Source organism: Pelobates fuscus, chromosome 9, assembly GCF_036172605.1.
Source record: "Pelobates fuscus isolate aPelFus1 chromosome 9, aPelFus1.pri, whole genome shotgun sequence".
NCBI classification, from domain to species: Eukaryota; Metazoa; Chordata; class Amphibia; order Anura; family Pelobatidae; genus Pelobates; species Pelobates fuscus.
In genome coordinates this window covers 86089268-86161356 of record NC_086325.1, presented here as the reverse complement: position 1 = coordinate 86161356, position 72089 = coordinate 86089268, and positions in this window count along the sequence as shown.

The following is a 72089-nucleotide window of genomic DNA, read 5'->3' as shown; positions in this document are numbered from 1 at the left end:
CCTCCGGGCAAATCACCGGGCCCAGATGGTCTCACTAACTCTTACTATAAAACATTTAGCCATATCATAGGTCCACACCTGGTAGATACATTTAACCACATAATATCCACAGGCAATATGCCACATGAAATGCTGATGGCACATATAGTTACGCTGCCAAAGCCTGGTAAGCCACCAAATAAACCTCAAAACCTACGGCCCATATCCCTCCTAAATACGGATACCAAAATATTAGCCAAACTATATGCCACTAGAATAGCAGATATGATACCCACGATTATTAATCAAGACCAAGTGGGGTTTGTGAAGGGCAGACAAGGGGCTGAAGGAACAAGGAAACTATACAATCTACTATATACCAAGCAACACCAAGGGGAACCCAGTGTATTCCTGTCGCTCGACGCTGAAAAAGCGTTTGACAGGTTGCACTGGGGCTTCTTACGAGAAACACTACAGAAGTTCAATTTCCCACAACAATTCCTAAAATTAATCGCGGCACTATATTCCAAGCCCTCGGCTAGAGTGACAAATGGAGGGTTTGCATCGCAACCCTTCTATATTACTAATGGAACAAGGCAGGGTTGCCCACTGTCACCACTACTATACATATTGGCCTTAGAGCCACTGCTACAAGCCATAAGAGATGAATCACAAATCTCTGGCATCGTAAGAGGGGGACGAGAATACAAAATAACAGCATATGCTGACGATGTCATGCTATCATTAACAAACCCGCAAATTTCCATCACAACCTTCAACACGTTACTAAGGGCATATAGTGCTTGCTCTTATTACAAGTTAAACGTGTCTAAGACACAAGCAATGAGTCTCTTTACAACGCCCGAAGCAACTAAATTATTACAGCAATCCACAGCCTTTGAGTGGAGACAGGACCACCTCACATTTCTAGGGATAAAATTTACGACACATGCACACAAATTGTACAAACCCAATTATATCACACTCCTTCAATCTATTAAATCTCAACTTAGAAGCTGGGCAAACAAATATATATCATGGACCGGAAGGATAGCCGCTGTTAAAATGATGATCCTTCCCAAGCTCCAATACCTATTCCGTACCTTACCCATTCAACTGAACACGGCATACATTAAAGAAGCACAAAACACAATTAACGCCTTCATTTGGGCGAATAAACGTCCTAGAGTTGCTGCAAACATACTGTACCTATCGCAAAAAACGGGGGGTATGGGTCTCCCAAACCTAGATTTGTATTATAAAGCAGCAGTGATTGGCACACTAATAGCAGCACTACACTCCCACTCCATACCCCCGGCGTGGGTACATCTGGAGGCCTCGCACACAGAGGGATACGAAATTACAACTTTGGCAGGAATAAGCAAAACACATAGGAAACATTTCAATGAAATTCTTCCCACAACATCCTTAACCTTAAAAGAATGGGATAAATACCGGTATACCAAATTCCTAAATCTTGATAAGGAGCTGCTCCCAAACATGCTCCTACGCTCTTTTGAAGTCTTGATCCCACATCTAAATATAAGGAAATGGGCTGACACAGGCCTAACTCACGTATACCAACTTAGGGATAAAGAAGAATATATAACCTTCGCCTCACTACAAAAAAAGTATAAGTTGCCAATCACGGCGGAATATGCACATAGACAAATAATTTCATGGATTGGGAGAAATAAGGGATCAACACACACCACTGACATAAAGAGGAATATGATAGCCTTAGAACAATTATGTACTAAAACTAAAAAAACATCTGGTATACTCTCCAAAGTGTATAGCAGCTATCTACCCGCGAAAAAGATACGGGACCTGACTTTCATAAAAAAATGGGAACAGGATATAGGGAGACAATTGCCAGAAGAAAACTGGCAGAAGAGCTTTGTGGCACACAAACACCTCACACTATCCACAACCCACATAGAACTGTCTAGAAAAATGCTGTATAGATGGCATATGGTGCCCAACAGGTTGAAACACATTGACCCGAAACAGACAGGAGCATGTTGGCGCTGTGGTCATGACACGGGTGACGTTATACATATTTGGTGGTCATGCCCTGCCATCACAAAACTATGGAAGACTATACAATCCCTTGTAAACCAAATAGGAAAGGTGGACATAGAATTCAAACCTGAGATATTCCTTTTACAACACATACCACGGGACCTTTCAAAATCCCTTCAATACCTCATCTTCCATATAACCATGGCAGTGTTAACAGCCATAGCCAAGATGTGGCTACAAAAGGATCCTCCATTATTGAATACAATTACCACACACCTTGACAACATTAGGCTATATGAATGCACTGTCCGAGCATATAGAATGCCAAGGCAATTCTGGATAGATGCGTGGAGCATGTGGGACAAGTACAGAAACCCTGTGAAATAGGGCACATAAACAAATAAATTACAAAAGATACAGGGAAAACCCTAGACACTAAATTGAAGAGCTAATAAAAAAATAAAAAATGAAAAAAAAAAAAAAATACCGGGAATATGTGTCCCCCCCCTCCCCCCCTCAACACTACCACCTTCTACACAGTATTCCTCCCCCATAGTTTCTTTGTTATTGTTTTACTTTTTGTTTTTGATAACAGAAAGGTTCTTTATATATAGTCGAAAAACGGGTACAAACGGAATGATTATCATAAGCAGGAGGAAATAGGGGGAACATTACCTTCCCAGTCTATTATACAGTGATGGCACCACAGACAATAGGGACAAAGTACACTGTACTTAAGGCAGTAAGACCATTGATACTAAGCCTTCCATATGCGCCATTAGATCCTACCTGAAAAATGATGCAGCTCAGGGTTACAATAATGCAATTACTCGAATTAGGAAGGACATGCTACTAGATTCAACTCGACTTGTATTGTAAAGAACAATAGATTTGAGGTATGTGCCTATGAAATTGGAAGATATAAGTAACTCTGAAATGTATGGATACTTTGAAATTATAACGGATTAATTATATCTGATTCGTTATATGTTAACTGTTGTGGCCATCAATATGTAAACTATTATATGTATACTCCAACAATGTATATTTGTTGTTTGTACCTTATAAACTATAATAAAAAAAAAAAAAAAAAAAAAAAAAAGAATTAAAGGAACACTATAGTCACCTAGTCACCTAAATTACTTTAGCTAAATAAAGCAGTTTTAGTGTATAGATCATTCCCCCTGCAATTTCATTGCTCAATTCACTGCCATTTAGGAGTTAAATCACTTTGTTTCTGATTATGCTGCCCTAGCCACACCTCCCCTGGCTATGATTGACAGAGCCTGCATGAAAAAAAGTTTCACTTTCAAACATATGTAATTTACCTTAAAGGGACACTCTAGGCACCCAGACCACTTCTGCTCATTGGAGTGGTCTGGGTGCCAACTCCCACTACCCTTAACCCTGCAAGTGTAATTATTGCAGTTTTTCATAAACTGCAATAATTACATTGCAGGGTTAACTCCACCTCTAGTGGCTGTCTACTAGACAGCCACTAGAGGTCACTTCCTGAGTTCTAGCACAGGAAACCTGTGCTAGAGCGTCGCTGGACGTCCTCACGCTGTGTGAGGACCTCCAGCGTCGCTCAAAACCCCATAGGAAAGCATTGAAATGATTTTTCAATGCTTTCCTATGGGGAGACGTAATGCGCATGCGTGCCATTTCCGCGCATGCGCATTACGTCTCCTCGGCCGGTGGGCGAGATCAGTCTCGCCCACCGGCCGATGCAATCACTGGGAGGAGCGTCGCGGAGGCGGAGACAGCGGCGAGGGACATCGCCGCTGTCCCAGGTAAGTGACTGAAGGGGTTTTCACCCCTTCAGTAACCGGGGATTGGTGGGTGGGAAGGAGAGGGACCCTCCAGTGCCAGAAAAACGGATCGTTTTTCTGGCACTGGAGTTTCCCTTTAAATAATTGTATCTCAATCTCTAAATTGAACTGTAATCACATACTGGAGGCTCTTGCAGGGTCTAGCAAGCTATTAATATAGCAGGGGATAAGAAAATCTTAATTAAACAGAACTAAATAGGGCTCTCTTTACAGGAAGTGTTTATGGAAGGCTGTGCAAGTCACATGCAGGGAGGTGTGACTAGTGTTCATAAACAAAGGGATTTAACTCCTAAATGGCAGAGGATTGAGCAGTGAGGCTGCAGGAGCATGTTCTATACACCAAAACTGCTTCCTTAAGCTAAAGTTGTTCATGTGACTATAGTGTCCCTTTAAGTTAAACAATCATACCAACACACCTTTTCAATTAGCTGGAGTAAGAACATATATCATTGAAAGGCAGTAAAATCAATGGCAAACTAAAAAATCTCTTTCTTCTCAATATTTCATGCATAACTCATGATATAGCAAATTTGAAGTGACAAACAAATCGAGATTGGAAAAAATCAACTACATTTTGAAAACTGAAATCATTATGATGACTAATGGCTCAGACTGGTCCTTCTTTAGATGTCTGGTGGTTTAGGAATGTACTCACTAAACCTAGACTTGTGAAAAATTGAAAAAAGGAATACTGATTTTAACACAAAATAGTCAAAATTAGAAAAAAATGACAAGTTGGATTAGTTTAGCAATTTCCTTTTCAATACTGTAGCCCCAAGGAGCCAAAGCGCAGCTTAGCGGAGGAGGGCCTTGACAGGGGTTAGGAGGCGGGCTTAGGAGGAGCCGGCCAGGACTGGGGGGTTGTGGGTAATAGGGCTGGTCTACTTAAATAGGCAGCCATTTTAGGCAGAGCACATTAATTTCTTACCTAGCCGAGTTTGTGTGCACCCTGGTGTTCACCGCTTTGCTGGGTAAGGTTTTTCCCTTTTTGTCTCCTCTGCAGGGCCATGGTCGACGGGGGCAGGTTTTAGGTGGTGTCGGTAGGAGTCGTAGCCCGCGGGGTGTGGCCCCTGGGAAGCAGCGACAGGACAGCGGGTGCCGGGAGGTCTTGGTGGTCGGCAGGCGCTCCCTGGGTCGGGACGGGAGGGCTGCTGGGGAACAGTGCACCCTGCCCAGGACTTCTTCTCCTCGTTTCAGGTCACGGAGCCGCTCTTCATCAGTGTTCAGGAGGCACCGGGTGAGCTCCCCGGTTGGCGGGACTTCAGTGGACGTTGCCCTTCGTGGAAGCACAGCAGTTCCCATCGCAGCCCCGAGCGCTTCCGGTTCCGGGGGCTTGGCCGGTGAGTCCAACGGATCATTGCACTCAGACACGCTAATACAAACACTACAATCACTGCTCCACTCATTGGGGGCGGGGGGTGGTTCAGGGGTGAGCGTTGGGCAGGTGTGGGCGCAGGGGGTAGCGGCTAGTGGGCCTGGGGCGGGGCCCCCGGCGGCGCCGGCAAGCAGTGTAGAGGCAGGGGCCGCACCCGGCCCTGGAGATGCTGGGAACGAGCGGGCGGAACTGACTGGGGGGGTGTCGGATGCGGCAAGGCAGCACGCATACGTCTCGTTTGCCGGCCCGCTCGGGGTCCACCTTAAACAGGAGGTGAAGGACAAGATCTGGAAGGGGGAGTACTTAGAGATCTTCTCTCTCCTTCCCTTGGAGGAATTTATTGACCTCAAGGAGGAAGATAAAAAAGACGAGAAGAAGGAGGAAGAGGAGAAGCGGAAGAAGTATCGCAAGATACCGAAATCCTTTGGGAACTGGTTGAGGGCGTTTTGTGTCTTGGCCAGCGTGATAGGGGAAAAGTCACCGGGCGTCTGCTCTTCCTTATTCTGCTACTTGGACGGGATTTGGGAGGCATACCGCACCTATGGCGGGCTGGCATGGTGGCGGTATGACGAGCAGTTCCGACAGCGGTTGGCGGCTAATCCGGGTATGAGGTGGGACCAGATGGACCTGCCTCTCTGGATGAAGCTGATGATGGCGCAGAAGGCGCAGCCCTTTCAGCATGCGGCTGGCGCGAAAGGACAGTCCGCCTCGTCGGCCGCCTCGCAAAAGGGACTCTGCTGGCTGTTCAATGAAGGCCAATGCAAATGGGGTGCTTCCTGCCGATTTAAGCATGAATGCTCCGGCTGCGGGGGGGCACATGGGCTGCAGCGCTGCTTCAAGAAAGGTAAGTCCGGGGGATCGGGAGCCGGGTCCGCGGTTGGCGGTGGAGGGGCTTCCGCTGCCCAGGGGACTAACCCCAGTGAGGCTAGACGCGATGGAACCATGGCTAAGCCGCTACGGTAATAGGGCGGACGCCAAGCTCCTTAGGGCCGGGTTCGGGCAGGGTTTCTATATCCCGTTCCAGGCTAGAGAGAGCATGGGGCACCCGCGTAATCTAAAATCGGTGGCGGAATTTCCAGGGGTGGTACGGGACAAGCTGGGTAAGGAAGTTATGTTGGGTAGGATGGCTGGGCCGTTTCCGGTACCGCCGGTGGAGGGCCTTCGGGTCTCCCCTCTTGGTGTGGTCCCTAAGAAGGAGCCCGGGAAGTTTCGGCTCATTCACCACCTGTCGTACCCTAAGGGCGGGTCAGTTAACGATGACATTGATAAGGAGCTGTGCTCGGTCTCTTATGCATCATTCGACCAGGCGGTCGAGCTGGTGAAGAAGGCTGGGCGTGGGGCTCTTATGGCAAAGGTTGACATTGAAGCGGCTTTCCGGCTGCTCCCTGTCCACCCAGCGTGTCATCACCTGCTGGGGTGTCTTTTCGAAGGGGGCTACTATGTGGATTTGTGCCTCCCCATGGGATGCTCCATTTCTTGCTCCTATTTCGAAAAGTTTAGTTCTTTTCTTGAATGGGTGGTGCGGGTTGAGGCGGGGGACAAGGCGGTGGTACATTACTTGGATGATTTTTTCTGTGTGGGGCCGGCTGGCTCCCCGGCTTGCCTGCACCTGCTGAGGACCATCGAATGGGTGGCTGGCCGATTTGGGGTGCCGCTAGCGGCGGAGAAGACGGAGGGCCCGACCGGGTGCCTTAGCTTCTTGGGTTTGGAGATCGATTCTGAGCTGGGGGAATGCCGTCTGCCGCTGTCCAAATTGGAGGCGCTACGGTCCAAAGTGGGTGAGGTGAGGCAGGCGCGTAAGGTGACGCTCCGGCAACTGCAGTCGTTGATCGGGATGCTCAACTTCGCCTGCCGGGTGATCCCTATGGGTAGGGTGTTTAGCCGCAGCTTGTCAGCGGCTACGGCTGGGGCCCGGTCTCCGCACCATTTCATACGAGTATCCTCGTCCATGCGGGCTGACTTGGGCGTGTGGGACACCTTCTTGAGGGATTTCAACGGGACGGTGTTCTTCCGACGGGAAGGCGTGTCGACAGCCGAGCTAGAGCTGTTTACTGACGCGTCGGGCAGCGTGGGGGCAGAGCCCCCTCATGCGTAACTTGGCCTTTCTGGAGCTGTTCCCGTTGGTGGTGGCGTTGGCCTTGTGGGGGGCTAGCTTGCGGGACCGGAAAGTGGTCTTTTTCTCGGACAACATGTCCGTGGTGCATGCGGTTAACAACCTGTCCGCAGCGTCTAGGCCAGTGGTGGCGTTGTTGCGGCGATTTGTCTTGCTGTGCATGTCCCTTAATGTGGTCTTTCGCGCGCGACATGTACCAGGGTACCTGAACGAGGTGGCTGATGCTTTGTCTCGTTTTCAGTGGTCCAGGTTCCGGACGGTGGCCCCGGAGGCGCTGGACGTGGGCCTGGCGTGCCCGGACGAGATGTGGCAGTTAGGAGCGTCATGCTTGGAGGACTTGTGAAAGCGTCGCTCGCACCGGCCACCTGGGCCGCCTACAGTAAGGTCTGGGGTGCATGGGAGCGTTCCTGGGACGGGCTGGGGAGGCGAGCGTCAGGGGAGCCGCCGCTGGACGCCTTCCTGTGGTTCATCTTCCATTTGTTGGCAAGCGGTGCGTCTCTGGCGGTAGTGGACAGGACCATGGCGGCAATGGCCTTTTGGTTCAAGCTCCGTGGGGGGGAGGACCTTACAAAAACTTTTGTTATACGGCAGGCTCTTAAGGGCTAGCGAAGGGGACGTAGGGTGCCGGACACTAGGCGCCCGGTGTCGGTACGGGTGCTGGGGGGTCTGATTCGGGCCTTGCCTGACATCTGCTTCGATGGGTTTGAAGTGGCTCTGTTTACGGCGGCATTCCTCCTGGCCTTTTTCGGGGCCTTCAGGATTGGTGAGTTGGTGAGTGCCTCACGGTCAGCATCAGGGGGCATACAGGCAGCGGGGGTTCGCGTACTTGAGGGAAAGTTGGTGGTGCACCTGGCCAGGTCTAAAACTGACGTGAAAGAGGCAGGCAGGGACGTGACCCTGGGCCCCCTGCCGGGTTCGACCTTGTGTCCAGTGGCTGCGGTGGTGCACTACTTGGAGCGGAGGCCGATAGTGGACGGGTCGTTCTTGGTACATGCGGACGGCTCGTCGCTATCCCGCTTCCAATTCACTAAAGTTTTCCGGAAGGGCTTGGTACGGCTGGGGTTGAGTGCGAGCGCCTACGGCACCCACTCATTTCGCATCGGAGCAGCCACAGATGCTGCGCGCCTGGGATTGGGGGACGACCTGGTCAAGAGGATTGGGAGATGGGAGTCTGTCAGGTTTCGCTCTTATATTCGTTTAGGCTTATTGGAGTGCTAGCTGGGGCGCTAGTGGGGGGAGGGGGCACTCTGTTGGGCCCGGGGGGTATTTATACTGTTCTTTTCCTCGTTCCACAGGTCGTGTTGCTTGGATCGTGGGCCATTCCTTCGTCTTCTGGGCCGCCAGGAGGGCTGCAGCTCGAGCGAAAGGCCAGCAGCTGGGCTTTCCAAAGGACCAGTTGACAATACAATGGCTTGGGTACAGGGGATATTGCTGGAGGGATATATGCGGGGTGGTGTTGCGGAAGGTGGCAAGCGGGGTAAGGCCCGACATGTTGGTACTACATGCGGGGGGCAACGACTTGGGCCTCATTCCGCAGTGGAGGTTAGTAAAGTGGATGAAGCAGGACCTTAACAGGCTGGTTGATCTGCTTCCCGGGGTCATGTTGGTATGGTCGGAAATGGTCCCGCGGCTGCGCTGGAGGCACGCCCGGGACTACGCGGCTTTGGATAGATGCAGGGGCAAAGTTAATAGTTTGATGGCTAGCTTCGTGAGGAAGTTGGGGGGAGTTGTGGTGAGACACGTGGAACTGGAAGGTGGTTTGCCAGGGTACTATCGCCCGGACGGCGTTCACCTGTCAGCTGTGGGCTGGGACCTGCTGAACCTGGGGCTGCAGGAGGGGATGCAAAGGGCACTCTTTCTCCGGGGTGGGGGAGCTCAGACAGCTTAAGGGGTCAAGGTCTGAGCCCGTGGCGGGTTAGGGAGCCGAGGAGGAGGAAATAGGCTCCCATGAGGAACGTCACGGACATGGAAATTGTGGTCACTGGTGGTTGGTAGGTTTCGAGTCCTGGAGGTGGCTCAGAACCTGGTGGGGTAGGGGTATCCGGGTATACCCCTACCGTGGTTATTTATGGTTGGCACTTAAATGGTTATGTTGGAATAAGGTTGAAAATTGTTAAAGATATATTTATGTGTTGGTATGTTGGGGGTCATTGCCCGTTATATTAAAAGAAGGATGCGGTTGCGAGGGCGGAGTATGGGGGCAATGATCCATATTTATATGTTAAATTATTATTATATTTATGATTGTTATTATTGATGATAACTTATTATTAAACAAATGGATATAATGGTTAATAAAAGCTGTGGACAATTTTACCCATATACCCTAGTGTCAGCGTCTTATTGGGTTAGGGATGTGGGGTTTTTGTCCTAGGTTACGACTGCCCATATGGCGACTATACACCTGTCATGTAGCCCCAAGGAGCCAAAGCGCAGCTTAGCGGAGGAGGGCCTTGACAGGGGTTAGGAGGCGGGCTTAGGAGGAGCCGGCCAGGACTGGGGGGTTGTGGGTAATAGGGCTGGTCTACTTAAATAGGCAGCCATTTTAGGCAGAGCACATTAATTTCTTACCTAGCCGAGTTTGTCCCGCCCACCCTCCCTTGGGTTTTTAAGATCACTAATGGTTTCCCGTTTTGTCACAGCGGCGGGTTAGGGAGCCGAGGAGGAGGAAATAGGCTCCCATGAGGAACGTCACGGACATGGAAATTGTGGTCACTGGTGGTTGGTAGGTTTAGAGTCCTGGAGGTGGCTCAGAACCTGGTGGGGTAGGGGTATCCGGGTATACCCCTACCGTGGTTATTTATGGTTGGCACTTAAATGGTTATGTTGGAATAAGGTTGAAAATTGTTAAAGATATATTTATGTGTTGGTATGTTGGGGGTCATTGCCCGTTATATTAAAAGAAGGATGCGGTTGCGAGGGCGGAGTATGGGGGCAATGACCCATATTTATATGTTAAATTATTATTATATTTATGATTGTTATTATTGATGATAACTTATTATTAAACAAATGGTTATAATGGTTAATAAAAGCTGTGGACAATTTTACCCATATACCCTAGTGTCAGCGTCTTATTGGGTTAGGGATGTGGGGTTTTTGTCCTAGGTTACGACTGCCCATATGGCGACTATACACCTGTCATGCACAATTTCCAGTTTAGTAAAAAAAAACTTCAACAGAACCCAAGGCCCATCAAGAGCCCATTGGGCCTATTGTCAGCAATTATAATGGGCCTAATTACAGAATTGCATCAACAGACAACTCTAAAACAGACGTACCTCCCACGTATCATTTCTCTAGTGGAGGTAGTACCAGAGGGAAACTCACACGATGCATTTATAAAAATACACACACCCTATGTTAATAAGATTGGCAGATGAAAAAAAATTATTTCTTTGCCCGGTGTACAACAAGACAGAGGGACTTTTTCCTAAACTCTCTTTTACTTAAATTTATGTTTAAATCGGCAAAAGGTGAGATGGGAGGTGTCATCAAACTGGAAACACTACAGTCACTCCTACCTTCTGCCATATACCTCCTTCGGTGCTGGTTCAGAAATGTGTGATGTATAAGAATCACATTACCTATTTAATAGTATTTATTATTTCATAGATATTTTGCTAAATTGTATTTTGTGGGTTTTAAAATTTGATTGTTTGGGTTAATTTTTTTTTTTTTATATAATTCTTTATTTTTGTAGTGCATATAAACGTAACAGAACGTACATGCGGTACCCCAAAGGCAATCCACATGCTTTTTCAAACATTAAGTACAGTGAGGTATATATTAGTTCTTGCACATTTTTAGTGTTAATTTTAGTAAGCTTAGGATATAACAGGACTTGGCACTATTTTGGCATATTAGATAAAGTCTAAACAACAGGCTATACAATAACGTCTGACCACATGAATTCTATCATATTCTGCCTTAAGTCATTGACTTCAAAGTGTACGCTTAAAACTATAATTAGGCTTAGTCTGCACGTTTGCTGATCTGTTGACATCATAGATTATGCATATGTAGAAATTTAAGTGAGTACTACAGGCTAGTACTAGGAACTGTCTGCAACTTTAAACTACAGGTTATAATAAGTCGCACGTTTGTTGGTTCTAAGCTGTAGCATTAAGAGTAAGAAAATTAAGAAAACACAACAGGCTGTACAATAACGTCTGACCACATGAGTTCTATTATATTCTGCATACGTAATCGACTTTAAAGTGTATGCTTAAAACTATATTTAGGCTTAGTCTGCATATTCGCTGATCAGTTGACATCATAGATTATGCATGTGTAAAAATTCAGGTGGGGGCGTGGCTAGCCGAGCAAGCAACCAGACGTGCTGATGTGGAGCTCCTGCAGGCCCCATCGACAAACACACTATTTAGCCACAAAGAGTGGTCCTAAAAGACCCCAAAAGAACACCTGCACAAAGCAGAACCCCCACAGAGAGAAATGGGGAGAAGAAACCGCAAGCTGACCCACTCGAGCAGCTCTAAACAGCCCGACATCCGCGCGTCCTTCGACAGGCCGCAACAACAGGCGCAGCCCAAGATGGCGCCCGAGCGGACCCGAGACTCCAGTTACTCAGACGAATCCCCGGTGGAAGATGACCACAGACCTTCGGTGACCCCAAACCGGGTTTATGTGAGGGAGGATTCAGACTCAGACACCTCACCCTCCACTAAAGGGGACATTAAAAAACTGCTCGTTGACCTGCGGGAGGTCTGGAAGGCCGACCTGGCGGGAGTGCGGACTGAAGTGGCGGGCATAACCACGCGGATCAGTGCGGTGGAAACGAGAGAAGAGAAGAGAGATCAGGAGCTGGAAGGAGCGAAGGCCCAATTGGAGGCCATGTCCCAGCAACTCTCTAGACTCACTCGCACGGTCACCTCGCTGGAAGCGAGGCACCGTAAGAAAAACGTGAGGATACGCGGTGTCCCGGAGAGTGTGGGCACAGAGGCCATACTAGGCTTTGCCAACTTGGTTGCAGAAACACTAGGAGTGCGACCCACAACAGGAGCCTCACCCGTCACGGCGGCATTCCGAATTAGAAAAGCCCCGACAGCACCGGCTGACGCCTCAAGGGACGTCATAGCAGTGACACGGGACATATCCACGAAAAGTGCGATCCTGGCCCGCTCCAGGAACAACCCTACCACCATGGTGCAAGGCAACCCAGTCCGGATCTACGACGACCTACCTTTCACGGTGCTCATGGAGAGACGGAGGTTCCTACCTGTCACAAGGGAACTCCGAGACAAGGGGATACGCTACAGGTGGGGCGCATCAGGCACCCTTATCGTACAACAAGGAGAAGCGGTACTCACCTTATCGGCGCATGAGGATCCGGCGGGATTTCTAAGGGCGCTCCATCTGCCGACGCAAATCTCCCCTGCAAGGAGGGTAAACGCAAGCCTCACGCCCGAGGGACCCAGCCGGGCAAGAAAACAGACCACTGACGCGGACCACACGCAGCGCAAGATGAGTGCTCTGCACCCACCATAGATCGGGACATGGGGCGGTAAGCGGGACTTTTAATGCCCCAGGGGACCTACAAAACACTCACGTTGCCCCCTGCCCGGGTCTTAACCTGTCTCACATTCCACGGCTTTACCGAGACACTCCCTACAGCTGTGAACTGTCCGCATTACTACACTCCTGTACTTTTTTATTTTATTTTATATTATAGATTTTTTTCTCATACCAGTCACCTTTTCCGAGTCAACTGTTTTCCTATCTTTCGATGTGGAATGGGGAGCAATTCCTTAACTTACGGATCCCTGGCTGAATGGACACTTTGATGTAGTCTATGTGTGGATTCAACGTTTTGGTTACCTGCTAACCCGACTCTGAGATACAAGCGGGCATCTATTAGTCTCAGAGCATTAATGGGATTATACTTAACTGACTAGCACTAGACATGTTGTTTTCCCTTTTTTTTTTTTTTTTTTTGGATACAATAGAGGGCTTCTTGCTAGCTGCACTTAAGTTTAGTTGGTAGAAAGTAACTCCACGGGCGTGGCGACAAAAACGATGCATGCCCCGATGGCCTAACCACTTGGTTCGACTGTAGTGAGACATGCCTTCGTCGGAACTAGGTTCCGAATACATGCACAGTAAGGCACTTCACCACATGGTACATCTAGCGGGACCGCTATGGCCAAGCTGTAATTTGCAAGGCTCGCTACACAATCATAATCTAGGGGACACCTGGACAGCTTAGTATATAGGTAAACATATGCGGGCATAGAGGTCTTTACAACCTCTACTATATTATAAGATTATTTTACCGTTCTTGTGCATTATGGCCTGCCAGTGTCTCATGAATGCGCTCTCTTTTCAGGTGTGTAATTTATCAAATCCCCTCTGGCTCTCAATACTGACTGCTATTTTTGACTTGCGGACATGACTGCTGTGCCCACCTGAGTGTTGGCCAAGACTAAGATATAATATAAAACCCAGCCACCTTGGCGGGTCATTGGGGGGGATAATACCACCTGAATAGGTGATACGCTCTGCATGCAGGCTCAATGTCTTTAAGGGACTCTGGTTACCTCAATAAGATGCCAGAACACATGTAGTATTGTCTAAAGTAGCAGCAAGATAATATAGACAGAATCAAACGTATACTCTGCCCTGTCGTCCAGATAATCCTTGTTGCCCACTTGGGTCTCATAAAGATAACGCCCCCAAAATACACTGTTATCACAGCAAAAATAGAACAGCTAGACTCATTCACTACAATATGTTTATTTTTAATGTCTACAATGTTGACCTTGTTAATTTTTATACCACATTCAAATGTGCTCTGTATTTCTTCTGTCATGTCATTATATGTGAATGAACGGTTTGCTGTGCTATTGTGGCGCAGTGAGCCGACCTGTAATTTCATGCACAAACAAAAATAAAGAATTTAAAAAAAAAAAAAAAAAAAAAAAAAAAAAAAAAAAATTCAGGTGAGTACTACAGGCTAGTACTAGAAACTGACTGCAACTTTAAACTACTGGTTATAATAACTCACATGTTTGTTGTTTCGAAGCTGAAACATTAGGATTAATAAAACACATTAAATGCAGGCTGAGTGATAATATCTATAGCAATGGTGCTCTTGCTGTGTACAGGCTTTAGATATGGAGCATACAGTGCTCCTGGTATAGGAACAGAAGGATATTGGAAAGAGGAGGAAGAAGAGAACAGACGGATAGAAAAAGGAGACACCTGGTCAACCTATGGTAACAAGGCAATCTGGATGTTCATATTATAGTGCCTGGCTTTCTCCAGTGCTCGGGCGGAATTGTGGCTATAGTCCGCTGTGTAGCCCTGAGTCAACCGACGCCAGCTCTGCACTTGGTATGCGTGTTGGCCTCTCGGGCCTCGCGGCTGGATCGGTGGTGCCAGTTGTGTGAGTCCAATAAGCTGCCAGGCGCAGCCTTAGCTGCTCCCCCTTCTTGCACTTTCCATGTGCGGCGTTGAGCCAGTGAGGATCGTGACCTCCATGGGTTGGCATTTTTGTATGGCAGGCAGTTTAAGGAGATCGCCTCTGGGGGTCTGTTTGGGTTAATTTAAGGTGTTCTGTTTATACATTACCTTTGTACTGGCAGCTTTTGATAATAGAGCTATGTGTGAATGGTATTAAGATTTTTTTTTAATTTTAGGTATAATACAGACAAATAGGGATTTTTAAGCCTTTAATCCATTGAAGCCATAGCACCCCTTGAAGTAGTGTTGTTTGTGGCAGATTCCACATTACAGGTATTTTTTTTTTGACATTCTTATTTTAGAGCAACATGTTAACAGTACAGGTTAAACATTAGCAGTTAACACGGTATAACAAGTATTCCGGGTGGCGGGGCCTGACTGCAGAAAGGAGCAGACGTGTGTTGCTGAAGCTCCTGCAGCCCCACGCAAAGCAACTCGAATTCCACTAAGCAGAACCTGTGACCCGACTTTCTTTGGCTGCCAAGTGACTCGGGACACCGAGTCCTACAGAATGACACCTCTCCCGAGGTTGTACGCCAAAGTCCTGACTATCCAGCCATTGAGGCCTACACACGAGGCGGACACGGGGAGGCGGCCTCTCTCCCGTCGTCCCAAAGCACTGACAAGCACAGATCAAGCCTCCGTTCCCCCCCTATGGACCGGCGGGGGTTATCCCGGTCCCCACCAATACGGCATGCAAAGCAACACAGACTGCAGCTGACCACCCGGACTGGGGCCCTAGATGTGCCAAGCCCAGCAATATGGCGGATGCTGTATCCAGGCCTACACTCACTTTGCCCCAGCCTACCAGCCTGGACTGGATTTTCCAGAACTTCTGGGCCCGACTGGAACGACTCCTAGCCGGGTCCCCCCCCTGCAAATGGAGAGGGGATGGAGGAGGTGAGGAGAAGGGGAAGGAGTGGGCTGATCCCGGGTAAAGCTTGCCCCTCCACACCCGCTGCGATCACTGAATACCCACCTGGGCCGGAGGACCCACGGAGACGTCCTCCGAAGCTTCGGCCACCACGCCGGAAGCCCGCCCGCCGCCAGCGGCGAAGAAACACCAGGGCCACCCACGACGCCCACAAGGGGAAAGACCCGGCTCACATAGAAGTCCGAGTCTGTGGCAATCAGAAGCCGACCCCACAAGAGGCCTGGGGCTGGGGAAAAGCCCTCCCTTCCTCACAATCACTCAGCACCATTCCCTTCGTCCACGCTCCAACAGCCACACGACCCAATAAAGGAATAGGCTGAAGCAGCAGCCTGTACGCTGGCCTCACATGCAAGACCGGACACTTGCAGTATTGCTCATTATCCGGACGGACACTGACCCTCTGCGACCAAGCCAATTGACCCAAAGCCGTACCATTTCAAGCAACATCTATTAGCCAGTGACTCGCTACCGGTTGGCTATCCTTCTGTCCATCATCACACCAGCAGTTGCCAGGATTACAGTGCCGCAAGTGTGCCCCTAGCCCATAATTAATCATAGGGGATTATCCCCCCAACGCATAGCCTGTAGCTTGCTGCCAAGTAGATATAACTTGTGGATAGCTTAAAGGAACACTATAGTCACCTAAATTACTTTAGCTAAATAAAGCAGTTTTAGTGTATAGATCATTCCCCTGCAATTTCACTGCTCAATTCACTGTCATTTAGGAGTTAAATCAATTTGTTTCTGTTTATGCATCCCTAGCCACACCTCCCCTGGCTATAATTGACAGAGCCTGCATGAAAAAAAACTGGTTTCACTTTCAAACACATATAATTTACCTTAAATAATTGTATCTCAATCTCTAAATTGAACTTTAATCATATACAGGAGGCTCTTGCAGGGTCTAGCAAGCTATTAACATAGCAGGGGATAAGAAAATCTTAATTAAACAGAACTTGCAATAAAGAAAGCCTAAATAGGGCTCTCTTTACAGGAAGTGTTTATGGAAGGCTGTGCAAGTCACATGCAGGGAGGTGTGACTAGGGTTCATAAACAAAGGGATTTAACTCCTAAATTGCAGAGGATTGAGCAGTGAGGCTGCAGGGGCATGTTCTATACACCAAAACTGATTCATTAAGCTAAAGTTGTTCAGGTGACTATAGTGTCCCTTTAAATTAACCAAACGTAACTAATCTTATATCACAGTTAACCCTAGCCTGTTTTACTCAGTTAGATTGTTTATTTGAAATGAACATAATGTTTAATCAGCCTGCTAACATACCGTTTTTTATGATATAACCAACCTAGCATGCTCATATACTAACACTGTGCATGTTACTCATATGACTTAATACTACCAATTCTCTTTTTTTTATTTTTTTATTTAATGCATAGCTCGCAGATTATCACCTTATCACTGGGACATCTCATCTCACCTTTTATGTACAGGTGGCTTGTTTAGCGACATTCAAACATAAGAGTTGCCATGTTGTCAGCTACACTTATAGCACATGTATAGTGTTAACTGATAAAAATGTTATTCTCTATATCTCTATAGTTATATCTCTATATCTCTATAGTTATATCTCTATATCTCTATATCTCTATAGTTGCATATATTACATACGCTGCCTTCACTTAAGTTAAGAGACAACAACAAAGTCAATAGCAAGGCTGTGTTATTTAACGATGTCTGCCATGCATGATTAATCACTAACTGATCCAAGAAATAACCATGCAGATTACAATGTCAAGCTATATTATATGTTTATCTTGTCTACTTAACCCTAAAAATGTGCAATGCTTTCCATGCCATAGTGTTGTTTCTTTCTGTGTATCATCTGGTTTGCTTCAGCTATTGTGGCAGAGCAAACTTGCCTGTTAATTATTTGCACGAATAAAATAAAGAATTAATTAAATAACAAGTATTCCGAACTCAATGAACCTCTATGTCTTTTGTAGTTTTGTCTCCCTTTTTTCCGTACTTTTTTCCCCCCTCGCTTCTTTCCCTTTCCTCCTTTCTTGGTCTGTCCTCTTTCCCCTTATCCTGTCCCTAATATTCGTAGTGGTCGGTAGGCCCGAGGCCGAGGCCCCCACTCGGTCTAACTCCATGCCCTATGGACGTAGCGTGCGGGATAGGTACCTCTCGGAGGGAGGGGGGGAGTGACAGAAATAATGTATTTTATTTATTTTAGTTTGTTTCTTTCGGTTTTGGGATATTCTGGCTCCCCCAGCTCTCCGAGAGGGAGGTCTATCCAGGCCAATCTCGTTGGTTCGATCGGGTGGCCAAGTTTCGTATGGTTTATATGTTATGTATATGTTATGTTAGTAATTGTGTACACACCTTTGGGGATGTGGGGGGCTTATCTCATACAGGATAATGGTTAAAATGATGTCGGTGAATGTCCAAGGCCTAAACTCTCCCCATAAGAAATCTCTATTATTTAATTATATGCTCAAAAACAAAGTGGAGGTAGGTTTCTTACAGGAAACAGTTGATAACAGTTGATAAAGTCAGTTTGGGAGCCACTAGATTTCCCATCCTATTTCAAGCTACAGTTAAGGATAAAAAGAAACGAGGGGTAGCTATAATATTTTACCAATCATTAAAAGTGGACATATTAGATCAAGCTAAAGACCCAGAGGGTAGATTTTTAATTATTATTTGTAAGCTAAATGAGATTAAATACACACGGATTAACATCTATCTACCAAATGACTCTCCCGTCTTAGTTTTGAAAAAAAATCTGGAACAGGTGGAATTATTAAAAACGGGAATCTGTTTAATAGCAGGGGCGTTTAACTGTGAACCAGCAAATTATAGATTAGTTAAACTGGCCAAGTCATTGAGTAGTAATATGAATAAGTTTGATTATTTTGATTTATGGAGAACTTCATATCATGGGAAGTCTGATTTAAAAAAAATAATTTCTAGAGTACATTTGTCATACTCGCAAATTGATAGGATTTGGGGCAACCTTGCCGCTCTGGAAAATTTAGAAGATATAAAAATTCTGGATAACTCCTGGTCAGACCATAGCATCAACATGTGGACAATAAAGGATAAATGGAACAAAATTAACATAGATACAGGGCGGTCCAAACGATCACCTATTGTATAATAAAAAATACCTTGAGATATTTAAAAGACAGATAATATGTTTCTTTGCAGACAATTATCGTAGAGACACCTCATACACTAACAAGTTGTGTGCTTTTAAGTCTACCATGCGAGGGAACTTCATAAGTCTGTATGCGAAGTTTAAAACAGAAATTAGTGCAGAAATGGTAACTTTGCAGGCGGAATTAATAAAAGCTTCTAATAAAATAAACAAACTCCCTCTAGAGAGAACTCAGATATTATGCATGAGATACAGAATCAAATTAACTTAAAACTTCTAGAAAATAATGCAAAAATCCTAACAAACAAACAAAGATGTAAGTACTATAGAAAAGGAAACCCAGCAGACAAGTTATTGACAAAAAAATTTAGAGACAAGGTTTCCTCAAGTAGAATCGTAAGGCTGGCAGATGAGGAAGGGGAATATTTTAATCCTAAAGAGATTGGAGAATGCTTCAATTTACATTATAACAATTTGTATAATCTCCCAATTATTAATAAAAATATGAACGACTACTTAGAGAATAATAACACCCCTAAGATCTCGGATAGCCAAAAAACTAGTTAAACTGCCCAATAACTATCCAGGAGGTAGAGAAGGTAATTCTTAACCTTAAGTCTAAGATAACCCCAGAACCCGATGGTTTTTCAAATTTATTTTACAAATCAAAAGATTTGATTAGCACTCATCTAGCTTGCACGTTTAACTATATTGTAACAAAGGGGGGTTTCCCTAGAGAAATGCTTAGAGCCAACATTCTTCCAATATTAAAGCAAGATAAAGATCCATCAAAAGTGGAAAGCTACAGACCAATATCTTTGATAAATACTGATGCAAAGATCTTCTGGGCAATAGTAGCAAGCAGACTCAAAGATATCTTGAATAACAGCATTAATAAGGACCAAATAGGTTTTGTCCCGGGATGCTGCGGACAATATGAGGCGAAGTAGAAAAAAAGTCCCATTGCTGCTTTAAGCAGTGGATGCTGAGAAGGCATTTGACAGGGTCGGTTGGGAGTTCTTGAGCAAGACACTGGAGAAATTTGGTATTCAGGGCTGGATGTACCAGGCAATCCTGTCATTATATGATAGCCATACAGCAAGAACGGTGGGACCTAACATCTGTGCAGACTGGTTCACATTACATAACTGAACCAGACAGGTTTGCCCATTATCTCCAATCTTGTATATAATGACAATGGAAATATTGGCAAATTATATTAGAAATAACTTATTAATTAAAGGATTCTCTACTAAACAGAAAGACCTTAAGCTGAACCTTTATGCAGATTACCCGCGACATATGCGGGCTACCGGAGCTGGGGAGAGGCTTGCTCCCGGAGTTCCATTCCCCTGGAGGAGGGTTCCCTGCAGCAGCCAGCAGGATCCAACCTGGCGGTGAGTGGAGTGGACGGCCGCCGCTCCACTATCCTGCCCAACGGAGCCCGACATGCACATGGCACATCGGCGGACCCGGTCCTGATCCCCCCCCTCCGGACCGGGGGGGGTGATCCCAGTCCATGCCCCAAAACTACACTGGGAGGCACTACTAGACCACCATGCAGGCCCAAGGCCCGCGGCCAAGATGGCGGAGGCCACGTGTGCGGGGACTGAACTGCAGAGCCTAAGGCAGATAGCAGATACAACCTGGCACGGAGCACAAGGCTGCAAACATATAATGACCCACACCGTAAAGCGGCACCCAAGTCCAGAGACACATCGGGCGCAAGGCACTAAAGACCCTGCACGATGCACTACTCACGTGGACGGAGCTGCCCATGAGACTGCTCGCCCTTCTTCTGGGCTGGGCGCTCACCAAGCGGAACCGCTCTGCAGCCTGCCATACTCCCTGGGAGAAGACCGTGATCTGGCGGAACCCAGGGCCCACGATCCTGCTGATGGGATCAATGGCGTATGGGCATGAGCGCCTGCGAAGGCCTCAGGCTGAAGGCTGGTGGCCCACGGACGCAATACCACCACAACACCGGGAAAACTTAAAATCAAGCAATATTCACCTCGAGGCGCAAGAGCATACCCGGTGGAGTATGAGGACGAGCAGTAAGAGAAAAAACGGACACACTAGCTACTACCACGCGGACTTACAAACGCTTATCCAGCACTTGGGCCAAAACCCTTGAAACTGCCAGCCGGAACATATTTGTAAGATGCTTTGACCTGTCTGGTCGACTAGCCACACACACTTCGGGGCTCAGTGGGCAGGGCCTGTACACATCGGGGCATAGCGGGCATACTACTCTGGGCAGCATGCAGTAACAAGCGGGATATAATTAATCTATGCAATTACCATGTATACTGTGTTCTCTGCCTGTGTGACTCAACATAAGTCTTCTTAATGTGACCAGATATACATGAATACTCTTTAGCCCATACTAAACAGCGGTATCTTAATTTTGTTAATTTTGTTAATTTTGTTAATTTTGTTAGCCTTCTCATACGTTTCTGTCAAGTTTTTCTGTAGGTTAAATGTACTAGTGTTATCTGATGGGCCCACAGCCCACATGCCTTCTACTGTCAAATACCGCAATGAGTAAACCTATCCAAAGGCTAGTCGGGCTGCAAATATAACGTTTCACATAAGCTGAGAGCCAAGACTAGGGATGGCAACCCAGTCTGTTAATATGCCGCTGACATACCAGCAAGGTTACAACCAGCAGGGACCCAGGCGCAGTCAAGTGATCCTCTACTATTTTGGCCCGTTTAGCTAGTATAGCATGCATCACACTATTGTTGAACTTTTTTCACCTAAAAAAAATATATGCATATCCAACTTGCCACAATACTACTATCATATGTCTATGAAAATCAAGCCTGTCAATGCTGTTGTGGCGACACAGGCACTGTTGTAACTACCTGCATACCAAAAATAAAGAATTAAAAAAAAAAAAAAAAAAACTTTATAAAACAAAACGTTCTTTATAACTCTTCAGAGGGCGCAGAAATTTTAAGTGCAATACTAAATAATTAGGCGGTACTACAACTAGCTTCTAAATACAGAAGAGGTTTGTTAAAAAAAAAAAAAACTCCTACTAATAATATGATCCAAAAGTGGTGTCAGGTGCTACCTCAAACAATTAAAAATATACACTGTTTGAATATCATAGAAGTGGTGTTTAAGGTACTGAACAGGTGGTATATGGTAGCATCTCAGATGGCTAAAATGTATAATTCTAGTTCCCCGATCTGTTGGAGATGCAATGAACACTATGGCTCTTTTTTACATATATGGTGGGAGCAGGGGCGTATTAGCCGCGAGGCAAACAAGGCATTTGCCTTGGGCGGCATTTTCCAGGGGGCGGCAAAAAAAGCCGCCCCCAAATGCCCAAGGCAAATGTCTTGTTAGCCTTGCGGCTAACAGACATGCTGGGCTGCTGGGCGGTCGGGCGGCGCTGGTGGGCGGCTGGCGAGGGAGCACTTCCTCTGAGCTGTCTGCTCAGCTCCCTCGCACGCCGCAGAGTGAGGCTGGGAGCCGGAATATGACGTCACATTCCGGTTCCCAGCCTCACTCTGAGGTGCGCGAGGGAGTTGAGCAGACAGCTCAGAGGAAGTGCTCCATCGCCAGCCGCCCGCCCGCCAGCCAGTGCCGCTCGCCCAGCAGCCACTGGACCACCAGGGAGGAAGAGACCCCCCCCCCAACATTCCCAAAGGTAAGGAGACTGGGGGGGGGGGATTTAAATAAATTTAAAAAAATGTGTTAATGTGGGTGTGTGTGTCTGTTAGTGTGTGTGTCTGTTAGTGTGTGTCTGTTAGTGTGTGTCTGTTAGTGTGTGTGTCTATTGGTGTGTGTGTGTGTCTGTTAGTGTGTGTCTGTTAGTGTGTTTCTGTTAGTGTGTTTGCCTGTGAGTGTGTGTGTCTGTTAGTGAGTGTGTGTCTGTTAGTGTGTGTGTCTGTTAGTGTGTCTGTTTGCCTGTGAGTGTGTGTATGTTAGTGAGTGTGTGTGTCTGCTAGTTTGTGTCTGCTAGTGAGTGTGTCTGTTAGTGTGTGTGTGTTTCTGTTAGCGAGTGTGTGTTTCTGTTAGCTAGTGTATGTGTATCTGTCAGTGAATGTGTGTGTGTGTGTATTTAGAATGCGGGGCGGGGGGAAAGGTTGGGTGGGGGTGGTGCGGGGGGGGGGGGGGGGCACCTGAGTTTTGTCCTGCCTAGGGCAGCACAAAACCAGGATACACCACTGGGTGGGAGTGTGAGTTGGTGAAAGAGTTATGGTCAATGATTTTTGTGGGTTAGAAAGGTTATTAGGGAAACAAATCCCCAGAGGTCCAGAAAATAACCTACTACAGCTCAATATTCAAAATTTGCAGTTTAAAGATTTGTATTTATATGTTTATTATATGGCTGCAGCCAAACTAATTGTTGCACGAAATTGAAAGAGCTCGGCGCACTTTATATTAGAGCATTTCAAAATACAAGTCCTATACCAATTAAGGATGGAATCTTTAATTTCTAAGCAATATCAAAAAAATCAGGAGTTAGGTAAGCATTGGCTTGAAAAAATGTAGAGTGACGGAAGTAATACCTGAACAAAATTGTCATATCAAAACTGTTGTTGCTAGGAAGAATAATGGTAGGAGACCCCCCTTCCCAACAATCCCCGAAGGTGTTGTTGTAAGTGTTGTAGTATAATGTTGACTGTCGTAGGGTATGTTTTTTTGTCTTTCCTTTTTTGTTGTTGTCTTTTTTGTATTTAAGGTGTTCAGTGTAGGGAAGGGGCCCCGGATAGGTCTTTTCAATGGAAAAACAGATTAAGAAGTTTAAATTAAAAAAAAGAAAGAAACATCTATCCTGTCCTTGGTGATCACCAGAATTACCTGCTATGGACTTAAAGTTCTATACAGACCGAGCCACACCTTCAAGTTCTTGAAGACACTTCCTACAGAACATACAATAGAGTCTGATTTAGAAAATGTCCGATCTTTATAAAACAGAACAAAGGTTTTGTAATAGCATGCAATAAAGGTGAGTCTAGGGGAGTATCATTAATTTTGAAACAAATCTTGGCAAGTATCAACTAATATCATGGACAATCGTGTGCAAAGAGCATGGTGAAAGCATGTAACAAATCATCAATCCGCAACTTATCTGGGGGGCATTACTAGGTGGGGACTTCTTAGAATAGGAGGGTGTAGGGGTAATGTCTTCTTAGAAGAGGGGGAACAAGAATGGTCATGTGCAAAACTATGTATATGACGTAGACGTCCTTGAAAATGAAAAGTTTACTTACAGGATTTCCTTTAAAAGTATTATGCAGCAAAATTATTATGATGTTGCATTTGTAAGAGGGCGCCATTTAGAATGGTTGGTTTTACTATAGTACAGATTACTCCAATGTTCCAGTTGTAACTGTATGTCAAAGCATTGCAGAGTATGGCAATATATCCACCTAAATATCTGAGCATTAGAGATGCCGTGCTCTGTACTGTAACTCTCTGAATGATGTTAAAGGGACACTATAGTGTCAGGAAAACCGTACTGCCGCGCGCGCATTCAAAGTGTCCGTAGGAAAGCATTTTTCAATGCTTTCCTATGGACGCTCTGCGTGATTGAGGCATAATATGCCTTAATCATTGCCGATGCGCCTCTAGTGGCTGTCCGGAAGACAGCCACTAGAGGCTGACTTAACCCCAAATGTAAACATAGAAGTTTCTCAGAAACTGCTATGTTTACATCAGGCAGGGTTAACCCTAGAGTGACCTGACCACTACCCACTAACCCTGGCATGGCATGAATCTGAACGTAGCTTTGCTGATGCCATGTTGTTTTTGGAAGCTAGGCTGCAGGGGACAAAGCATCGTTGCTAAATGGTGAGTAAAGAGTTTAGGAGTAAAATGGGACCCGTCAAGCAAACGTATAAAAGTTGTTGGAGTTATCTGCATATCACAGATAGGAATGATTGTACAAAGGCTAGAATTGGTTCTGAACCCATAGATAAGAAAGCACACGCAATCCAATCAAAAAACATTGGGAGAAAAACAGAACCTTGAATGAATTCATAGTTAAAATGGCGGCAGATTCCAGCAGTAGAGGAAAATACACCAGCACGATAAGGCCCCATGAGGCATGAATCACATTAGTGTTATCCAGGGCCATCTTCAATATTGATTGGGCCATGGGCAAGCATTTGATGGGGCCCCACTGACCCCCACTCCCTGACATGAAATCACGCTCCCAACTTCCCAACGCAGTAGCGGAACCATTTACACCTGCTTGCAGAGTTGTATTTAGCACTGAGCTGTGTTTGTGTTTTTGAATGGAAGCATGTTTTTGTATGGAGTATGTTTGTGTTAATGTAGGGGCGTGTTTGTATGTGGTGTTGGTGTTTGAATGCAAGCATGCATCTATGTGTAGTTTTTTTTTTCAATGCTGGGGTGTGTTTATATATATTTTTGGTGTTTAACACAAATGTGTGTTTGTATGTAATGTTGACGTTTCAATGCAGGACTGTGTTTGTATGTAGTGTTGAAGGTTGAATGCAGGCGTGTACTTGTGTGTAGTGTTGACGATTTGAATGATGAGATGTATGCACATGTACACATACACTGCCACACACACACTGTGATACACATACACACACACATAAACACATGCAGATACACACATATAAACACTGACACTCACACTAACACACATACAGATACAGACTGACACAGATACACAACCTGACACACATACAGAGACATATACAAACACTGACACATATGGATACTCAGAGACACTGGTGCATATACTGACACACATGCAGATACACTGATAAAACACTGACTATATACAGATGCACACACAGATATACACATACAGATACACAAATACATACAATGATAACATACAGATATACACACTGACACACATACAGACACACAGATACACAACCTGACACACATGCAGATATACACACAGACCACATAGGGAAACATAGATATACTAAATACAGATACACAGATATACACACTGACACACACATATATACATACTGACAACATAGAGATACACAGTGACAGACCTACTGACACACTGACATAGTGACACACACTAACAGACATACTGATACACACACAGACGCACACACACAGACACCCTGACAGACATACTCATACATACTAAGACACACACAGACATACTGACACACACAAATACATACTGACACACATGCAAAGTTTACATTTTTACACACTGACAGACATACTGAAACACCAACATACTGACACACACACTGACAAACTGACAAGCACAGACAGACAAACTGAGACACACACTGACAGACAAACTGACACAGACAGACAAACTGACACACACAGAGACATACTGACTCACACAGAGATATACTGACACAGACATAGTGACACACACACACATACGCCCTGACAGACATAGTGACACACACACAGACATAGTGACACACGCAAACACCCTGACACACATACTGCCACACACAGACAGACATACTGCCACACACAGTGACCCTGACAGACATCCTGCCACACACACAGAAATGGTGACACACAGACACCCTGACAGACATACACACATACTAAGACACACAGACATACTGACTCACATACATACTGACACACATGCAAAGTTTACATTTATAAAGCCACCCTACAGCCGTACCTTATGGGTTCAGGAGGGTGGTTCCCTGGGGTCCAGTAGCAGGCTGAGATTGTTGGGAGTGTAAGGCTCTGACAGCTCCCTCCTGACGGCCTTTTCCTCCATCCCGCACGGCTTCACTCTATCTGGGAGGAAGTGACTCATGGCAGTCATTTCCTCCCAGCCTGCTGCCGTAAAACAAGGGGGCCACAGCACCCGACCTGGCTCTCTTAGTGTGTGGGCTCCGGGTGCAGCTGCAGCACTGGCGGGCCCATGGGATAGCTGCTTTGGGCCCCTCAGGAGTAACTGGGCCCGGGCCAACTGTCCCGTTTGCCCCACTTTAAAGACGGCCTTGGCGTTAACGTGGTGGTGTCTTTCCCCTAATGTTGGTCCCAGCCAAGATTTTAACTATAAAGTAAGAAAGGTACTGCTTATTTATGAAATGTTGATCTGTTTGGCTCACCCACTAACTCCCCCTTCTGTCATAAGGTACCTCACACCCATGGACTCCAGGCACCATAACCACATAGAGTTGAAGTGGTGGTGGTGCTTACAGTGTCCCTTTACTTTTAACCTTAAGTATTCCTAGCCCTTATGCAATGCAAAATAAAATATTGACTTTGCTCACTGTATGCATGCAGGCTCGTTGCAGATGATGCTTGACATCCTGAATGCACCATTTTAAATGGAAACTTACTATATGTGTGACACTGCAGAGGTCATGGTGAATAATTAAGGCATAGCATGAGGATTGGAAAGGCAGGTTTGTTTGGGTGTGGCATTTATTTGTTCATTATGTTATTCAGTACCCATGGTAATTTGATAATGCTTATATTATGTTCCTACTGTGATAAGATTACATTGATAGTAGCTTTCAGCCTTCATCCCAGGGCATGAAATAAATGACTCATATCACAGGAAAACCTTTACAGACGATTTTTATTCTGCAATGTTATGTAATAGCCCCTCTAGTAATCACATAAGGGGGTTTCACACACAGTGCCCCAGTCAGTAGTAGGATAGCCACTAGGGCAGTCATAGGCAACAATTGGCACTCCAGATGTTTAGACTACATCCCCCATAATGCTTTTACACCCATAATGTTGGAAAAGCAACAGGGGGGGTGTAGTCCAAAACATCTGGAGTGCCAAAGGTTGCCTATGCCTGCACTAGGGTATAGACAGATGAGGGTAGATTGAGGCTGTCTATACAGATGGAAGTCCAAATTCACGTCAATCGGATATGGTTGGCAGAAATTAATTTCCACGTAACAGAATCTCAGAAAAAAATTACTTGCGCAAGCCTTAACATGTTCGTTTGACTTGTGATTATGAATGACTATTCATACTTAAGACAGTTTTGTGAATGTGGAGTCACTGATTGGCTGAGAGGACCCGCTGACTGTGGCATCCCTGCCCAGCCAGTACTCTGCACTTCCTGAACCTGAAAATTCAGAAACCAGATGCCGCCTGTAGAGAGTGGACATTGCCGCTGGAATCATCTTTTCAAGAACGTTTTAACCCCTTGAGGTAAGAGTGCCTCCAGGGGCCTCCTGGCATCATAACAACATAACATTGAAAATAAAATGTTTTCCCCAAATATTCCCTGATTATATAAGAGGAGCTGCATATTGGCATTCTTACTTTTTTCATTTTTTTTTTCTCCCTAGCTTTATATTTTTATTTCTGGAAGTAAAATACTATTTTATTTTTTGTGTGCTTACTCCAGCGTGTGCTGTGGAAGTGTGCAAGCACTGTGCAGTGACTGTGTGCAGTGTTGTGTTTCTGAAAGTCAAACACAATAACATCACAGTAGTAAATCCACCAAGCACCAACCCATTTTGCAACACAAAAATCGGTATACATAATACACAATCATTCATATCACAATTTTATTATAATAAAAGAAAAACTCAACATCATCACTGTTGCATCTTAGTTCAAAGCAGAATAGGAGTATTTAACCTCAGAATAGTGGGATTATCAGCATGTCTGTTACATCTGATTCTCCAGCCAGGAGGCTATTGGATTTTTCTCAGCCTGTTGCATGCTGCAAAAACTTCTTCCACAAGCACTATAGGTCCTTCCACCACAACTAGTTCAATCTTACAGCTTCCGTCAGGCCCAGACTGGCCAACGGGCACACCGGGCAAATGCCCAGTGGGCCGCAATGTCCATGGGCCGAGGCCAGCAATGGAGATGCCAGGATCTCCCCGGCCGGTCCATGCAGGACCGGCACTATCTGAGCGCCGGCCCCGCTGTTTTCCATGGTGGGCTGGTGGGGAGATCAAAGATGCTGCCGCCAGCTGGGGAGGGAGACAGGAGAGGAACCCAGAGGAGCTCTTTCTTGCAGCTTCACCGGGTTCCTCTCATGAGATCTGGAGCGTTGCCATTGTCTATGATATCCACATTTTCTTTGGCAACTACCACCATTGGTGTTTACTCCACTACTCTCACCCCTAGGCAGAGCAGGGAGGATGTTGAACCTAGTGCCACTAATCGACAGGGAATTAGGACTCCCAGTCCACAACGTCCCAGGGACGTGTTCACCATTAATATTGATAGAAAACATACTAACTAGGAATTAAAGTGACAGCAGTATTGAAATATAATATCTGACCACAAGGCTCCCTCGTGTTTCTTAAAGATACAGGGAGCATACTTGTGGTGAAATTGGAAGTCTGTAGAGGAGTTACACATGCAATTAAATACCACAAAGAATTGTTGAACACCATAAACCTATATAAGGATAATGCCTATTAAGAACAATAAAGAATAAGTGTTCCAAAATATGAAAGAAAATGCCAAATCTCAAAATCCCCATTTAGTGCTCAAGAGGATAACGATTTTAGCTTGGCAAGTTTGTTATCCAAATCTTCCCCTCTCCAACTTCTATTCACCCTTTCAATCCCAATAAATCGTAGCTTAGTGAGATCCTCTTGATGTTTATGTATAAAATGTGACGACAGGGGGTGTTCTTTAAAGCCTCTTTTTATGTTTTGTATATGCTCGTCAATGCAGGTGTGTATCTGCCTGATGGTTTTCCCTACGTATTGCATTTTGCAGAGGCAAGTGAGGACATATATACAGTTGGTGGTATGGCAAGTTCTTAATTGTTTAACTTTATATATTTTCTCTGTGTTTCCTCCTATTAGTTATTTCTTAACACATGTAGGTGTCCTGTGGTCCTGCTAAGCAGTATCCGCATTAGGAGAATTATCATAATTTAAGAAAGTTTTTATATTACTGTCTTGTTTAAAACTACTCTTGAGGAGGTGGTTCTTGATACTGGGTATCCCTCTGTAAATTATTTTGGGCTTCTTAGGGATGGTCTGACTCAGAAGAGGGTCTTCACACAGGATGAACCAGTACTTGTTAATGATCTTCTCAAGTTCTTTATTGCTTCCTGAGCAATTAAAAATTAGTGGGACTGGTGGCTTGACCGGGAACCAAGCTGGACGTGTCTGTCTAGCGCTCCTCACTAACCCCGATACAGAAAGCTAACAACGGCGTAAAAACCACGAATCTGTGCCCACCACCATACCCACCCTGCTTACATACCACCATGGATAGGCGCACGCCGCGAAAACAGACTAAAAAGCAGACAGACGGGACAGCCACAGTGATGGATCTCTTTGCGGCCTCGCGGCAAGCCCGCCAAGATGGCGGCCAGACCAGCCCGAGGGCCTCAGCCTCACCAACGGATGGCGAGCCCGACCGGCTGCAGCACTCGCCTACATCGGAGACAGCCCACATTATAGCTGAGATGGCAGCAATGAAGAACTTCTTAGCCCGAGAAATTGAACGAAGTTCCAAAGCTGTAATGGCCGAGATACACACTCTGGGGGCCCGGACTGCTGAACTGGAACAACGGGTCGAGTCTACTGTAGCGGCCCATAACACAGCCACTGAGCACATCAACAGACTCACAACAAGGCTGGAGGCTTCGGAGGCAGCACTAGAGGACCTAGCAAACCGCTCGCGCCGTAACAACCTGCGCATACGTGGCCTGCCCGAACAAGCAGACGAGGGCCCACTCTCTGCCACTGTCCTCTCCATCCTCCGGCCTCTCTTGCCAGATATTCCGGACGATCGCTGGCACATCGACAGAGCGCATAGGGCCCTACGCGCCCGAAGGGAGGAAAACGCGAGGCCCAGGGATGTCATAGTGCGCTTCCTCCACTTTCAAACGAAGGAGGCGGTGCTGAGACGGGCCCGGGAGATCCCGGTGAAGTATGACAACACTGATCTTGCACTGTATCAGGATCTGGCTCCGCTCACCCTCCAACGCCGGAGAGACTGGCGGCCGGTCACAGATCTGCTGAGGGCTAATGCAGTGAGGTATGCCTGGGGTCACCCCTTTAAACTGCAAGTTTTCAAACAAGGCAGACCCCACGTCCTCCTTCCAGGGGCAAATCCAACCCCCTTTCTACGGAATCTGGGCATTACACCGCCTAATAACCTCACTCTACCCACCTCCGCGCTCCCAACCCTACAAGCACTACCACGAGACTGGTACGCAGCAGCAGAATAGGCCTTCTTTGTCCGAACACCTACAATCTAGCCCTACCACAACCCCACCACCCGGCAATCTGGACTCACACCCACACCCTTCTCAGCCCTCTTACAAGCTGAGTCTGCCACGAATCCTTGATGAGCCACCGGAGCACCCACATCTGCACTCTACACACGTCGGCGACGAAAGACGGAGAAGATCTGATGAACACTAGCTCCTGACACCTCGACTACCCATCACACCTGCGCTCCTGGACTTTTACTGCAGAAGAACCCCAAAGCTCCTTCTTGCCACAGGACCACCACGACAGGCCTAAGGAGTACCCTTCCAGTGTGATGAGAGCTAGGGGCTGACCTATGATCACCACAGCGGTGTAGCAGCCTCCATCAGCTCCATGCTACCCCATCGATGGTTTCACGTGTTACTTCCATCCCCCAGGACCGGTCAAAATTGCCTTTCAACGGACCTGTAATGTATTATATTATTTGTATTCCTGGCACCAGACACGACAGATAGCACACTTAGCCATGACCGCTAGACTCACACAGTGCATCAGACACAAGCGCTCCTATTAACGCAGACACTGCTCCGTGTGAGCAGACTTTTGATCAGACCTGATATCCTGCCATTCTACTTTGACACAGCTTCTTTTATTTTTACTTGACGTAGCTCATACCCAAAAAACACAAAAGGAAAAAATAAATAAATAAATAAATAAATAAATGAAAAGTAAACAACAACACAAAAAAAAAAACACAAAGGAAGTAAGAAAAAAAAAAAAAACAACAAAAAAAAAAAAAACATTCTTGATTGAAGACGTAAACTTAAAAACGACACTACAATTTGCATCATGCATACCACCGCTCACTATAAATAAATACACAAATACAATGACAAAAATATGAAAGGACCTTGGGGTCCACACAGCAACTTTGACACTGAAGACGCAATCAAATTACTAGACACTGGGTCCGAGCACAGCGAGGCAGATGACCAAGAGACTTGACTTTTTCTTATCCAATACTGACGCTACCCAGACAACCCCACAATTTTAGAGAATGCTCCAATGTATTGTATTCTTCTACTATGTAATGTATAATTGAATATGTAAACCGACAAACGACGCTACTAACTGCATCATGTAGGCCACTGCTCACTAAAAATGAATACATACACATATGTAATTAAAAAAATACAATAAATACGAAAAACCTAGTGGTCCACACAGCTACATAGACACTGGGGACACGCTCAATTTACTAGATTACGTGTCCGAGCGCAGCGAGGCAGATGACCAGGAGACCCGACTTTTTTCAATTGCAACGCTACCCAGACAACTCCGCAATATTAGAGAATGCATAAATGTATTGTTTCATCTAAGATGCACTGTGTAATTGAATGTGTGAAACTAACAAACGGCACTACTGACTGCATCATGCAGTCCACTGCTCACGTTTTAACGTGATCTACTAGCAGTTAGTCCGGTTAACATCACTTTGCCCCGTAATGGGATCCACATGTATCCACCCTGTCAGTACGCACAATCTCCACGACCCAGCTCACAAGGAAAATGCAGACAAAAAAAAAAAAAAATATATAATAAAAAATAGTTTTGTATATGTATGTATGTATGTGTGTGTGTATATATATATGTGTATGTGTATGTATGTATATATATATATAACTATCAAAAACAGAGAAATAACCCCCCCTAGAAAAAACGTACACTTCCAATTTAACGATGACCCCCCCCCTTCCCAAGATTCGTGAACAACTACTTCCAAGCGGCACATTGCTACTAACCCGACCTCAACAACAACGGTTGGTAGCCGCATTTCTCTTGCAACCAATCTAGCAACAGACTGTAAAGGGGATACTCCTAGTGACGTGGTTCATGTCCCTAACCCCCCGGACGGCAGGAAAACGGCCGGAGATTAGGGTCCAAATACCCCCCCGCAGTCTGGCAAGGAATAAGACCAGACGAACCGCCTTCCACACTCCCCACCACCTCCTCCTCTCCCCTTCCTATCCACCCAAGTTCACCTACCTACGTTATACACCCCAACCCCGCCCATCCAGCATCCTGGGCGACAACCGATCTAACTACATTATACCGAACAACTGTGTCACTGACATGTCAGGCTTGAGGAGCAGGGGTGGGAACAGATCTCGCCCGAGACCCTTGCCTAACGCCAACACCTCATCAGAGACCACCACACACCACTATCATGACCATGAAGATATCCTCCCTTAATGTTAAGGGCCTCAACGCGCCTCGCAAGAGACGTACACTATTCAGGGAACTAAAAAGGCTAAGCCCAGACATCGCATTCATTCAAGAGACACACTTACCCAGAGCCACCCGGGTCTCACTCCGGGATCATATATACCACGTAGCCGCAGAAGCACGAGCCTTTCAAAAACGTAATGGAGTGGCAATCCTAGTCCACAAGAGGTGCCCAATACAGCTCACACATACAATAACAGACCCAGAGGGTAGGTTCGTCATTGCAACTGGACACATACACGCACAGCCTATACACTTGATTAATGTCTACGCTCCCAACAGCCCTTCATTACAATTTTGGAATAATATGTCAGACACGGTCTTGTCATTGCCAACGGGAATCCTAATCCTAGGGGGCGACTTAAACGCCACCCCGGCACCAGCCATTGACCGAAGCACACGCCCGGGACTGATGAGATCCCACGGCTTGGGCGCACAAGACAAACATCTACACCACTTTATTCAGAATACAAAACTCATAGACGCGTGGAGAGCACAACACCCCGGTCATAAGGACTACACGTACTATTCACCTCCCCACGATACTTACTCCCGCATCGACCTATTCCTAACCAACCACACCGGCTTCACTAAAACCCAAAAAACAGAGATAGGGTCCATAGCATGGTCGGACCATGCCGATATTGCCATATACCTGGAAGGCCTTTGCGGCCCACTCCATGGACATGGAAACTTAACACGTCCCTCCTAAAAGATCAACAAGTCGTAGACGACGTTAAACAACAAATAAATACATACTTCACAGACAACTTGACACCAGACGTCCCAATTGCGACGGTGTGGGCCGCCCACAAGGCAGTGATTCGCGGCCACCTCATTAAAATAGCGACGCACAAAAAGAAACTAAAAACCCAACGACTTACACGATTGCTAGACACCCTACGTACGGCAGAACAACGCCACAAAACAGACTCGAATCCACAGACGTTACAACACCTACTAGACACACGCTTAGCCATCAGACAACTACTAATTGACGACACGGCCCGCGCACTGACATGGACCAAACGCACATACTATGACAAATCCAATAAGATGGACACGCTCCTAGCCCGCACACTAAGACCCAGAGCACAACACCACCACATCACATCCATACGAGCCCCTGACGGAAAGCTGAAAACCTCACCATCAGAGATAGCGCAAACCTTTACATCCTTTTACAAAGCTCTCTACAACCAACCCACAACAGGGGACGCTGCTGGCACAGGACCCCATCGTGGTACCTCTGACTTCCTAACCCGACTAAACCTACCCAAGCTCCACACAACAGCTACTGCGGAACTCTCAACACCAATCACCACGGACGAAATCAACCTAGCCATATCCTCCCTAAAAAGTAACAAAGCCCCAGGCCCAGACGGATATGAGGGGAGCTACTATAAAACCTTCCGAGAAGAACTGCTCCCGCACATGGAAACCCTATTTCAGGACCTAATGCATGGAGCAGCCCCCACTAAAGACATGACACAGGCACACATTATACTCCTGCCCAAACCAGACAAAGATCACACCCAACCGGAGGCCTATAGACCAATATCGCTCATCAATCATGACAGCAAAATACTGGCCAAGATATTGGCAACTCGACTCAACCCGTACCTGACACAATTGGTCCACGCAGACCAGGTAGGGTTCATCCCCAACAGACAACTATTCGAAAATACCAGACGAAACATAGACACAATCTGGACTCTTACCACAGCCAAAACACCGTCCTTAATTCTTTCCCTAGACGCTGAAAAAGCGTTTGACCGGGTGAGTTGGCCTTACATGTTCACGCTATTGGAACACATAAACATACCCCTCTCATACATTACGGCAGTGCGCGCTCTATACACAAATGTCACCGCACAAATAAAGATAACAGGAGCCCACAGTCCACACTTCGACATACGCAATGGCACTCGTCAAGGATGCCCGCTCTCTCCACTACTGTTTGTGCTCACATTAGAACCCCTCCTCCAGGCAATTAGGGAACACCCAGAAATAACAGGAGCTATGATTGGGAACCAAGAATTCCTGGTCTCGGGGTACGCCGACGATGTACTCCTCACCATGACTGACCCCATTCCCTCCATGCAAGCGCTGCTACCCCTCCTCCGGACATACGGCGAGTTATCAGGATATAAAGTTAACATGGAAAAATCCAGCGCTCTCCCGTTACACCTTACACAATCGGCCATTCATCAAATTACGGTAGAACACCACATCCGCATTTCACCCACCTCACTCACGTACCTCGGTATAAAACTACCGGCGGACCCCACAGCGCTCTACAGCCTAAACTATACTCCGCTTATAGCCAAACTCATAGCAGATATAGAGACCTGGACGGAAAAAACAATATCGTGGATCGGGAGGATACACTCGATCAAGATGAATGTCCTACCCCGTATCCTATTTCTATTCCAAGCTCTGCCCACACCAGTCACGAAACGAGACCTAATACCACTCCAGCGGACAATAGACCGCTTCATATGGCAAAACAGGAGGCACAGAGTAGCCCGCAACATACTCTATCGCCCCAAAACGAGAGGAGGCCTAGGCCTCCCCCACCTCTACTTTTACTATTTAGCAGCCCAAATGACACAAATAGCGATGTGGCATACCCCCCCAGACACTAGAAGATGGGTAGACCTGGAATCGTTACTCATGCAGTCAGATCTCCCTCAATTCTACATTTGGACACCCAGGGAACTCAGGGCACTTCCACGAACATCATGCCCAGCCATCACTAACTCTATCCAATTGTGGGACAAAATAGCCATAAAATACGGATTCACTTCCGCCACCTCCCCCCTCACCCCCATACTAAGAAACAGGGCCTTTGCCCCGGGTATGCGACCCTGGGACTTTAAAGGCCTTGAAAGAGCGGGTCTACAAAGGGTCCACCAACTGTACGTTGGAGATACAATAATCCCCTTTGCGGACCTACAAACCAGAACTACCCTAACCCCAGCAGACTTTTTTAGGTACATTCAACTGAGGAACTACGCCAACCTAAGGACCGTGAAAACAGCCGCCAAAACCAAGCAGACCTTCTTTGAAAGAATCTGCCACGCAGAACGATACCAACGGGGTATGATCTCTCAGTTATACTCCCACCTCTGCTCCTCTACCCAAGAATGGGGACCCCTCCACTACACTGACAAATGGGAATCAGATTTAGGGGAAACCTTAGAAGGCACCGACTGGCAGGACATATGGGAGGCAAACACTAAAACTTCAATATGCGTTACGATGCAGGAACAGTCCTATAAAACAATGTTCCGGTGGTACACCACCCCGGTGCAACTGTACCACATGAACAAGATACCCAATGATCTCTGCTGGCGCAACTGCGGAGAAAAAGGGACTTATATTCACATGTGGTGGAGTTGCCCCAAAATTAAACCTTACTGGAAGGCAATCCAATCATTAATCTCCCAAGTTATGGATAGACACATCACGATAGACCCATGGACGTTCCTCCTGGCCAGACCGGTAGAGGACTGGCCCATTTCAGACCTACGCCTGCTTAACAAACTCACCCTAGCAGCCAGAAGGGCCTTAGCCCAAACGTGGTTAAGGCCAGACGTCCCCCGGTGTCCGCAGTTATTAACAAGATCAAGGACTGTCACCTCATGGACGAACTTACGGCCAGAGTTCGTGGCTCCACCAAAGCCTTTACTAAGACTTGGGAACCCTGGGAAAATTACATTAACAGTTGAGTCCTATAACCAGACCAGACGTACTCCTATACAAGAACGGACAACCAGGATGCTTCCCCCCCCCCCCTCCCCTCCACCCACCACTGGTCCGGGTTTACCGGTACCCCGGCCCACGATCACCTTCTATGTTTACAAAGTTAAATCTATGTTTTATTTTTCTTGTTTTCTTGATTGTACTATGTCTTAAAAACAAAAAACCTGTCAGAAAGAAACAGTACAAGTTGAAAGCTTACACAGTGGTATCTACACCTAACAACATACTCTCTGCTTTTCTGTATTAATGTGAAACCACTGTAAAATACAAATCATAGCTTCTGCGTAAGCCTATGCACTGCTCATATACCTGTTTCTCCTTTTCTGTCATTGAAAATAAAGAATTACCAAAAAAAAAAAAAAAAAATTAGTGGGACTTCATTGGTCTTATGAATTTGGTTATTCTTTCTTTTGGCATTTTTTTTAGGAGATTATTATTATTATTTTATTATTATTATTATTTTATTATTTATATAGCGCCAACAAATTCCGTCGCGCTGTACAATGAGATCTTCCCTATTTAGTGTTTTGACTTCCTTAAATGCCTTGTCCAATATAGCTTTTGGATCAACATGAGGGGCCTAACTTAACCACATGGGAAAGGATTGTCATGTCCGCCATATAGGGTCGCCTGTAAGTTGTGCAACATGTATAGAATGGGAGATTAATAACAAATTCATAGATGCAATTATTATTTCTGTGGCAGGTACATAAGAGAAGATAGCGCCAAATGTTTCCATTTGGATTGAGGTTGGTCTGGAACAAAAGAGATGGTCACTTATTATTTCTATAGGTACGCCTTAACTCCACCCCTGGGCAAGACTTGATAATCCACAGGGTATATATCCAATGATTTGGAGGGGTGTTGGTGTACTTGCTTGGGGCCAAAATCTAATTTTGAGTAAGTCACCATCTTCCTTGCCAGAGACTTTGAAAACCTAAGTGAGTGTTTGTGACTTCTGTTATTTTGTCCCTTTTGTTTTTATCTGTTGTTGGTTTAAAGGACCACTATAGGCACCCAGACCACTTCAGCTTAATTAAGTGGTCTGGGTGTCAGGTCCACCTAGGATTAACCCTTTCTGCTGTAAACATAGCAGTTTTAGAGAAACTGCTATGTTTACCTATTGGTTAATCCAGCCTCTAGTGACTGTCTCATTGACTGCCGCTAGAGGCGCTTCTGCGCTTCTCACTGTGATTTTCTGTGATTTTCTGCGCTTCTCACTGTGCTTTCCTATGAGACTGGCTGAATGCGCGCGCGGCTCTTGCCGTGCATGCGCATTCAGCTGATGACGGGAAAGGAGAAGGAGAGTTCCCTTCCCAAGGGAGCCCGGCGCTGGAAAAAAGGTAAGATTTAACCCCTTCCTCTCCATCCAGCCCGGCGGGAGGGGGACACTGAGGGTGGGGGCACCCTCAGGGCACTATAGTGCCATGAAAATGAGTATGTTTTCCTGGCACTATAGTTGTCCTTTAAATAATTTTAATTGTCATCTATATTTTTGTATGTACTGTGACTATTTTTGCTCATAATAAATATCCCTTTATATAGTTCTGCCTTTGTCTGGTAAAAGAATCATGTTACCTGAAGAGACTAATTGGTATTTGGCAATTACATAGATATTGTGCTAAGTTATATTTGTCGGGTTTTTATTATTGATTTACCTGGGGGACCAAGGCACCCCATTTATATATTGTCTTGGTGCAATTTACAGCGTTAAAATAGTAATAGTTATATTATGTTTAAATGTATGGGTGGTGTTAAGTGGATTTTGTCATTATTTCCGGTCTAGTGCAGACAGATAGTGAACTTTAACCCTTTCACCACAACAACTACGTCACGCACACTCTTGAAGAAGGGTGCTTTCGTGACATCCACCTTCTTAAAGAAGGTTTCAGTGTAGATCTTCCTATCTAAAATAAAAATCCTTTGGTCTAAAAAGTTGACCTGGCTGTCACTATGGTTCATGGTGAGTTTAACACCCCAAGGGTTAGAATTGAGATATGTCACAAATAGTAGAAGCTCCTCTTTAGAGCCTCTCCAAATCCAAAACAAATAGAAAAATAGAAAAATAGAAACATAGAATGTAACGGCAGATAAGAACCATTCGGCCCATCTAGTCTGCCCAATTTTCTAAATACTTTCATTAGTCCCTGGCCTTATCTTATAGTTAGGATAGCCTTATGCCTATCCCGCGCATGCTTAAACTCCTTTACTGTGTTAACCTCTTCCACTTCAGCTGGAAGGCTATTCCATGCATCCACTACCCTCTCAGTAAAGTAATACTTATACTACAAATATAAATATAGAATAGATATCAGATTGAGAGATCGGAATTAGAATTAAGGTTTTTCCCTCTCCTCCCCTCCCCTCCCCCTCCTGGGCCGATGAGAGAGAAAAGGACAGTACAGATATATATTTAAATCAGATTTGAATATTTGGAAGTCCAGAGGGACCAAACTTTCTCGTTTTTCCTAGGTTGTGGGTTAAAAACATAACTCATCTCCATTTTATGTTGGAATTCAATTTGGGTCATAATTTCTATCCAGTCGGGAGGTACAGGAGATTTCCAGCATCTAGCGATGCTAATTTTGACTGCAGAGAAAACATGAGTCAAGAATCTACTTAAATTGTTATCCTGTGCAGGAAGGACTATATTAAATAGGAACATTTGTGGGCTAATCTCTTTAATATTCTGGTATAAAGAACTTACTAGTTCGAGCATTTGAGTTTTTTGATTATTTAGTTTAGGACATTCCCACCATATATGGTATATTGTACCGTCTTCCAGTCCGCATCTCCAGCAGATTTTACTATGAGTAGGATCGCTCTTATGCATTCTAGCTGGGACAAGATACCATCTATAGATTAGCTTGAAGTGAGTTTCCAGTATTGATACATTATGAATAGAATGTCTCACTAATTGAGTACCTCCAATCCACTCTACAAAAGGTATTGATTCACCAATATCGATTTCCCATTTATTAAAGGAAGGGATTTGGACGTCCTGGTTCATTAGGTCAAATAATCTAGAGAATCTAGCGATACTTCCTTTTTGTTGACTATTAATGATTTGGAAGGTTATATAATGTTCTTTATAAATTGATTTAGACATTAAGAAGTTCTTTAGTCTTAGGTATTTAAATATATCGCTAATGGGTGCATTATATTTAAATTGTAGTTGGTTAAATGTGATCACTTTATTTCCTTCACATGAATCAGAAATCTTACTTATCCCTAGTTAGAGCCAGGGTTTAATGTCTAGATCTATCAATATATAACGTAGAACTTCTATTGGGGTATCATAAAATATTCTATCTTTCAAATTAAGTTTCTTCATAAGTATTTTAGAAGTTATAACCATATCGTTTAGAATATTGTTGGAAAAAACGTTATTCTCTCAATACAATACAATACAACTAGGTCTAGTAGGCATAACCACACCAAAATAGGCAGTTTATATTTGGGACTACTTTCTTGTTATATATTAAACCATGGTAAGATTACCTGATCCGTATTCATCCACATTAGTAGCTGGGATGCTTTACAGGCTTCATGAATCCTATACACATCCGGAAAAGCTATACCTCCTTTCGGGTAGCTTCTATGTAATATTTCAAAAGCAATCCTAGAAGGTTTATTAGCCCATATGTAATTGAAGAAAAGATTTTGAAACCGGTTAAGCGTTTCCATCTTAATTCTAAATGGAATTGCCCTAAAAAGATATAAGAGTTTCGGTATCAAAAATGCTTTAACCATGTTTATTCTACCAATCCAAGATGGTTCTAATCGTTTCCACTTGGTAATTTGATGTTGTAATTTGCCAAATAGATTGTCATAGTTTGATTGGATTACACTAGGAATGTCAAGAGAAATTTTTATCCCCAAGTATTCGATCTCATCTTTAGCCCAGACTAAATGAAACTGCTTGGTTATTGTTTCTTTTTCGATATCGCTTAATATATAGGATAGAATTTGTTTTTTTTTTATGTTGATTTTGTAGTTAGAAAAAGAGCTATATGTAGCTATATCGCTTAATAGATGTGTAATTGACGCCTGTGGGTTAATTAAAGTGAGGATAATATCGTCCGCAAACAGAGTTATCTTAACTTCGCTTTCTCGCATTTCTATTCCTTTTATATTAATATTTTGCCGTATCAAGGCAGCTAGTGGTTCTATTGACAATATGTATAATAGTGGAGCCAGAGGACAGCCTTGCCTAGTACCATTATTAATTTCGAAGATATCTGAATCGAAAAAAGGATTACTGATTTTTGCTGAAGCGTTCTTATATAGTGCCATAGTCTTGCTCCTAAATTGGTCCACGATGCCAAACCGGCCCATGACAGAGTCAAGGAATCTCCAATTGACCCTGTCGAAGGCTTTTTCGGCATCGAGGGCAATCACAACCGAGCCCAGTCTGCTTTCGTTAATTTTATGTATTAAGTTAAAAATCCTACGAGTATTATCAGTAGTGCTTCTTCCTTTTACAAAACCCGACTGATCCACTCCAATTATATCACTAATAGTATCTTTAAGACGATTGGACAATATACTAGAAAAGATTTTTATATCCGTATTGATCAGTGAGATCGGTCTATAATTGGTAATTAGAGTAGGATCTTTGTCGGGCTTTGGAATATGTATTATTGAGGCTATCATCATTTCTTTTGGGAAGGGAGAGTCTATAGATACCTTTGTATACATTTCCAATAGGATAGAAGAAATAGGATTAAGAAAAGTTTTATAAAATATTGCCGGGTATCCATCAGGGCCAGGAGCTTTATTAGGTTTTAAGTTATTAATTGCCTTAATAATCTCCGTTAATAGAATTGGAGCGTTGAGTCTTTCTAGATTTAAGTTTTTTATTCTAGGGAGTTTAAGGCTACTTAAGAATCTATCGAGTTCTAGGTCGGTTGCTTTAACTTCATCCAAATTGTATAAAGAACTATAATAGTCCACAAATGCCTTAGCTATATCGTTTGGTAAGGTTAGATGGGAATCACCTGAAATTATTTTTTCTATAGATTTATCTTTGTTATAGTTTTTAAGTTTATTTGAGAGATCTCTATTTATTTTGTTACTGTTGTGATACCATCTTTGTTTAAGAAATGTAAGGTTCTTATTAACTGAATCATATATTTTATCTTTAATAGATAATTTTAATTTTATTATTTCTTCAGTTAGTTCTTTAGTTGTTACTTTTTTATCTAAATATTCTTTCTCAGTTAATTTAATTCTTAATTTTTGAAGAGTATCACCCTTCTTCCTTTTAAGTTCAGAACCATACTTAATTAATAATCCTCTAGTAAAGCTTTTAAGGGTACACCATACCATGGAGGCCGAGACTTCTCCATTGTTGTTAATATTTATAAATTTCTCGATTTCCATTGTAATAGAATCCTCGATATGGTCAACTTTCAGTAGACTTTCATTAAGTCTCCACCTTGTCCTAGGTCTAAAATTATCTCTAGATTTAATTTTCAAAAATATATGTGCATGATCCGATAATATTATAGAACCGATACTTGTCTTAACAATAGAGTCTAAAAGGCCTGCTTTTACAAAAAACATTTCTATACGTGAATATGTCTGGTGAACATGGGAAAAGAAAGTATAGTCTCTTTCATTTGGATTGAATATCCTCCAACAATCGTAGAGAGTATTTCTGGCAATATAATCTGTTAAGTTATATGGATAGTTATTTAATAGTTTAGGATTTACTGTTTGTTTATAACTTCTATCCTTTTTTGGATCCATGACACTATTGAAATCGCCACCCAATATTATATTGCCGCCATTTGATTCATCTATTGTTTCCATGATTTGATCAAGCAATATTTCTGGATTACGGTTTGGAGCATAGATATTAACCAAAGTATAAATTATACCATCTATCTTAACCACTAAAAAAACATATCTACCCATAGGATCAGGAGTGAAGTGTACAGTTTCAACTATGTGGCTGTTAGAGATAAAAATAGCAGTACCTCTTTTTTTTCTTCCCTTCTAAATTTGAGGCAAATACCCAGGGATATTTCTTAAATTTCCACAATCTGTCTGATGGATTAATCCAATGGGTCTCTTGGACAAAAGCAACATCTATTTGGTTATCATTTAGAAATTTATATACGGCCCCCCTCTTTTGGGGTGAGTTCAGCCCCTGGACATTCCATGAAACAATGTTAAGTGTCATCACAGAGAAAAATAATCACCACCATCCCTGTTTCCCTCTCGATCGGCCCAGGAAAAAAGAAGAGAAGAGAAGAGGAAGGAAGAAAAAAAAAAGGAAAACCACAGACATTTAACACACGTAACAAAAAAGTTATATACCAATAAGTGGAACAAATTCCCCATTGGTATTCCAATAGAGTAACCTATTAGTAACCCTTTGGATAAGCCTGCCTAGGTTGCAGGAGTGAGGTCACGGGGGAGGGAGGATAGAGAAAGTGGAGGTCACAAGAAAATATGTGAATCCAGTTCACAATTAGTATCACAAACCAGTATCACAATTAGTACAGAGATCAGATTAATGAAGCGAGGGAGAGAAAAAAAAAAAGCTGAGTATTTAACCTATTCTCCAACTTGGGAATTTTAGTTGATTCTAATATCATACTAATAAAATATAATATCCTCAGCCTCCCAGTAGTTGGAATCACAAGCACGTATCACTGCACCTGGTTGGGCAAAAAACAATTAAAAAATTACATTTACCCTCACCATTAAACCGTCAGTTCACCATGTGCTTCAACTATACAGGTGGTATTGGTCACTGATGATGTTGAACATCAGACATTAGTTGCTAATAAAACACAATATTGGGCAGAAGGAAAATTAATTTACCATTACCCTTACCATTCACCCTGCACTTCAATAAAACAAGGAATAACATTTGTCTCCGTGGGAACTATTCTACTATGATTTAGTCAGATAAATAGGTCTCTTATCAAGTTAGAAAAACAGTGCATTATGTGCATTTAATTATAATTAAATATAGTATTTATCAGAAGTTCAGTGAATCCCATATATAGGATTTAACTCGTGTTCAAATATAATATGAACAAAAAAATATATATATATAATATATAATATTACATTGTGTATTTCCTCATCAAGGCTATATTGATCATCAAAAAATCTTTCTGTGAGAAAGAAAAAAACAAACAAAAAACAAAACAAAAAAAAACACCAAACATTGATATTTAGTAGAACACATTATTGGACAAAAAGAGAGCTAATTACCATATCCCTTACTATTTACCATATATTTTAACCAAACAGTGGATGGCAATAGTCTCGGTAAAAACTAGTCCATTATATTTTAGTCAGATCGATATATCTCTTATAAATTTAAAAACCTAGTGCATTATGTGCATAACATTATAGTTGAATAACAATATTTGTAAAACAAATTTCAGTAGATCCCATATATAAAATGTAACTCGTGTTCAAAAAAAATAATAGTGTAAATAAATAAGAAAATATAATGTATTACTGTGAATAACCTTTTGAACCCATACTAATCAACACAATATCTTTCTGTGAAGGAAAAAAAAAAGAGAGAAAAAAAAAAAAAAGGACGCTCCCTTTCTAGCATCTAATATTAAATCCATTCTAGAATCAGGCAGGAATAGGTAACATTAATAGTTAGCAATTTTTAGATTGTAATTATTTTATGTCCCAAGAGTCGATAGTTTCATGTGCTTCAGTAGCATCTTTAAAAATAAATCTTTGGTCTTGATAGAATACTGATAATGTCGTTGGGAAGTTCCATTTATACCTAATTCCCTTCTGTCTCAATATTGCGGTCTGACCAGCAAATTTTTTTCTATTTTGTCGAGTCGTTGTAGATATATCTGCAAATATTTTAATATCCTTGAAGTTTGGATCAATAATTCCGTTTTTCTGTACTGACCGCATAATCTGGTTCTTAATAAAGTTGTTGGAGAAACAAACAATAATGTCTCTGGGTATAGTAGGAGCAAGATTCTATGGTTTACTTAGCCTGTGATGGTTTCTGGAATGCCACGTATTTTGAGATTATTAATCCTGGATCTATCTTCCAGATCGCCAAGTTTTATTTCTAGCGCTTGTGTTTTTTCTTCAAGTTGTTTATATTTTAAATTCGTTTCTTCAAGGTTTCTTTGCAGTTCTTGGATAGTATTTACTTGCTCTTGTATGGTATTAGATAAGTCTCTTATTTCTGTTCTTAGTAGACTTGAATTGTCATCAGAATCTTGTTTTATTCTAAGATATAATGTTTCCAGGGCTTCATTAAGAGTTTATTGCGTAACTTGAAGTAGAGCCAATTGTGGATGTTCATGACTAGAAGCAACAGAATCTCTTCTACTTCCCTGCGATAATCTATTAATAGAAGAATTATCCTGTGCCTTAGGAGAACAAAAGATATTAACATTTCTAGGTCTATCAGAATTAGTTGTAGTGGCTAAAGTTAACTTATCCTTTTCCTTCTTTGGAGGCATATTTAATTATTTCCACTTAATTTTATTCTTATCGGTCTTTTCTTTCTCTCTTTTTCTCTATCCCTCTTATCATTTCTTCTATTTGGAGGTTTTTTAATCAGATCAAGAGACTTTAGTCAGGTCAGGAGGAAGAATACTTCAGATATTGCAGTCTGTTGTCTTATCTTATCACCTATTTTCTTTCACTTTTCCTTCCTGTACTCTTATCTTTTCTCTTCTTTCTCTTAATCCAATCTGCAATCTAATGCTGATTATTTAGCCAAAATTTAGATTAGAATATTATCAGACCAGTCTTTCTCATAAGCCTTAATACTTCAACTCGAGTTCAACTTTTAGATCAGTAAATTCAATAATGCTTCATATATCTGTTTTATATTTGAATCAAAGCAGGTTCTTGTCTCTTTAATTGAGGTGTAGATTAGGCGAGGATTAGTCAGGCGATATGTTGGACTACAATTCAAATTCAGCTTTTAAATCAGTGTATTCAATATTATTTCATATGTCTGTTAATATCTGTTGTAAAATAGGTTCTTGTCTCTTTAATTGAAGTAGAGATTAGGCGGGGATTAGTCAGGCAGTATGTTAATTGGTATATTGAATCAATACCATTACACTTATTACTTATATTCTTGCCAAAATATGTCTATACACAATTGCTTATAATAATCCTGAAAATAAGCCTTTTTCTTTTTTCTCTCCTTTTCTTTCCCTTTTTTCCCTTTTCCTTTTGTGGTATTGGCAATATATCAATATCCCCAAAGATTTTAATGGGTGAAATGAGGCTTTTAGGAGGTTCAGATATTCAAGTAATTAGGCTTTTAGCAGATTCAGGTGATCAAGTTAGGATTATTTCTTAAATCCACTAATATCTGCTTTAAACTAATGCCTTTATCTCAGAAGTTTAAATAGCAATGTAACAAATCCCAAGTAGGCAATTAGAAAATATAGAGTAATAAGTATTCGAGTTATTGTGCCATATTAGGCAAATTAATAACATTATTCATTACTTGCCACTCTTGATGGAAATTATTTGAGGGTTATTTGTTAAATAAGCCTGTAGGTTCAACGTTGCTCTTTGGAAATGATCTTCAGAGGACTTGAATCAGCTGTTTGTTCCGTTGTATTCACTTTTCGTTTTCCAGTCCACTCCAACAGTTCGATAGACCGGCATAAGAGGGAATAGTATTTAGCAGTAATATCAGTAAAAACGGTTCGCCGCCTCGCTGGTACTAGCATTTGGAGGAACTACGCCGCCACTCCATATCCACATCTCGGACCTCGTTCTCCTCCCCACTCATACCCGTGACCACGAGGATGTACGAGCGTGCGTGCGTGCCTCACGTCATCACGTCCGCTCATCACGCCCCTAGCAACTGTTTTTGCTTTGATAAATCTTTTAAATATAGTCTCCTCCTTTACTGTGTTGATTCCCTTTATGTATGTAAATGTTTCTATCATATCCCCCTGTCTCGTCTTTCCTCCAAGCTATACATGTTAAGATCCTTTAGCCTTTCCTGGTAAGTTTTATCCTGCAATCCATGAACCAGTTTAGTAGCCCTTCTCTGAACTCTCTCTAAGGTATCAATATCCTTCTGAAGATACGGTCTGATGGGATGCACATGCGTGGCTTAGTGGAAGGGGCCTACTACCCGTGAAAACGGCAGGGCTGGTATAGGAAAACTTCCCTCCAGAACCTGCGAGATCCTATGTACAGTTTCTACAAAGATAGCAATGGGTCAAGCAATTTAAGGTTGGGAAAGGATCCCCATAGAGTAAAGGAAAGTGTAAAATGTTAAAGGTACAATACCAAAAATAGTGTAAAACTTAAAAGGTACAATACAGTAAATACAAGCTACTATAATGATAGCAATCTAGCAGTAACATAGATTAAAAACAGAAATACAATTAGCACATCATATAATCATAAGAGGATCCCACAGTCAGAAAACTGGGAGAAAACTTATCTGAGGGAGCAGCAAAGAAAGAGGAAATAGTCATCGATGTTCCTCCTAATAAAGGATAAGGATGTTACTGATGGGATGGTCATGTTACAAGGCTGACATTGTCATTATGATGTTTATACCTTTTTTTTCAAATTGTTTTTTTCTTTGCTGCTGAGGGAATTAAAGAAAGAGTGCAGTATAATAGGAGCCTCCGGGTCTTTAATAAAATCTATTTTTAATGGGTATATTAGATCTAGGGTGATCTTTTTTTTCTCAGTTCTAGATTGAACAATTTTCTATGGGTTAGGGTCTGTTCTGTTGTTAGAATCCCCGTTCTCACTAGATGAAATAGTTTTTGCTTGAGTAATATTCCTATGTTGTAAATTAGTACTATATTCTTCGATGCTCCCTACTCCTGTTAGTTGAATTTTTCCTTTTGTTGAATTGATGTAAATCCCTTTCTCTTGGACATACTGCTGTCTATTCTTCCGTCTAGAGATCCATGGTATTCTCTCCTAAATCCATCTATTCAATACTGATTCTTCTCTTACATCCCTCCCACTTTCAAATCTTCCTTTATGGAAGGTGTGTACTTTGTTTTCTAGATAATCTTTTTTTTTTTTTTTTTATTCTTTTTTTTTCTTTGTGCATGTGAGAACAGATAACATTAAATCTTGCAGTGCCGCAACAGCAACTGCAGGCTTATCTTGAACATCAAGTTGCTATGGCATGCAGTTATAACAGCACAGTTTTAGTTATTTTTCCATGTGAGGTCAACATGCTATGTACGGCAAGGACACTAGTGCATATAGTACGTTGCTAGACAAAAAATAAAATAAAAAGGACACTCCCAGACATTCTAATACCCTGCCAAAAGATCATTAACATGAACAACTGAAAGATATGGATCTGAACTAAGCCTGGATGTGCAGCAGTGATTTAAGTGCTTCACGTTACACACTCCAAGCACTCCTACAGAAACCAACGTAGAGTAGATTGCAGGCTGGGCAGAACTTTTTGCTTAAATAAGTAACATAAGATTATTTTGCCCCAGAGACCTCCCCAATTTTATATTAAGCAGTATGCAGAGGGATCTCGCCCCGACAGGATGATCCATGGTTCATGATGGAGAGCGTGCGAGTATTACAGACAGCAGTTGTCAATAATCATAAATCAAAAGGAGAGAGCCCAGAGTAAAGATTAGGACTCTGCACGATGTTAAATGTTACAGCGTGGTGGCAGATATCCCAGGGACCTGCTGTTAGTGTCCGCCTCCAGCTGTAGGTTGCTTTGCTCGGGGATTCCGGCTGCGCGGCGGAGAGTTTGTGTGAGCTGTTGCCTCCTTGTGGACATGCTGTCGTCGAGTGCCGTGACCTTGTTGTGAAGGTATATCAGGCTGGAGTCCTTCTATAGAGTGTCGCCTCTTGTCAGGCCGGCCCGAAGGTAAGTTCTTTGATAGGGAGCAGTGTGGGCTACCACTGAACCCTGTTTTCCGATGTCTCCCCGTGGTCACCGCATGTGGGTCCCGACTTCTAGCGGATCTGTTCTGGCGGGTATTGAGTGGGGGCAGTTCAGAGCCCTGTCTGATCCAGCCGCTCCAGCCACGCTGTCAGTCTCCTTCAGGGCTTTGTGGGGAGTTTGGCCCGCCGGGAGGGAGAGTCTGTATGCCTCTTGGTATGAGCGTTCAAAATTGAGTTTGCCGCCATTTTGCACGCGGCTCAGGATCTCATCCGCAGTGTGGTGATATTTCTTTGCTGCAGGTTCACCGCTGTTGCAGGGTTCTCGGGGCTTGGGCAGGGATAACCCCCACCGGCCCTAAGGGGGGGAGACGGGGCCTGCTCCATGAACTTGAGGGTGCTGGTGTGATTCAGTCGGGCAGGATAGCGGGGCAGCGGCCGTCTACCCCGCTCACCACCTAAGTAGGCCTCATCCTATGCGGACGACATGAGTCATTCTGTAGGACTAAAACACGGAGTGCAAGCCTCTCCCTAGGTCCAGTGCCCCTTCGTGTAACGGACCGCGTTCTCTGGTAGTCAGGAGGGTACCAGTTCAGCTTTGACTTCTTTAAATTTCGCCTGATTGCAGGAGCTGTCGTTTCATGCAGCTGTTCTGCATGGCGGTCAGGCCCCGCCCCCTCTAGATAATCTTTTATCTCTCAAATATTTCTTTTTTTTAATAGTAATGACATCCTTCTCTACTTTATTCATTATCTGCTCAGAGTGTTTCTCAATTTCCCTAGATTCCAAAAAGGGCTGTAGGAGATCCTTGATGTTTTTAATTTTATTATCCAACTCCCTTAAATTGAGTTGTCTCCTTTTAATAATATGTAGCAAACCAATTGATATTTGATTGTGATATTGGTCCCACTCCCCCATGAATTCCTCACTTTCTCTGTCAAAGTGTTTTGTTAGATCGCAATCCTCTAGGTACCATTCCTTCTTTGATGTACTGTTCCAAAGTGGCGATCTCCCACTTTATCTTTAGTTAATTTTTTTAGATCTTTACATAGATCTGGTATATTTTGGGGGATATTAGGTGTATTACATAATACTTCGTCCCCAAAAATCTCATCCAAGTTGGAACAGTATTTCCCTTTTGCTTCAAAAATAGACATACCTATATTCCAAGCAAGCTTAAACGACACACAATAAGTGCAAAAAAAACCTGTTAAAGTGCATAAACAACAAAAGACCAGCAATGTAAGCACTATAGAGGTGGTGGAAAACTCAGTTTAGCTGCACTGAACCAAAGTGGCACAAATATGTATACACAGATAAAAATAATATTACCAAAATAAGCACGCTACAAACCGGTGACAACCAATCTGGAAATGAATAATAAAGACAAATATAGTGCAGACTATCTGAATAGTACAGTGTACAGTAAGGGGGAGACCTCACATGTACCAGAGCCATATAACTCCTGGCTCTGGCTTGTTTTTATACAGTTTAGGACAAAGAGGCAGAACCCCCTAATTGAATAGAATCATGTAATACACACTCTGCACCCACTACACAGACACTGCATTCACTACACACACTGCATAACATAATGGATATGGGCGTTTTTTGCTTGGTGTGGCTGGGGATGGGGGATGGGGGATGGAGGGTTGGGGGTGCAGCATTTCATCCTTTGATCCAGGCAGCACAATGCCTTGGGCCGGCCCTGCCAGGAGTAGGGGGAGTGATAGGCTGAATATCATACCCAATCCCCGGTATGAACTAATATAGGGGTAAATCCTCTACCATATCGTCATTTCTATAGCTGATTTCTAGAATATGAAATGGGACATATAGTGGTCAGCTTTAGGGGTCTAGTTTGATTATTTTGCAGATTATTTTGCAGAAGTGCAGTTCTTCATGTTGCAGAAGCAATTTTTAAAATGTCTTTCCACCTGTATATCTGCACATTATACTGACACAATGCATTATAAGGATGGCATAAACCTTTTCCCGGCTGCTATTTATTTCCAATCCGGCCCTGCCAGTTACAACCCATAAACTCTTAATGAAGAGAGAACACTCAGAAAAACAACCAATGCTTCAGGGATCCATGTGTTACACCAGCCAGTAATATAAATCAAAAACCAGAGAGAGAGAGAGAGACACTGTCACAGCTATAGGGATTGGCAAGTATCTTCAATATTTACAGATTGCCTTGAAATTCCTCAAGTGATACATTTTGTGGTAAAACCACTGCTTCCTCTTGTTTATATTTTCAGAGAAAAAGCTGGATCTCACTGGGGATAACTATTGCACCTGTACCAAGATATTCACACAAGACAAGATTAGATGATTAATATCTACTGATATTCCATACTATCAAAAACTGAATTTTTACGTACTGTAAACAGGTAGCACTTGTTCACTGCTCAATTCTCTGCCATTTAGTAGTTAAATCACATTGTTTCTGTGTATGCAGTCCTCGCCACACCTCCCCTGGCTCTGATTGACACAGCCTCCATGAAACAAAAAAATGGTTTAACTTTCAATCAGATGTAACTTACCTTAAATGATTGTATCTCCTGCTCTGTAAATTTAACTTAAATTACACACAGGAGGCTGTTGTTTTAGTGACTATAGTGTCCCTTTAAGCACTGAATAGATGATGCTTTAAAAATGCAATAATCAATAAAAAATAAAACAAAAAATACTCCCTTTAAATGTTCCATCTTTTGTGTAGATCAAGAAAGATTACATGATCAACCTTGAGGTTTTTCCAGTATTGGAAGCAGCTTGGCCAATCAGGAGCCTCATATTCGGGTCTATCTATGAACAGTTTGTCTTGTTTACAACACTGTATGTTAAAGTGTTGGGAAGGGGGGCTGATTTGCAGGTTTCAGTGCAAGGCCTCAAATCTACTCAAATAAGTGGTTTGAGGGATTCCTAGTTACAATTTCATCTTTTTACTTACAAATTAAAACTACAATTTCCAAAAGCATTGCTCTGCTTTGTTATAACATGTAGAACTGTGTTACGGACATTGCACATTAGGAGGGAGGCAGGGGCGGACTGAGAACCCTCAGGGCCCCCGGGCAAAATAAATCAAGGGCCCCCTTACAGGCCCCACCCATACTCCGCAGCAAGCACCACCCATGTCCCGCCTCCATGCACCGCCTCCAGCCACACCCTACACAATCTTTAGACACAAGGAACAAAAGTGCAATAATCCCTTCAAGGCCCCAGTAGAGACTACAATTGAGGGCTAATGGGCCATGGAGGGGGGGAGTATTCTAGCAGAGGCTATCTCAGTGTCCTTTAGAGAGTGTGTTAGAAAGAATTTCCTCCAGGTCCCATTAGAGACTACAATGGAGTCTAATGGGGTCTGGAGGGGGGTCTCTCCAACACTCTGGTTCCTATTCACAATATAGCAACACAACATAGCTCGCTGATACCTAGGCCAAGTTGGCTCCTCTTACCTTAATTACTGTTGTTGGCTGGCAGTCTGTGGGCTTGCTGGAAGGCTGTGGGCTTACTGGCTGTGGCTGGCAGGCTGTGGGCTTGCTGGCAGGCTGTGGGCTTGCTGGCTACTGCCGGCAGGCTGTGGGCTTGCTGGCTGCGGCTAGCAGGCTGTTGGCTTGCTGGCTGTGGCTTGCTGGCTGGCAGGCTGTGGGCTTGCTGGCTGTAAGCCTAACTGGTGGCCTGTGGGCTGGCTGGCTACTGGCCAGCCTGTGGGCTGGCTGGCTGGCCGGCCTGTGGGCTGGCTGACTGGCCTGTGGGCTGGCTGGCTTGCTGGCTACTGGGGCACTTGGAGATTATTTAAATAAATAATACATGCACAATAACCACTATTGCTCTGTGTAGTCGTTATGGTGCCAGGAGGGCCGGGCCCCCCTCCCAGAGTAAGTAATCAAACCGTTTAAGAACAGTTTGACAACTTACCTGGGGTCTGCTGGGATATGAGGCTGTTGTAGGGTATAGGAGCAGTGGTGCAATGTGTAAGGGGTGCAGTGTGTGTGAAATGTTCAGTGTGTGTGAGGGGGTGTAGTGTGTGTGAGGGGGTGTAGTGTGTGAATGTGTAGGGTGTGTGGGGCAATGTGTGTATGAGGGGGCTGTGTATGTGTGTGGCAATGTTAGTATGGGGGGGATGTGTGTGTATGGGTGGGCAGTGTATGTGTGTGTGTGTGAGGCAATGTGTGTAAATGTGTATGGTGTGTGTGGGGGCGGTGTGTGTGTATGGGGGGCAGTGTGTGAATGTGTATGGTGTGTGGGGGTAGTGTGTTTATGGGGCTAGAGTTCACTCTCACCACTGCAACCACCAGGAATCCCTGGTGGTCACAGTGTTGAGAGTGAACTCTAGCCCGTAGCTCCAGGGCTAGAGTTTACTTTCGCCAGAGCCGTAACTTTGCCGTGGTAACCGCGGCAACGATCTGTGCTCGTGCAAGAAGGACCCAGAGGAGCTGCAGGCTGAGCTCCCGGGTCCTCTCTTCCTCCCTCCCCTGCCGGCTGCCCGCACGGTGCCTGCGGACAGGGGAGGGGGCAATTGCCCTCCTCTTACTCCCCCCTACTCCTCTTCTTACCCCCCTCCCCCTCTTCTTACTCCCACCTCTTCTTACTCCTCCCTCTTCTTACTCCCCCCTCTTCTTACCCCCTCCCCCTCTTCTTATTCCCCCTCCCCCTCTTCTTACCCCTTCTTACTCCCGCCCCCTCTCTTCTTACCCCCCTCCCCACTCTTCTTACCCCCTTCCCTCTTCTTACTCTTCCCTCCCCCCTCTTCTTACTCCCCCCTTCCCCTCTTCTTACCCCCTTCTTACTCCCCCTCCCCCTCTTCTTACCCCCTTCTTACTCCCCCCCTCCTCTCTTCTTACCCCCTCTCTCTCTTCTTACTCCCCCTCTTTTTACCCCCTCCCTTTCTTTTTACCCCCTCTCTTCTTACCCCCCTCCCTCTCTCTTCTTACCCCCTCTCTCTTCTTACCCCCTCCCTCTTCTTACCCCCTCTCTTTTTTTACCCCCCTTTCTTTTTACTCCCTCCCCTCCCTTTCTCTTTTTGCCCCCCCTCCCCTCCCTTTCTCTTTTTGCTCCCCCCTCCCTTTCTCTTTTTGCCCCCCCCTCCCTTTCTTTTTTTGCCCCCCCTCCCCTCCTTTTCTCTTTTTGCCCCCCCCTCCCCTCCCTTTCTCTTTTTGCCCCCCCCTCCCCTCCCCTTCTCTTTTTGCCCCCCCTCCCCTTCTCTTTTTGCCCCCTTCCCCTTCTCTTTTTGCCCCCCCCCTTCCCCTTCTTTTTTTGCCCCCCTCCCCTCCCCTTCCCTTCTCGCCCCCCCTTCTCTTTTTGCCCCCCCACCCACCTGTAGCGTGACCGAGCTGCACTCCGGTCCGCGGTGCCGGCCGGAGTGATAGGAAGGTGCACACTGAGTGTGCACCTTCCTGTCAGTCCGGCCGGGTACAGGAAACAGAAACTCCTGTTCCGCGCGGAACAGGAGTTTCTGTTTCCTGTACCCGGCCGGACTGACAGGAAGGTGCACACTGAGCACCTTCCTATCACTCCGGCCGGGCACCGGACCGCACAGCAGCTCCGCCACGCTACAGGGGAGGGGAGAAGCTGCAGCCGCCTGAGCGCTGAGAGCGTTCAGGCGGCTGCAGCATTTAAAGGGGCAGCCGGGCCCCCTGATGGCGGGCCCCCCTCCCGGCCGGGCCCTCGGACCATGTCCGAAGTGCCCGACCAGTCAGTCCGCCCCTGGAGGGAGGGACGCAAAGGGTGCTGTGGGTGGGTACAGTAAACAGGAAGAAGAAAGTATTTTAGAATAAAAGTAGTTGGGCAGTAGAGGTAGCATTAAAGGAACACTATGTCAGGAATACAAACATGTATTCCTGACAGTATAAGACTAGATAATAATAATAAGAACTAGTATTTATATAACACCTTTCTCCCAGTGGGACTCAAAACGCTTTTCAGCTCACGCTCTCTGAATTAACCAGAGTTTAACTCCACCAACGCCCCTTACCCACGCTAAAAAGGTGATTTGCTCATTTTATTTCTGGCGTCGCGTGGGACCCTTTGTGGCTGACCCCGCCCTGCCTCCTTAGGTGAGATCATAAAATTTGATGATCTCATCCAATCCAATGCTTTCCCATAGGAATGTGTATGCTATTGAAAAGCAGTGTTTACATTAAAAAGCCTGCAGGGACAGGCAGTAGACTTTAGAACAACTACTGTAGTTAATCTGATGACTATAGTGTCCCTTTGAATTTTCTTAACAGATAAACACTGCATTGCTTGTCTATGAGAAGCATCCGATTAGCTGAGTGCAGCGATTGCCATGCATACCCAGGAGGGCACCATTTATATTCTGTGAGAAGATCATGCATCAGGATGATCTCAGAGGAGGAGGGACAGTTGCCATGATGAGACAGGAACAGCTTTGGAGTTACTTTATTTTAACGATTTAGTGCACAATATCAAGCTTTAGGAACACTCCAACATTAATATATATATATATATATATATATATATATATATGTATATATATATATATATGTATATATGTATATATATATATATATATATATATATATATATATATATATATATATATATATATATATATATTTATATATTTTTTAGAAAACTCCATAACAAATAAAACACAGTGGGGGTTCTTGATTATTAACATGTTTGAAAAAGATTTTGACTCTGAATGGTGGGATGGCACCATAACCACTCCAGGAGAGAGTCAAATTGCGGTTTCACTAAACAGTGAAAAGAGTATGGGTAAACTGTTGGCAGCAGAGGTTGGCTAACAGTGCTCAGATGGAATTTTTCGATGTATGTGATATATGTATATATATTTATTTAATTTTTTAATGCATTAATATAGCGTTTCATTGATTCCATCATACTGTGTATTGAAGCAGTTAGTGATAGCAACTGCTATAATTCTCAGCCAGTCCCAGTTTACTAAGGGTCAGACTGCAGGGATTTGTCTGTAACAGAGGGCGATGAGTGCAGCAGGCGGAGGCTCCCATTGGAATGGCTTGCGTGCAAGTCACAGACAGCCATCAATCCTCCCAATAAACCGGTCCCAGCACGTCACACCCCTCCCAGGCCCCCAGTGCCGAGTGTGAGTTACCACGTGAAGCCATCCTTCCATCACCCACCCCCAGCTCCCTGAACTCGCCACACCGAGTGGAGGAGATCTGCTCTGTGTGCTGCTCACTTACTCTCACAGTTGGAGAGGTAAGTACATTGCATGTGTGGCTTTAATTTCATCATCATTTTTATTCCATAGCACAACCTTTGCACCCTATAGTAGTACCCTGCCTGGGGCTGATGAGAGTGGGACATCCATTGTGTGTAATCTCACTTACTATGATTTCTGGGCTGAATAATGGCTGCATTAGCAGGATCTGTAGTTAGTATCCAGATTGGATCTACAAACCCAGAGTATCCCCCCTGATTTAGACTCCCACCCACCCTCTCCTATTCGTTGCGTAACATTGGGGGTTATGTAAATAGGGTAATTCTGGGGTTGCAAAAGTGGAGCAGTCACCATGGAAACCTGAAATGGAATGCTCCCGCTGATAATTCTGCGTTTAGAACTTTGCTCGAGAGATACTTTTTTTTTTTTTTACCTCCCAAGTACCTTATTTCTAGATTAAAATGGTTATTTGTGACCTTGTAGCAGTTAATAGCCCGCCCGAACCTTACTTTGCTACACTAGTTGGGTAGGGTGTGCAGATGTTATTGGTAATTGTAATGTTATTGGTAATGTCTGAGAGTGATGGCAGTAGCAGCCAGATGTTCTATTCTCCCAGGTTCAGTCTAGAGTGACTATCTGCTGTCTAATCTGCAGAACTGGTTTAGCTGTAATTAGGCTCTGCGCCTCTTTGTTGTCTTAACTCCGTAAAGCAAAGGTGCTGCGTGGCCATCTCTCGATCAGATGCCTATTGCCTAGATTCAACAGCTTTTCCTGGTTGTGGAACAAATCGGCATTGTAAGTAACATTTTAATTGCTTCCTGGTCTCCTATTCCAGATGGCATTTATTGTGTTCCTGTGTTTAAAACGAAAAATAGAGAGAGTGTGTGTATATTTATTAATGCATGCATACACACATACATATTAGTGGTACTATACTACTAGATCCCCATGGTGTGAGCATTTTTACATTGATTTGCTTGTGAGCTCATGGCTTCTACTTACTATTTGATGTCATGCAATGTATATCATGCCTGTGAGAAATAAAGTCTAATTAGCATGTGTTACAAGAGTGCAGAGAGGCATTTAGTTTCCCCCTGATGCAAAACAATAAAAGAAAGTCTGAAGAGGGGGGATGGTCTGTGTGTAGGGAACCCCCACTTTAGAGTCTGTAAAATAGCAATGAGCTCTCTGTTTTAGAGTAAAGTCTGCAGTTCATCAATTTAGATCCCTTTAACCGAAAGCGCCTACATAAAATATAATAAAGCCAGTACTGCATTGTTTATTTTGCTTGTGTTGTTTTTCTAGAGAGATGCTTGAGAACTGTGATGTGTGAATGTGTATGTAGGGTGGATGTATGTATTACATAATCTGAATGGTATTTAAACAGACAGATCACATTTTCAAACTTCTTAGTGTATGATAGATATCACACAGTGCAAGGAACACTCTACCTTTAAAAATAAAATACGTATATTAAAGCTAATATTTTTGTAGCTTTGAAAAGAGCATTTTAAAGTCTCCTGTATTCCAGCAATAAGACATCTTTTTTTTATACATACCAATCCACCTATTACGAGATCAGCAATATTTGGTTATTATTATTTATATAGCACCAACATATTCCACAGCGCTGTACAATGGGTTGATGGTTCATTACACTGCTGGATTTTAATACTATTGTCATATGTACATTTATATTTTTGGGGCTTTTCTATTCTCTCTCTCACTAAATGTCACTGCTGTATTTTTAAAAGTACATGACAAATTAATTTCCTCTGCATGTTTTTCTTTTTCCCCCTGTGTTGGACCAGATTTTGTTGCAGACGGTATCTATCCGGTTGCAGAGTTTTTATCCTGGAAAATCGCAGATTAAGTGGTGTTCAACGAACGTACTACGTAAGCGGTCAACGAAAAAACAGAGACCATTTCATTAATCATTTTAAAGAGGACAAACTTGTAAGCTGTTAACTTTAATGTGATCCTACGATTGGTCCATAAAAAGCAAACACAGCTTTTTCTTGTTTATTTATTATTTATTTTTTCAATTCTTTCGGCAAATAATGAGTCTTGCAAACAGCCTGAACTGCAGTGACACATCCCGTCTTAGAATCCTCCTGACCCAGCTGCTGAATGAACTAGCCCAGGCCAACAGCACCAGTCCTCCGACAGACAATGATGATACAGATGATGCCTACTTGTATATTTTACTCATTATGATCTTCTATGCGTGCCTCGCTGGGGGACTTATCTTGGCCTACACTAGATCAAGGAAAGTGGAATCTAAAAATGACCCCTACCACATGTACATTGAAAGAGAATGGGCTAAACAAGCTAAGAATTTACAGCCGCAAAATCAAAGGGGTAGCATGGAAAGTGAACAATTACTGTGATCGAGATGCCACATATTGCACGGAGAGAGCTGTCCCTTTCTGGACCTGAAACGTATTCCTAGAGAGGGATTAATCTATGAAGAATTCTGTTAATGAAATGCAGCTATGGAAAAGGTCTGAACTTGGGCCACCTCATCCAGCAGCAAGGAGATCTTTTTTTTAAAGAAAACTTATGGAGCAATCAAAGGATTAATAAAGTTTTTATATTTTTTCCCTTTTGTGATTTCATGACTTAGGGGGTATACTCACTAAACAGTGAACTGAAAACCACATTTACAAAATTTAAAGTTGAAAGTTGAGAATGTTTCCAGTTGGGCTGTTTATTTCAAACTTGTTCATAGTGAACACCATATTGAAGTTTTTTTTTTTTTTTTTTACTTCAGCCCCAAGAACCGCCCCCCAGGGATCAGCTATGCTGTGAACACTCTGTGCTTAACGACCAAACATGGCTCTAACCCAGGGTTCTATTTGTGATGTAATAGAACATTGCCCAGTGACGCTGGCAGCATTTGGAATGGATATCTGGATAAATACATGACACAACTCTAATATTTGCTGCAGGAATCTTTAAACACAATTCACTGCCTATTACACAAATTACATTGCTCCTTTTTTTAGCTCCACCCATGACGTAATATAGTGGATGGTTTCCTCACTGCCCTGAATAAAAGACATGGAAAGTAAAGCTCTACAGGGGTGTATGTTTAAGAGACACACTGCTGCATGACAATCACATGTAGTAATGGCAGGATATTGGGCTCTTCCTACCTGCAGCTTGATTTAAAGGAGCACTCCAAACACCATAACTACAACAGTATACTCTGTCCTGGCACTCCCCAGTTTAGGTCCCTGGCCTCCCTGTCAGCAATGTAAAAGGTGTTTTTATTCCCCTTTATTTCAGCGCTGCACAGCTCCTACTTGCAGCTGGTGACACCCCCTGCTCTGTCTTTTTGACTGAGATTGTCAGTATAGGAAAGGTTTGTGAGGCTATTGCGCATGCATGGCAAAACTCCACGCTGCGCCAATCGGCATCTTCTCATAGAGATGCATTGAATCAATGCATCTCTACGAGGTACGTTCAGCACCTCCACGCAGGGCATTGAGACGCTGAATGTCAGTGCTGCACATTGTGCACCACTAACCTAGGAAGCACTTCCTAAACAGCAATTTGTCTCTGAAAAGGCATTGTTTACATTAAAAGGCCTGCAGGGACAGGATATGGACACCAGAACACCTATATTAAGCTGTAGTTGTTCTGGTGACTATATTGTCCGTTTAACAAAGAGAGCTTCCAGCAGAGAGGAGATGTGGAGAAGCTATTACTAAACAGTCTGACTCTTCGGATTGGTGGGGCCCATGGTACTCCTGGGTGCTGTAGTGATTATCCCCTTAAGGACACAAGTTCTGGAATAAAAGGGAATCATGACGGAATATTTCCGTCATGTGTCCTTAAGGGTTTAAGATGCTTAGACTTGTCAGAGAACAAATAATCTCCCAATAGTGATAACAATCTCTCATTAAGAACACATTGCAACAAGTAAATACATGCTTTAGCCCGTATCTGTTGTGTCTGTAGTCAATAACCTTAACAGATTTACTGTTTATTTCCCATATATGTGTAAAATGAGAACTGTCAAGAATTCAAAATAAATTCCACATTTTAGGCCAAGATAGACAAACTGAGACCATAGCTGAATTGGAGAATTTGTTCAATGCAGCTATTTTGTTCTATAATTTGAAATTCACTTTCTTAATAACCCTGACAGTTCATTGTTTGGCAGTAGGCCACGTGTCATGCTAAAGAGCCACCAAACACTGACAGGGTTATTCGTTCACGTGTTCATTGTCAGGAATTTAACGTGAAATTTTAGGACAAAATAATGTTTGAGTTCCCGATTTTCTCCAAATTAGCTATGCTTTCAGGGTAGATAGTTTAGTCTAAAAAATTTAAATTCAACTTGAATTCTCAACAAAGCCCACATTACTGTAAAACCCGTTAGAAAATAAGACTGCTTGGTCTGCTGTCGATCACTCTCCATTGTCCTAATGCCCTCAGCACTCCGTACTACGCTCTAATAATGCACCAGTGTCTCCAGATGCAGGACAGTAGGATGGCAGGATCAGAGTCCCCCCAAAAAAAGGAAATCTTACCAATATCACAGGCTGGCTCAGAGTCTGGGGATTGTATTTCCAGCAGACCGTGTTTTCAGTATTGGAACATACATGTGTTAAATTTTTTAAAATTAGCTTTGTGCTTTTTTTGATAATATTCTGATAGTGCCAAATTAATCTATATGTGAAAGGTACTTTTTTATACTAAATAGGGATCGACCGATATCGATTTTTTTTTTAGAGCCGATACCGATAATTTGTGAACTTTCAGGCCGATAGCCGATAGCTTACTGATATTCTGTAGGGGGTATATTCTTTCCCCCTTCCCTGTCCCATAGTGTTCTTCCCCCCCTCCCCTGTCCCATAGTGTTCCTTACCACCCCCTGTCCCATAGTGTTCTACCACCTCTGTCCCCCCATAGTGCCCCTCTCTCTCCCCTCCTTGGTCCCCGCTCCCTGATATGTCTCTTGGTAGCGTGGCCGAGCAGAGCAGTCTCCTGTACCCGGCCGGACTGACTGGAAGTGCTCTCTCAGTGAGCACTTCCTTTCAGTACGGCCGGGTGCAGGAAAAATAAGTTCCTGTACCGCAGTGCGCACTGCTCCGCTCAGCCACGCTACACTGAGTGCCTGGCATGAGGGAACGCTGTGCGCCGGTCACGCCGATCTAGCGCCCCCCGGGTCAGTGCGGCCGCTTGTGCCGCCTTATGGATGCGCTGGCCCACCCATTCATTATCGGTATTGCCAGTGAATATCGGACGATACTTACAAAAAATCGGAATATCGGCAAAACCGATAATCGGTCGATCCCTAATACTAAACAATTAATTGTGTGGCTATAAATTATAAAGATTGGCAGGGCATGTAAATCCTGACTTGCCTTTCCAGAAGAAAGGTTTCGGGTAGGTACATAGAAGTTCCCAGCATGCTTGTTGGCTATGATTCATCCTTGAGCCGATCCATGATGATGCTGGGTATTCAGTTAGAGAGATATAGTTCGAGATTAACAGGGCACTCATGTTATCCACCGCAAAGTATTTTTAATAAGGAGCTGGCTTATTGTTTGGGCTTAAAAGTTGTTTGCAATCATTTCTGTATAGTTCATTTACAATGTTATCCACAGCAAAATATTTTTAATAAGGAGTTGGCTCATTGGTTGGCCTTAAAAGTTGTTTGCAATCATTTCTGTATAGTGTTAATTTACAATGACAATGAACGTACGATTGCATTGTGTTTTTATAATTCCCTTTCCTTTTTTGGTTTGGAGATCCCAGGCATTCCTTTCTGGCATTCTTTCTATATTCTGATGCCATCTGGCAGAAGCTCTCGTAAAATTTCAAGATTAATAAAACCTTCCAAGCACCATACCAGTACAACCCAGAGTAGTGGTTATGGTTCCAGGAGTTCCTTGTTGACCCCGTAGTGAATGGATGGACAATGTACCTATGTTCTACCGGCACCTTTCACTGCCTGCCGCGGTACCGTAAACTCCGTACAGGGCCGGCTCAGTGGCAGAAGCTTCTGGCAGCAGAGGAGGCAGTGGCGAGGATCCAGTTCAATCCTAGTACCATAATAACTACAAAATGTTCTTATATGCTGGATGCATATAAGAAAGGAAAAATAAAGTATATTGCAGTTTATCGTGGTAGAGCTTAACATTTGAAGTAGTATGCTGCTAGCCAGGCCTTAAAATCCTGGCTTAACAATTCTGTGTTATCAGTGTCAGTTATGTCCAACCTAGACAATTTTGATTGGCTGTAAGTGCTGAAGCCAGGCTCTCAGTCAATCAATGTTGTCCAAGTTGGTCAAAGTTGATATTGATTAATGGAGAACTGTTAATTCTGCCTTATCAATGCACTCGAGGAAGACCCTGTTCCTGGACACACTCACACCCCTAAGATTGATGTTGTCCATTTGAAATAAAGGGTGGTATGCACATAAACGGATACCTTGAAAAGTGATGGGCAGAGTCCTACTGTGAATGAAAGCAAGCTGTTTTGGCTCAGTTCTGTATTTTGGCTCAGTTCTGCCATTCAGATTTAATTAGCAAAAGTTTGCAGTTTAGTAAACAACCCTGTTACAAGATACTACAGTTCCGAATACTAAAATTACAAATAAACTGATTTTGCTTTAAGCAATACAAAAAAAAAAAAGTGAATTGCTTGTTCGAAACTTTTTTTAGAATTGGTTGGTGTGTTTTTTGTGTCAAAATTGTGTGCCAGCTCTCCAGAAACACACTTAGAAATATTCCTTGTGGAAACAAGTAGTTTTTAAAAAGGAAATATGCATACAGACATAAAGCACACACGTTTATCTTCTGAGGTTTTTAAGGAACTCTTTTATTTTCCATTTAGAGTGAAGGCTGTTTTATAATTTACACTGAGTGACAAGGGACAAAAAGGGAATTCCCACATGAGACAAAACTGAGTATTTAGTACATACAAATAGAAAAGCTACATGATGGGATTCAATAGTGTTTGGAATTCAGAGCTGTATTCCTAATACTATAGTGCCCTCTGGTCCCCCCTCTCGGGCGGCCCCTCCTCCCAGTACATAAAGGGTTAAAAAAAACACCTTTATTTACTTACCTGCTTCCAGTGCCGATCTCCCTCGGCACTGGGTCAGCGATACGCCTCTTCTGACATAATCCTATGGGAGGATCAAATACGCATGCGCAGCGAGCATTGCGAGCACTTTAGGCCCTCCCCATAGAACCGCATTGCCTCAATCCTTTTCTGTGGGGATTTTGCTGACTGGATGTCCTCATGCAAAGCGTTCGGAAGCGCCTAAACTCCCTGAAGCATCAAAGTGTTTATTTGGGACATTTATATCCGAGCATTCCTTTATTGTTGAATCTGGCAGTGACAAGTCATACCATCATGCCATGATGTTTAAATCCACAGGGTGATACCTGCAGTACTGGAATGGAAAAAACTATCTCTACAAAATAGGCAGATTATGCAAAATGATATACAAACATATCACCTTCTAAATGTATTTCTTTTGTACATTGAAAGACCTACCTAATGTAACTTCTATCACAGGGCATGACGTACATTCAGTGCAGAATTTGCCTTTACTGGGTGGGGGGCAGACAACAGTACAGCTACAGTCTGGAGCTGCAATTTGTTAACAGATGAAAAACAACTGTAGGTTATAAAACTTACTCAGGAACTGGAGAAATTCCTTTGACTGAAGCTTTTTTTTTAGGGGAAAGAGACATTGGTGCCCACACCTTTTTTTATGCACTTTATTTACTTTCATTTTAAATGGATTAATGTATAAAGTATTACACACTCTGCATATTGTTTGGTATAATTTAATAAATTGCACCTTATTACACTGCCACTGTAAATACATATTTACACAAATAAAAAATTATTTTTAAGCAATATATTTCATTACTAAGCGCTCCATCATATATGTCACACATTTTAACCTTTTTAGCTACTAAAGAAATAACATATAGGTGTTTTGAGCAGCTAATTAAAATAAATAAAATAAAATAAAAGTATACAAAAATAAGTGTGTTATAAAACGTACAAATCTATTGCCAAAATGATACGTGTCCCTGAAAACATGGTGGATATAGTAACCCTAACTATACCCCTCAATACACAAACATGCACCCTACAGCTTATATACATATAAATACACTACAGCTCCTAATACACAATGCAAACCCTATTTTTTTTTTTTACAACGGGGGTCAGTGGGGGCCACATGTATTTCGCTTAAGGTCTCGTAAAACCAAGAGACGCCACAGTACGACGCAAATTGTCCGCCACCACCACAGACTTTTCAAGGAGGAATGACATTCTTGATTCACAGCTTACTATAGCACTGCCTGTTTAGCCCAAAGCTTAGATTCCACATAAAGAATGTGCTTTTACTTTTCCTTAGCCCCTGGCAATGCATTCAGACGTTTTTTTGACCAGGGCCCTTTTAACTTGCGTTAGCCTATCGTCATTTTTTTCAGTTATACACTTGATTCTGACCCTATTTGCTTTATCCCTACAATTCCTGGATAAGAATAGATTCTCAAAAAGAGAAAAAAACAACACATTTAAAACATGAGCATTTTTTCTTCAAACCGTCAGGAAATAAACATTTTTTTATGGGGCTACAGGAAACCTTACAGCTGCAAGCTAGTAAAAATGTTGTCTGTTTGATATTTTGACTGCTATGTGCTAATGACTGCGTGTGTGTGATAATTTCTATCAGAAGAATGCAGAAACACATCACCAATCCAGGAAATGGGCACCCTGATCACCATGGCAACCTGTCCTAAAAGAAGAAAACCTGGAAACCATTAGAGCTAGCTAGGAAAACTAAACCAACTAAATGGGAGGAAATCTAATTACTGGTAAAGTCTGCTACGGATGTTGAAGGGATTCTATAGTGTAACGCATACAAATCTGTATTCCTAGTATTATACTGCCCATCTAGTCCCCCCTTCCCTTGCACCCCCGCCATGTAAAGGGTTACAAATTCTTTATTTACTCACCCAAAACCAGCACCAATGTCCCTCAGCGCTGGGTCAGCACTCCAACTCCTCTGTCGTCATCTGACGGGGGAGCCTTATGCTCATGCACAGCAAGCATTGCCTTAATGCTTTCTATGGGGTTTTCACTAATGCCAGACCTCCTCTTGTAGAGCATGCTGGCATCCTGCATCCTTCATGGGACCTAAAGCCTATTAGCATCCAGGAAGTGCCTGATTGACAGCCACTCGAGGCAGTCTTAGTCCTGCAAGGTAATCATTAAAGATTCTCAAAAACCGCAATGATTTACATTGCTGGACTAAGTGAGAATGGGACACTGCACCCAAACCACTTCGATGAGATGAAGTGGTTTGGGTGACTATAGTGCCCCTTTAATTTCAGAACACATGTTCTCAGAGTTTATTAATAGTTGCATGGGGGTTTCCAGGTTCTGTCCTCCAATGCTTCCATATGAAACTCTTAGGTCTATCACTTAATAAGAGACCAGTGAATATCCTCCTAGTAGTACTGCAGTCAGTATAGAAATGTATACATAAAAAAGTCTATATATGTGTAATACTGCAATTCCAGATAACTAGGAATGAAAAATGTAAGCAGGTAAGAGACAGTCAGCAGCTTATATAGCAACATTAACCAACGTAAAGTTAATTCAATACAACAAACAGTAGCATCAATGAACATGTTGCCCAAAAAAAACAAATAGATTTAGATATTTTTTTTAAAAAGGCCGGCCTCTCCTTTTCCTAGTGTAAATAGGCTTCCCTCTCCCCCCTTTTTATTTTATTCTTCCTTCTCTCTCTTCTTAAATTCCTTCCTGCCTTCAATTTAGAAAAAAACAACAACAAAAATTTGGCAGCATACATTTGCTAATGACAGTTGTCAGTGCTTCATCTTACCTTGTGAGCTACTTACCGGTAGTTACAGAAACATAAAGCAATGTCTACCTGTAAGAAAAGGCAGAGCTTAACCCCTTAATCCTTAAGGACTGAGCCAGTTGTACAAGTTGTGATCCTAACAAAACGTAAACAAAACCTGGAATTTGCGCTATATGTCTGTTCAACCATAATTCACCGTTTTCATATCATTATGCACCCACACTTATTATATATCATTTTGTTCAGGAGAAACAGGGCTTTCATTTTACATGAACTATTCATATATGAAATATAATTCATTATGACTAAAATATAAAAAAAAGTGTGAGAAATTAAGATTGTTTTTATTTATTTTTTGTTCTGCATGCCATTTTAGCTGTAAATGTCATAATACTGTTAGCTTTTACTGCAATAAAATACACATATTTGTATTCAGCAAAGTCTCACGAGTACAACAGTACCCCCATGTACAGGTTTTATGGTGTTTTGGAAAGTTACAGGGTCAAATATAGCATGTTTCATTTTTCAGATTATACACATTGAAATTTGCTAGACTGGTAATGTTGCCTTTGAGACTGTATCATAGCGTAGAAATGAGAATCACCTCTATGATAGCAGACCATTCGCAAAGTAGACAAGCCAGGGTATTCAATATGGAGTATTACAGTCTTTTTTAGTAGCCACTTAGTCACAAACGCTGGCCAAAGTTAGCATTTATATTTGTTTGTGTGTTAAAAATGCAAAAAAAAAAAAAAATGCAATTAATTAAATGACTTAATTATGTAAAAATATTACTTAAATATGCATGTAGAAATTAAATATATATACATATTTATATATTTGAAGTCTACGTGTATATTTATGAAATTATTTAAGTAATTATGTATATGGATATATATATATATTTCATATTATTTTTATTTCTTTATTTATATATACATAGATGTATGTATGATTTCATTCTAAGTGTATTTTGATATAAATATATATATATATATATTAATATAAAAATACAGTTCAAATAAAATTACATATATATATATATATAAATATATATAATAAAAATTTTTTTTTTATTATTTCTCTCAAATATTGTTCACAAATCTGTCTAAATCTGTGTTAGTGAGCACTTCTCCTTTACCGAGATAATCCATCCACCTCACAGGTGTGGCATATCAAGATGCTGATTAGTCAGCATGATTATTCAACTAAAGAGAAAGAAATACAAGTATACCTGAATGGTGCACAGAGTTCGAATAGTACACCTGCAGGCTACTAGTATAAAAGGTCAGCAATCCATAAAAGATAAAATTTAACTTTTAATATTCATTATAAAAGTAAAGAGAAAAAAAAAATTGTAAAGTAACTATGGACAGAGTAGTAAAGGAAAACAGTAAGAAACTTCGTCAGAAGAGATGCCATATAAGTCAAATAATGGCACAAATGGTGAGGGAAATAAGGGGTTAAATAAAGATCTGTGCAAGAAAAAACCAGCGTTACCACCCCATTCCTATATCATAATATCACCATACTGACGAAATTCCTAACTCCTAACGTAAGATAGAAATCACTACCTTCACGCCTATACTTCTGTCCTAACTAAAATCAAATAGAGTACAGAAATCTAGAAGAGGGTGACTGTGTAAATTTCTAAAAATCTTATTTCAGCGTCATCCCTGTCTGTCACCTGCACCCTCCCCTATGTTAGTCCCAAAAATGTGCCTATTGCGGTCATGTGGTCACATGGCCCGCGGGGGCCTAATTTGCCGAGGGGGGCTCTCTGGGCTGTCAGGCAGTCCCCCCAGACCGGGAGCAATCGGTGGGATCGGCGGCAATCAGGTAAGTAATAAGGACCGTAGGGACGTTCTATGCCGCCCACTGGCGTTTAGAGCCACTATAAAAAGAAAGGCATAGAGCGCCCTTAACGAGTTAACAGAGAAATAAGAGAGGTTGTTATGACAACACTGCAGCAATGACTACATATTGTAATTATCAGACTCTCAAATAGGAGAAATTGTCTCTGCACCTTACACTGTAAATTGGCTTTATAATACTGTAACGTAGAATTGCAGGAGAGATGGACTACGTCTTGAAACGTCATTAAATAAATAGTTTGTGTTTACAAATTTTTAAATCACAGTCAAATTTCCCATGACAAAATAAATAAACATACCAATAAAAGCAGTCAGGTACTTGCTTCAGAGAGCTAACTGCTCATGGGAGCCAATAAACAGCCCAAGTTGTGCACTGACAATCAAGTTAGGACTGTACATGTTTGGCCCTGTGGGAGGCAGAACACTCATAGCGATCATCTAAAGCATTGATTAATTTGTATCAGTATTATTATCTTGAGTTTGCCCTCGATTCAGGGTCGGTGCAAGGATTCCTGCCGCCATAGACAAAGATCCCTTTTGCTGCCCCTTTTGAAAAGAACTACATTCTCTCAGAGGTTTATTTGTATCTGTGTTGGAGAATTCTTCTAGATCAGCTTTTTTGGCCATTTGGTTTCCAGTTAGGTCTGATCAGCTGTCCCTTTCCTCCGCTGTTCTCATTTCTCTCTCTTAACAATCAGTGTATTCTTTCTCATCAGCTTTTATCACATCTGACCCGTCTGTTTCTCTTTCCTGAAGCTTGCAGTGTCAATGTTCATGAGTTCTCTGCTAGCTCTTTGCCACTGATTATCTCCTGGCCATCTCTCTTTATTCTGATAGGGTTATCCACTAAAGTGGGGATTTGTTTGATATTCTAACTAAACTTCTCATTTAAGGCCAAAAAAAATAAAAAAATGGCAACATTTTCCAGATGTTACAGTGGTATCTGGCACCAAGACATTAGTAGCAAATCCTTTAAGTTCTGCTAATTGTGAGGTGGTGCCTCCATAAATCGGATTTGTTGTTCCAGCATATCCCATAGATCCTAAATCAAATTGAAATCTGCAGAATTTGAAGGCCAAGACAACACCTTGAACTAATTGTCACGTTCCTCAAACCATTGTTCCTGAACAATTTTTGCAGTGTGGCTGAGTGCATTATCCTTCTGAAAGAGGCCATCGTCATCAGGGAACCCCGTGAAAGGGTGTACATGATCTGCTACAATCTCTAGGTAGGTGGTATGTGTCAAAGTAACATCCACATGAATGTCAGGACTCCAGGTTTCCGAAGAGAACATTGCCTAATGCATAAAACTGCCTCTCACAGACTGCCATCTTTCTTAGTGCATCCTGCTGTCATCTCTAACCTAGATTTAAAAAAACCACACATATCCGGTCAACCACCTAACCTAAAATAAAATGTGACCATGCACCCTTCTTCCATTGCTCCATCATCCAGTTCTGACAGTCACATCCCCATTGTAGGCACTTTCGGTGGTGGACAGAGGTCCAACCAGTCTGTGGCTATGCAGCCCCATAATATGTTTTTCAGCAATTTAACCTACAGCAACTCTTCTATGTGATTGGACCAGACGGGCTAGCCTTCGCTCTCCATATGCATCAATGAGCCTTTTGCACCCATGACCCTGATGCCGATTCTCTGGTTGTCCTCCCTTGTACGACTTTTGGTAGATACTAACCACTGTATACCAGGAACACCCCACATTTTGTGATGGCTAGAGGCTCTGACCCAGTGGTCTATCCATCACTATTTGGCCATAGTCAAATTCACTCAGATCTCTTCACTTGCCCATTTTTCTTGCTTCCAACACATGAAATTCGAGAACTGACTGTTCACTTGCTGCCAAATATATCCCACCCCTTGACAGGTTCGTTCCACTGTAACAATACAACCAATGTTATTCACTTCACCTGTCAGTGGTTTTAATGTTGTGGTTGATCAGGGTAGGTTCTATGGGGAAGATGCAGGCGTGACCAAGCACCTACAGCTCTGCACACCTTCCATTTTTGGTGAATGGTGACAAAGCAGCAGAAATTGTACATCAAGTGGATCATGAATGCCTCTTGAATTATCATATGGCATTATTTTACCATAGTCACGGTTCTGTATACTTGTATGACCCAACGCCCTTTTGTAATGCTTTGTAAAAATAATTTTGTGAAATTGTATGTGGTATTCATAGCTTTTAAGGCTACATTTTATTCTACCCTACTTTGCAGTCAAAATAAAATGTATCTCCAGTACAATGATGCTGGAAGGGAAGACATTCAACCAATGAACAGAAAGGAGAGTTTGAGCTCTGTCATTAGAGTAAAACCTCTTCTACTTCCATCTGTTTTCTGTCTCTATGAGTTTTCAAAACATAATGTGTTCATTGAAATGATACATACACACGCGTGCACAAACATATTGACTAGTTAAACAAGACTCCGCTCCACCATACACTTTTGGTGTATGTGGAACAGCTGTGTTAAAAATTTAATTTGCCTGCATTGGACATTGTCTGAAAACATCACAGGACAAAACGAGCTATTGTCTTCTGAATTATCCTCAACACAAAGGATCTCAATGTGTTTTATTTTCAGAAGTATCTGCAGCCCCCTCGGGCTATGAATGGGATTTCAATGAATCTGTCACTCTAAAAGGATATGATTAAACAAAAGTCTTTACGATGAATGACGTCTGCACTCCTGCAGTAAATATCTTTGTATTCTTTCTTAGTAACCATATGCCTCACCCGGTCACCAGCTTAACTTATTTATTTCCACCACAATCCAACGTCTAGTTTAGGACTTGTAAGCTTTCCAATAAGAAAAGCAATAATATTATTGAGTTTATTTTTTCTTTTATGTACGGTCATATTAAACACAAGACATTTTCCCTAGGGTAGAACTAATAAGCCAGTTTAAATGTGTACTGCTTCAGTTTAAAACCAACATGAAAGAAAAGATTTCTCAATAAAATGTACGATGTTGTCATTCTGTCTGGGATCCTTGGATTTTAAAAAAACATCTTGAAACAATGATTGCTGTTTTTCTGTTCTTTATTGTTTCTTTTTTTTTTTTTTGTCAACTACTTTTCTTTGAATATCCTTCACCCCTTAGAGAATTCAAAATTTCTCTAGTGAACCCAATATTCTTTTGCACTTGTTCTTTCTACCTCCAATCCTTTGTTTAAGATTTTTTTTTTTATACTACGTGAACACGAACTACAAAAATATTAATTTAAAAACCACAAGCAATATCTTACCCTTTCCGTTGTAATAAATTCTCAAATTATGAAAAATAGACACTTCTCCTGTTCTATAAAATTCCATTAGAGGTTGTTTCAGAGTCTTCCAGGTAATATAACAGCAAACCTGTAACAAATAGCAATTACACAACTGATATGCAGATCAACATTGGTTAGCATGACATCAAAGTATGAGCTAACAAGTTAGCAAGTTGCTAACACATTAGATGAAGTAATAATATGATGACTGTCTCTCCTAATGCAATCCTGTAACATATCATCTGCACCAAATCAATACGAATGGTAGTGCCCGGTTCTAGATTTTCAACATAAACCAAAATTAAGCTATTTTGGGGAAACAAACCCCTCATTTTGGACTTGGCTTGCCAAGATCATGTATCTTAACCTGAGATTCAAGTCACCATACAGAAAATATAGGTAGCTCCCATATTTTTGGTACGTATTGGTTGGTAATCATGGAACAATTCTTCCCATCCTCCGCGTTTCTCTGTCTACATATATCTCTCCCGCATGAGGTGTACAAGTATAAGCATGCCTTCTTGACCTTATTTTTAGCCAAGATGCTGTGACCCAGGTGCCATCAGTGCATCTAAACATTGCAACCTGTGTATAAAACTAGACAGAGACATGGTAATCCCTTGTCCAACAAAGTACTAGCCTGGACTGGGAAGATGCACTCTTAATGCTTCTTAATTGCATGGCAATGATTAGCTAGCCAACATTATGTGTTAAGAGCGAGTTGTCACGAACGCACCCTACTCCAAGTGTGCGTGCGACTTGATTCTGGTGGTAAAAGGGTTAAAATCTACTGTTTGTCTGCACTAGACCAGAAATACTGATACAAATCCCACTTAACACCACCCACACTTAATTATAATATACATATTACTATTTTATAACACTGCCACCTCCAAGATAATTTAAAAATGGGGCGCCTTGCTCCCCCAAGTAAATTAGAACAAAAACCCACCAAATACAATTTAGCACA